At 43.6% G+C, this 72,089-nt stretch overlaps 1 protein-coding gene across 1 annotated transcript; it reads right to left on the bottom strand.

Moving 5' to 3' along the window:
- Positions 1-34,882: 34,882 nt before the first annotated feature.
- Positions 34,883-39,336, bottom strand: SOX1 (SRY-box transcription factor 1). The gene has a single exon (XM_073350008.1). It carries the CDS (start codon positions 38,710-38,712, stop codon positions 37,606-37,608), a length of 1,107 nt encoding a protein of 368 aa, XP_073206109.1. The 5' UTR covers positions 38,713-39,336; the 3' UTR covers positions 34,883-37,605.
- Between the last annotated feature and the right edge of the window lie 32,753 nt (positions 39,337-72,089).

The raw sequence follows: 72,089 nt of genomic DNA, 5'->3' as shown, positions 1-72,089 counted from the left end.
TTTTTTACCTTTAAGAAAAATATAATCGGGAAGGGATAGATAGGTGGGATGATTCATAGGAAGAATCATTGCTCCTGTGGAGCTATTCTCTGTTTCACTACACAATCCATTCTGTAATCCTGTCTGTTTAAAAACCAGATTTAAAAAAATCAGTTCTTTCACTCCTGAGTTATATGGTAACACCGTGTTGTGATTCTGAACTTTGGGAGGCAGCAAATACTGAACTTCATGCACCTAATTAGTACCACCGCTCTATGGAAAATTACATTATTGTAAACACAAACTGAGCACAATTAATTGGACTCAAGGACACTATTTATTAACATTTATTGTGATGAATGTTGAGACCACTTGACTGTGAACATATGTCTACATTGCAGCTGGGGGCGAGCCTCCCGGTTTGGGTAGAAAGCCTCACATTAGCTGTACTTGAGCTAGTGAGCTAAAAATAGCAGTGCACTATGCATCCTGGGTGTGGCTTGGGTTAGCCACTTGAGCTTGGATCCAGGGGATCAGGCGGGCTTGGACTCACGTGGCTCTCCTGAGCTGCCACCCAGGGCACAATGTTGACACGGCTGTTTTTAGTGTGCTAGCTTGAATGGAGCTAGTGCCAGTCTGTCTACATGGCTGGGAGGCACACATTCAGCTGCAGTGTTGGACACACCCTGCAGTGCTGATTAAGACTTGGTCTCATTTATGCTTCATTCTAAATCCAGGGTCAGACTCTGGTTTGAGTCCAACCCCCACCACCATCCACACACAACTCTGTCAGATTCAGTTCAGCAAGCACTCAGGACCCCACCCGGGTGGGGGAGGGTGAGTCTGAGCCAAAGTCCTACTGAAACTCAAGTCCAAGCCCTGTCACTTTGCAGTGTGGACACAACTCAAGTTGCAGACCTAAGTCAGAAGGTCGGTGTAGTGCACTATGGATGTATTAGCATGGTTGTGAGACCCAGGTCCAGTGACTATAAACCCAATGCAACATGGACGCTCAAGCACGGGGTTCAAAACACTGAGTCCACAAGCCCAGATCCCACAGACCCAGCTTTATCCACTGTAGACATACCCTATGGGCACTGGGCTCTAACTCAGGTCCCAGCCCCTAAGAGTATCTCTTCACTGCAGAGTTAGCCCAGCTGATTGGCACCAAGTTCTGAGCACCCAGGTTAGCCTGGGCTGGGTGTGAGTGTCCCTACAGCAAAGCTCTACCCAAGTTACTGTGTCCTCACTGGTGCTGCAATCCCCCGTCTGTGTCACTAGACTTCTGGGGGCATATCCCATGGTTTTCCATGCTGTTCTATGACTTTATTTTTTTTTTTTGTGATTGTAGAGAACTTGTCTGTCTTTCAGGGCACACGGGGGAATTCTGGGAAGGCACTGGAGGACTTTCAGCACTGGAATGATTCAGCCTCTATACTCACTGCAAAATGGTTGGGTTATCAGCCTGAGTGAAAACAGCATCTGGACTCTAATCCAGACCCCTAGCCTGGCCATCTAGCCCAGGACAAAAGCACCACCAGGTGAGAGGTTTTTGAGTGTGGATGTATGATGGCTGGGGGCAACACTTGGGTAAAAGCCTGTGCTCACTCTGCAGTGAAGGTGCACGCTGATTTTATCTGCTCTAGTCGAACCTGCATATTGTTTTCTGCTGGAAAATAAATTCAGGCATTGACAAAAATGTGCAATTGAAAAAGAGAAATCGTGCAGCCTTGCACTACATCATAAGAGGGCATGAAATGGGAAATCTCTTTGGAAAGGCAAGACAACTTATTTATCAGACTAAAATATTTTCCTGATATGTCCCAAAATTGTAGTTTATAAAGATTTCATATCATGAAGCTACTCAGCCAGAAGTTAACTCTCCTACATTCTATACTTCATATACCGTAATTGTAAATATCAGGTAAATATGTTGTGTCACAAAGCACTTAGGTAGTTTTTTCTTTTAAATTAGACTGATATATATATATATATAGTGATAATCATTAGAATGACTTGGTAACTTCAAAAGCTTCATCAAGTACAGTGTTTGAACTTGGTAACTGTTCTGTATTTATATGGGATTTCTAATATTCATAGAATCCTAGCACTGGAAGGGCCCTCGAGAGGTCATCTAGTCGAGTCCTCTGCACTCATGGCAGGACTAAGTATTATCTAGACCATTCCTGACAGGTGTTTGTCCAACCTGCTCTTAAAAATCTCCAGTGATGGAGATTCCACAACCTCCCTAGGCAATTTATTCCAGTGCTTAACTACCCTGACAGTTAGGAAGCTTTTCCTAATGTCCAATCTAAATCTCCTTTGCTGCAATTTAAGGCCATTGCTTCTTGTCCTATCCTCAGAAGTTAAGAAAAAATTTTTTTCTCCCTCCTTCTTATAAAAACCTTTTACATACTTGAAAACTGTTATCATGAATATCACCTCTCAGTCGTCTCTTTTCCAAACTAAACAAACCCACATTTTTCAGTCTTCCCTCATAGCACATATTTTCTAGACCTTTAATTATTTTTGTTGTTCTTCTCTGGACTCGCTCCTCTTTGTCCACATCCTTCTTGAAATGTGGTGCCCAGAACTGAACACAATACTCCAGTTGAGGCCTAATCAGTGTGGAGTAGAGTGGAAGAATTACTTCTTGTGTCTTGCTTACAACACTCCTGCTAATACATCCCAGAATGATGTTCACTTCTTTTGCAACAGCGTTACACTGTTGACTCATTTTTAGGTTGCGGTCCACTATGACCCCCAGATCCCTTTCCACAGTACTCCTTCGTAGGCCATCATTGCCCATTTTGTATGTGTGCATCTGATTGTTCCTTCCTAAATGGAGTACTTTGAATTTGTCTGTATTAAATTTCATCCTATTTACTTCAGACCATTTCTCCAGTTTGTCCCGATCATTTTGAATTTTAATCCTATCCTCCAAAGCACTTGCCACCCCTCCCAGCTTGATATCATACACAAACTCTGTAAATGTACTCTCTATGCCATTATCTAAATCATTAATGAAGATATTGAACAGAATGGGACCCAGAACTGATCCCTGCAGGACCCCACTCATTATGTCCTTCCAGCATGATTGTGAACCACTGATAAATACTCTCTGGGAACAGTTTTCCAACCAGTTTTGCACCCACCTTATAGTAGCTCCATCTAGGTTGCATTTCCCTGGTTTGTTTATGAGAAGGACATGGCAGACAGTATCAAAAAGCTTTGCTAAAGTCAAGATATATTGACAACATTACTGCAGAATAGTTACCACTGCAAAGTACGCTCTGAAATTACAGTGTCAATAGACCTTAGATGCATAAAGACAACACCTACAGTATCACTTGCCTCCAAATGAAATTACAACTGTATATCTCAGGGTGATGATATTACAATCTGGTGTCAAGGTGTTTTTTTTTTTCAAATTGTGTTAACTGATTATATTTAACACAATTTTTGTAATTGAAATAATCTCAAGTGGAATCCTGTGACACAGTTCATGTTAGTGTTATACTGAATATACTGTATGCTTTCCTAGTTTCAATGCTGTAAAAAGACAGTGGCTGCAGTTGACAAGTTGAGAAGAGTGGCTTTGCAGCCCTTATTTCAGATTGTTCTGTTCCAGATAAGGCGTTGACAAGTTTATATAAATACAGAAGGAAAGATTAATGTGCTCTGTAGCAAGGTCAAAGTAAATGGCTTCATCATTTCAAATGTGTTGACAATTCCTAAGACATTTTGCAATGGTTCCAGGAAGTTTTCCTAAACATGTAGCTCCTATTGCTATGGTGTAATGAGACTGTCGGATGCAACAGTGCCAAGGACCGTATAAGAACCAAGAATGAATGTGAATCTTTCTAATATCTTATAGAATTGTGGGTCAAACTCTGCACTGACACTCCTTGTAAGTCAGTGGGGATCATCAGCTGTAATGCAGCACAGAATTAGGCCCAATCACATTTATAACAAGGTATCATGCCAAAGAAGATATTGAAGATTACAAACATGAGCCGCATGGTTCATGCATATCCCCGAAGCATTAGTGTCACTAGCATACAGCTCTAAAAACTAAACTGGTGAGTAGAGCTGGGAAAATAGTGGGAAAATTTAGCGATAAACACTTGGAAATTAAGTTTTGAATCTCAGAGTTCGCACCCCTCTAGTATTGACTTTCCATGAACATTTAGACAAGCAAAATGCTATTTGTATGGAATTAATTTCAAACTTGTAACCAAAATTATTTTTGTGATGAAATGAAAGTAATTTCAGATGGCATTGGAAGGCCCATGAATTAAACACTAAACCTATGTGACTGCAGGAGCAGAAGCAGTGTCATCTTACGTATTACATGGAGAGAAATATCAGTGTCCCCTGGTTTCTCATTAGCATTTGCCCCAGCGAGGCCCTGGCCTGTTGGGATAGATAAGTATGCTGTACTTTTGCAAAGCACGGCATTCAAGGAAATAACGCACAGTGATTTCCCATGTCAAGTCATATGTTCCTCAAAATACAGTAAAATTTTTAAATTAAATTAAAACAAAATAGGGATTATAAACAAATTCTAAAATGGGGGTTCCCACCCACCTGTTAGCAGATGTTAAATGCATACAGAGACATAGATGAATATAACTGTTGTGCAATCAAATGCAACAAAAAATCATTTGAGAGAGACATGTTGACTGGGAGAGTTGGGTTGTCTTGTGTGCTGCCTGTCTGCTGAGTGCCAGCTGCCTAATACTGAGTCTGGTATTTTCACTCTCGCTCATGATCTCTCTGTCTGGAGCTCCCCTCCCCACACTTATCTGACTAACTGAAGCTGAATTGTCTCCATTAAAAAATATCATGTTCATTCTTTTCAAGGACGGCAGTTGGTTCGTATGTTTTCTGTATGGAGCATGTTATGGAGAATATATCATCATTAGTGCTCCAAGACCTCCTCCATATTGTCTTCCTTTTCCAAGTCCTGGTCTTAAGCACTGTGACCCCATTCTCTCCCTATTCCTTGTCCGCAGAAGGCATGGACATTATTCCTTTATTATCACCTTCCTCTCTCTTTTAGGGGGAAAATACGTTACATATGTTATTCATGGCTAATCACTCCTCTCCAATATACATGGAATTCATTTGCATCCCTCAAAATTGTATCTTTCAACTTCATTTGTGGTCATCCTTGTGCTCTCTTTCTTTCAACCTGAACTCTATAAACTCTTTTTACTGCACACTAAAAATGAACCTATCTTTGCAGTTGTCTTGTTCTCAACTGGTACAAGACTGCAACTTGCCAGGAGCATCTAAGTATCAATTTGTTTGTGACAAAATCAAACCAGTGGGTATTAATAATACACCGTAATTTTGACATGGAAAACTGTTAAGGTTCCTCTCCTCCGCTGTTTTTAATGGCAGTGTTTCTGCTCCATATAACAGAAGCAGAACACCACTGCTTTGCAGACTCATAGCTTAGCTGTCACAACAAAAATCCCACTGCCCAAACAGAGGCCATTGAAGATACTGAGTTAACAGTTAGGCAAGAGGGATCCAATATATGACTTCGGTTATAGAACCTCCTGCTGTCAACGAGCTACCCAGATAGATAAAACTATCCACCCATTCAATGTCACTGCCATCTACATGCAGCATTGGCAGGTCATTTGTTTCTGTTTTATAAAAAGAAAAGGAGGACTTGTGGCACCTTAGAGACTAACCAATTTATTAGAGCATAAGCTTTCGTGAGCTACAGCTCACTTCCTCAGATGCATATCGTGGAAACTGCAGCAGGCTTTATATATACACAGAGAATATGAAACAATACCTATTCCCACCCCACTGTCCTGCTGGTAATAGCTTATCACTATTAGGTATAAGCTATTACCAGCAGGACAGTGGGGTGGGAATAGGTATTGTTTCATATTCTCTGTGTATATATAAAGCCTGCTGCAGTTTCCACGATATGCATCTGAGGAAGTGAGCTGTAGCTCACGAAAGCTTATGCTCTAATAAATTGGTTAGTCTCTAAGGTGCCACAAGTCCTCCTTTTCTTTTTGCGAATACAGACTAACACGGCTGTTACTCTGAATTCTGTTTTATAGGCGCTTTGGTTTTACCCCCATTGATCTTAAGTGCATAGATTGTACAGTTTTTCACAGCTCTTCTGGCATTATCTGTAATTGGTCACTTGTCTGTCCAAGTAAGGCACTATCATCCACATTCTCAAGAGTCTCTAAAGATGGACCTTTAAATTCCACACCTTCTACTTTGGCCTCAGTCAGTTTTGTCATAGTAATGGGGGTGAGACAATGATCTGGGTAGAACAGAATGGTGGATGGCTCAAAGGGATAAGGTTAGTGTCTAAAAGACCCAAGGGAAAGATTGCAGTAGCCAGTGATGATTTGGGTGTGGACAGGGGCGTGCATAAAGGGGGGCAAGCAGGGTCATGGCCCACCCCCAAAATCTCCACACATTGCCTCTGCCTCCACCCCCTGGCTTACCTGAGCGGGCAGCCTGTAAAGCAGGTAGCAATGGTGGGACTCCAGCAACAGGGAAGGAGAAGCAGCAGCTGTCAGGGTGAGGGGAGAAGGAGCTCAACTGGCGACCAGCCGCCTTTCTGCTTCTGATGGGGAAAATGGCCATCATTTGGCCATGGCCCGTATGTGAGTGGAATCTAAGTTGGTTCCCAGGTTATAAGTATATTATTAGGTATATCAAAAAATGGAGGTAGAGGAGAGTTTTGCGGAAGAAAGATTATGAACTGTGTTTTGGCTATGTTGAATTTGAGATAACAGCAATGAGATATCTGAGAGAGTGAATCTCTTTGAGACTCTGACAAATGAAAATTAATATTAAAGCTGTCCCCAAACTGTGATACACTTGGCAGATTTTTCTATCAGTAGTGTGTGAGGCATGGACTGACCAAAGCTGCCCAGAAGAAAAAGGCTAACACTGTCTGAAATAGTCCCTAAATCTGCTGGCCTCCATAAAGCAGACCTGCTCTCTTCCTGGGGGAATCAGAAGCCCAAGGAGTTGATCACTCCCTCCACTTGATCTTCCTACTCTGTGTAAAAGCTTTGGTTGGATAAGCAATTATACAGTCAACCCAAAGAACAGGGGGATCTAACTCCCCAGAAAGAAGGAAACTACCAATTCATAAAGCCCTCTCCTTCTTTGTTAGCTACTTTCATCCAATGACAGGCAAGAAACAATACCATGTGACTAAGGTCACTGATCACACAGTGGAAATGACAGATAAGGAACAACAAATGCATACAGCCAACAGTTTACAAGCAACCTATTGGCTGAACTATACTCACGGTGTGTGTTCCTCAAACGGTGGTGAAAAATGAACACATTTGTAAAATCTAAACTGTTCTGATCAATTTGCCAAAAGAGAAATGGCCAACATTCAGCAAATGCATTGTTGGCCATGATTAATTCAGCCATCTCTATTCCTGTGGTGGCTCTGGATGTGGAGGCAACAGGGAACCTAGCTGAATGGACAGATGTTTCTTTTTGCCATCTTTGACAACAGGCAGCATGATAATACAACAACTAATAATTAATAAATGATATAATATAGATTCAGAGAGACTCTGTCCATAGGAACTAATGAAGGAATAAAACCAGATCACCCTAGGAAGGGGAGAAAGAAGAGGGGAGGCTGTGGAAGGACATGAGTCACTGATTGCTCCAAAAGTGTTTCCAGTGTGATGCAAATCCTTAGTGTGCTCCCAAAAGAAATAAACAGCATTTGAGCTATGATATCAATATCCTGCATTTTTAAATGTCATCTGCATCTTTCTAATATGTTTCTTGCTTACTGAAACATTTGATCTGTGGGCAGAATGGATTTAATTTTTAATTGACAAGGCTTCATGTTTTGATTGTGCGTATTGTGTTTGAATTGGATTGAAAAGTTCTTTGTAGGACTGTGAGTGATGTAATAAAATTAAGAAAACATCTTTCATCAGGCATTGGAGTCTTATTAAACTTAAATGTGAAACACTGGCCAGAATCCATACAAATATGATAACAACACATCCAAACACATTGTATGACTCAGCTGTTCACTTGGCAGTAAATGTGTGCATCTTTATTCTGCATGTTAAACAGCTAATCAATAGCATGTTCAGGAATCAAAGGGCTGGTGTTTCAGACAAGAATTCACTTCACTTCTGCAGTTTACTGTGAAAGCCCCTAGCTGCTGAGCTCATTAAAGTTCCCTTGGCTGATCTGGCTTTATAGGCAATTTTGTGAAGGGGCAGCATCAGAGCTAGCCCACTGATTGGGACTCCATTGGCTCAGCAGGGATCCAGGAATTCAGGGGAGAGAGCACAGCGTTCAGCTAAAAATATGTCTTGGCCTCTGCAATGCTAGGAAGATTGCACTGCTGAGCTAATTGGCAGGGGAGTAGAGAACTGGGTGGGAGCCAGAGCTTTCTTAGTTTAGGATAATTCCAAGGTGGGACCTCTGCAACATGTATGCAGCTCTGAATTGAATCTCCTTCGGGACTGTCATTTACACTATAGCAGGCATTTACAATCAGGTCTGAATTTGTTTTGCCACTGTCTGTTGCTGGACCCAAGGACCCATCATATCTTAGATGAAATACAGTGGTGACTTTGCAATAAATTACTTACAAAACTGTGTAGAAATTTGAGCAGAATATTGAATCTACAAGACATGAGGATCAAACACCAGAAGATGCATGAATATTCACCCTCATTCAGTGGATTTAAAGTAGTAAAACTAAAAGGATTTCACTTAAAACCCCCTCTTGTTAGGGTTGATTGTCCAGTTCTGTGTTCTTTCTCCGTTGAGTCTCATTTCTAATACTCTACACAGAGTACTCAGGGCTCTGGAGTATGCCTCAGCCTAGCTCCCTTTCATGCAGAGGATAGCACTCAGATGTTTCTCATCACCTGCATCTGGAAAGTGAGGAGGATCTAGTCTACAGCCCCCACCCCAAGAAGAGTCTGTAAAGGAGAGAGAAGTGGAGGAGGGAGAATAGTTGGGAGAAAGGAGGAGAGAGGGAAAACATTGAATAAAAAATGATTAAGGGAGAAGGCTAACTAGAAGGAAATTACCAGAAGGAAAAACTGAAAATGGGAAAGACATTTAAGAAACTGTTTGCTTCATCTGACATGTTGAATTTATAGTTTAATTTTGTTATTCAGAGGTTGGTTGGTTGGTTGTTTTTTCCAGTGTCTTTGGAAAAACACTCACTCACCCAAATGTACTTTGGATTCTATAATCCGGCCATAGGTGTGGAAGCTGGTTCTTTTCTTTTCCCTACTTTCCTTCATCACTCCAATTCCTGGTTTCATCTCTCTGCCACGCATAGAAGCAGAAGGGGTGTTTGGGCCTCAGTTTGAAGACTTGATGAGGACATTATTTTTCTTTTCTCATAAAAACCGACAGAAGAGGGAAACTTAGTTTTGTAAATCTCTGGCTTTTTAACCCTTCAGATCCACGCTGAACTCCTCCAAACTCCAGATGAGCAGTCTTTTTTTGACTTCATTGGAACTAATTGTATGAGTAAAGGAAGCAAGACTTAGCACACAGTTAGCATTTAACCTAAACTCATTATCTGTTATGGATCTGTAATTATTTGCTTTTGTGTTTATCATCTCTTGTTTTCTGTGACTGGCATGATGAGAAGAATAAAACCATATGTTTTATGAGAACAAACTGTAGATAGATAGATAGTTTATTCTTCTCATAAAACATATTGTTAAAAATATAACTATATGTTTTGAATAATATGCACTTCATGGACATGGAGAATGATTCTATCAGGCAACTGATATTTATGTTACTGTCTGAAATCTTGGTTGTAGTATTTATTAGTATAATGAGGCAGTATTTCCCCCAGCACATTGACATATATTAAAGAAATGTGGAAACATCTATGAAGAATATTTCGCTCCTGTAGCGTACACTGAGTTCCTATGTTTCTCAGGGCAGCTCCACAAAATAAGGGTGTAGCTAAGCCAAAAATGCCAAATGCATACATTTTTTTTAATGCTGATATATGAAAAAGTTGTATCTCAAGCCAATTTAGTGAGCTTCACTGGAATAATTTACATGAGCCTCCTCAGATAGGAGACAAATATGGAACTCCAGCAATGTGAGTTTTATTCACCTTTCAGTTAAATCACAGATAGTATAGAAAAGATGAATAATATAAATAAATATCTTATAATATTCTCATGATGATAGCAAATAGTGTCTTTTACCTAGAAGAACTTGAAAGTGCTTTTACAAATTTACATATACAGAAAGTTGCTTGATACAGCACTAGACATAGTCATCTCCGTGGTGAAAGCCAGTGACTATTTAACAACGCATACAAACAATGCACACACGGCAACATTCCAAGACAGAAAACAAAGAATACTCTCCTCAGCTGATGCTACAGGGAATATTTGAGGTTGCTAGACTATAATTACTAATAAATAAAATTAGGTGTTTGCAATTCCATAGTGCCTTTCATAAAAGACTCTCAAAGAACTTTGTAAACATTAAGCCTCCCAACAACCCTGTGAGATAGCTATATAGGACATACAGCTATTATTACACCCACTACTGAAATGCAGCTACTTCCGGGGTAGAACATAATGGACTTGATTCTGCTTTTTTCCTTTAACATAGGGCATAACAGCAATTGGACTCTATATAATAGTCAAGGCAAAAAATGAAGAACTTCATATCTAATTGAATCAGAATGGGAATTTAGGTGGAAGGATATACCCAGAGCCTCAAAGGCAGTTTAGATTCTAACTCCCAGAGATTTCAGTGGGAATTAGGTGCCTAAATACCTTTGATGATCTGTGCCATAGTGATTGACTGAGCTGGAATTTGTCCAGAACACCTAGACCAGCACTTCTATGATTATGCAGTGTTATGGGATTTTTCATGACCACACATGATGAAGCCTGAATGGTCACAGGGGTCCCTTCTGGCCATAGAATCTATGGATCTAGGAATTTAGGTTTTATATTTCATCCAACACAGACACAGTAAGCTTTTCCAAAAAATGGGTCTCTAAAGTTAGTGCCTAAGTCTGTATTTAGACCCCCAAAGAAATGGACGGATTTTTAACAATGCTGACAACACAACAGCTCCCGTTCATCCTCTCCTCCCATCCTTCTATATATCAAGGATAAATTCTTATAAATTCCAAGGTCAGAAGGAAGCACTGTGATCATCCAGCCTAACCTCCTGTACCACACAGGCAGTAGAGTTTCCCTAAAGTAATTCCTAGAGCAGATCTTTTAGAAAAACATTCACACACGGGGTATGAATCTGAGGATACCAGCTGGCTCATTTATTTATGCATTTATTTCTCCAGTAATTTCAGGATTAAAATAGTCTTAATTTTGCTTAACTGTTTCAGAATAATTTACTTAAGTGAACACAATGGAATAACCCAAGATGTTGTTGATAAATTGAAGAGGGTTCAGAGAAGAGTCCTTAGAATGATTAAAGAGTTATAAAACACGTCTTTTAGGGATAGACTCAAGGGCCTCAATCTTTTTCGTTTATCAAAGAGAAGGTTAAAGGGTGATTTGCTCACAGTCTGTAGGTATCTATCTGGGGCAGAGATATTTGATAATAGAAAGCTCTTCAATTCAGCAACAAAGGTATAACAAGAGCCAATGGCTGGAAGTTGAAGCTAGACAAAATCAGACTAGAAATAAGGAACAAATTTTTAACAGGGAGGATAGTTAACCATCGGAACAACTTATCAAGGATTGTGGTGGATTCTCAATCACTGGAAATTTTAAAAATCAAGAGTGGGATGCTATTCTAAATGATAAGCTCTAGTTCAACTACAGCTTTTGGCCTTGAAGCAGAAATTAATTCAAGGAAATCCTATGGATTACGAAGGAGATCAAATTTAGAGTTGTGTGAACAGTTCAATGATCAAACTGAAAAAAAATCTATTTGGGTTGACCCAAAATGAAATTTGTATAACAAATTTCAGTGAAACGTTTCACTCATCCCAAAATGAAATGTTTCATTTAGTTTTTGAGGATTTTTTTTAAATAAAAAAATGGAAATAAAATTGAAAATGGCAAGTTGTTTGGAAATGAAAAGCCATTTTGAATTTTAAAAGTTTAAAGTATTTCATTTTGAAAATGTTAGAATGAAATGTTTTGATGTTTAAAAAAAAATTCAGCCAAAACAATTCACCAATTTGACATGAATTCACAAAGTGTTTTGGTCAACTCAAATATACTATTTGCATAATATTATAATAATATTTCATCCAATTTTTTTCTCTCATCTCTAGTCAAACTAGATGATCATAATGGTCTCTTCTGGCCTTAAAAAAATTGATAACAATTACTTATCCAATAAAATATTACTACATAATGCAGTGGCCAGATATATAATTCTGTATGGTACTGCTGAGCTAAATTGATTTATTTTGTGACTCTAACACTCATAGGGCCATAGTTTAACCTGGCTTTTGGCACAGAACAATCCATGTAGAATAAGGGTAGAATATTTTGCATAGGCCTGATATAAAGCTCACTGAAGTCAAAAATTGGAATCTTTATGCTGACTTTGAGGGGCTTTGGGTCAGGTCCTTATTTAGGATCTGAGAACAGTTCTACTGCCTGATCCTGTGTACAGATGGGCAAAGTGTAGGGATTCTGTTCATTCAGACTCAGACTGTGATTATCAAATTATGATGATCTGTTTTAAGTCTGGTAAATGTTCTGTGATTTGGGAATAAATTCAACCCTGACGTAAGCAAGGCAACTCCACTGAAGCCAATAGAGCTGTGCCGGTTTAGGGCAGGGCTGAATTTACCTCTGGCAGACTAATCCTGGATTGGGCAGGCAAAACAAGATGCCTAATTGATACATAAATGCAAAAATAGAGGCCTATATCTTTTCTTGACCAAAGTCCAGACATGGAAATTGTTGCCTACCCAAAGATCTGTATTCATGAACAGTAAAGTGCAGAATATGGTAACATTTCCTTTTTGCCAGTCACAGAGAGAGATCTCCCAAAGTTAATCATTTATATGTGAGGATTGAATTTGGTTCTGAACTTCATTTATTTCAATCAATAATTACAGGATCAGGTCTCAGGGATGGGTTTGATAAATATATATAATAGCTGTCAGAGATGACATAGTTAAGTGGCAAGAGCTATGGTCTTGGACTCTTGGATCCCATTCTGTAGCTCCTAGAGTCACTGTAATATTCTTACAAGCTCTCCTTTTCCTTATTAAAACTATCAGGAATTTTCAGATTTCATGCTGTCAGTTTTGCTTAGTCCTGAGAGGGAATCTGATTCTGTGACTGGAAACCTTGCTAACATGAGCACTGGAGACAGACTCCAGGGATGTCTAGCACAGAAGGAGAAAAAGCATTCTGGAATGCATTAGCCTGTGTGCTGACAGAAAGACGGCCTTTTAAAACCATTTCAGTGTACCTCTGGCCTCCTAACTTTGACCACCTGGCTATGTCAGTGTCTTTATTCATATCCATTGTAATCATTTAGAAATAATACCAAGCAAGTATATGACTCCCTGGATTGATGCCTTCTCCTGAATTCCTTACACACGCCAAACTCCTAGTGAGCACTGAATGTGCAAGAAATACAGGATGGTGCCATAAACACAAAGAGCTTATATAATGGTGAGTGTACTGGCAGTTCATTTACACTGGTGACGAAAGGACCTAAATAACTGAGTCCCCACTCACGTGAGTTATGTGTCATCTGCTCATTTGTGAAGTGACTAAACCAGTAGTGAAGAGGTGTCTAGTGAAAATAAATTGCATTGTCCTACTGACTGCTGTGATGGATTCTTTATATGTTCTTTCTGTTATCATTCAGTTTACCCTTTTTAACCAACCCGTGGCCTGTCAGCCATGTTATATGGAATTTTATCACAGCTAACAGGACTCTTCACAAAGAAAGAAACAATAGGACAAGCAGGAAATAAATAATAAATAGATAACCAGGAAACAGCACGAACACAATGGATGCTCAGTCATTAGTTTAAGCCATCACATTTGTCCTGGGTTGATCCGAACAATCACAGCAAAACAGTAACAAAGTTTGCAATAAATCCAGGCTTACCTATTCCTCGGGCCGTGTGAGGGACAGGACAAGAGAAATAAATAGGAAAAATTGGGTCCTAAGCATTTGTTATGAAATAACATCTCCAGCCATTTGAAATATTGAAAACTTTCCCAGGACTTAGGGTTTATAATAAGAGTTGTTTCACTTGCCAGCCATTTATAATTTACTTACCACCATATTAAAATCTAGATAAGGTCACTCATTTAGACAGGGGATCTTTCCACTCTTATCTACTTTTGAAACATCTTGTAATAAGGCCATTTTTGTCCCTAGTGCTTTTTCAATCAATGTAGCTGGCACAAGATAATTTCAACATGTGGAACTATCACTCTGATCATTGACCAACATCTTGGATTATTTATCCAGAGTACCTCTACTCTGCCTATTTGAAAATGTAGAACCTTTGTTTTCTTTGTACACCAGGACCCTTTCTACAGGACTTGGTTGTAATTGAACCTGTGCCCTACTATATGAAATAAACAGAGGTGGAGACTGTCAGCTTCCTTACCGGTCAACGCTTACAGCAAATAAGGATTTTATTTTACCACTGCAGTATCATGCTTGTGCCTTCCATTTTTTATTTCTCTTTTAGATCTCTTTTACCGGTGGTGTTTGAAGCAGTTCTCTTGGTTCCAAAGTAGAACAGCAACATCTGACAGTAAACAGCTACGTTTCTTTTGCTTTTCAGTTTAGCTTCCACATTTAAAGTAAAGTTTAATTAGAGCTAATGAGTCATCACACAAAAAAAATAAACATATTTTTCTATACACGTCACCGTACAAAGACGAGAGAGATATGAGTTTTTAATTGCGGATGTTTATGATCCCCTTTGGTAAGACTTGCTGAATTTCTAATAAAGTGCTTAACAACTGTAACGGGCACCATAGATTACTGCATAAAAAGTCTCCCTCGATCGTTTTCTTACCAGTTATGTAGCAGCCTCGATCAAGGGAGGTGTGGGATTGAGCTCTTGGCATTTATTGAAAGACCATTATTTAAATTATTTGACTTGTTGCAATGAATTTGTCATACATTGTATTTTACAATAGATTCTTCTTTCACTCGTTAGTTACATAGAACCCGCAATGTAGCCAAAAAATGTAGCCAAAAAGTAAAGTAACGAGCATACAAATAAAACCCACTGCACCCTAAAAGAACCGGAGGTAATCAGAAACATATAGCAAATTACAGTTTTTATGGTTGCAATCAACCCCTGATTATATTAAACATTTCCAGCGTTATTTGCTATAAATAAATTAAACTCGACCTTTTCCCCCCCTAATTGAGCATTTCTAATTTGTTCCATAACTAATCAGAGTTCATGGGAGAATAAATATATAGAGAAGAAGAGATGGGATTCTGATCTAAATGACGCCGGAGTAAAGACCTGATCCAAAGCCCATGGAAGTCATATTTCTATTGACTTCAATGGGCATTGGATTAGGTCCTAAACCAGGAGTATCCTGAAGTTAAAATGTCTGAGATCAGACCCAAGTCCAGGTGCAGAGATGTTATGAGTTGTCCTGAAATCCGCTAGTCTGTTTCAACAGGATAAGAAGAGAGCGTTATCAGAGTATATGTGTGCATGTATGTATCATTCAGCTGCCCATCTGAAGAAGTCTGCCTAGTTCAGAATCCTGGCTGGGATGGAAGATATTTTCATTCTCCTTTTGGCACCGTCTTCCTCCAATGCGGAAAACAAAATGCCCCCAGATGTTTTCTCTATTTGTAATATCGTCGAAAAGGCAGGGAATTGTCTGCTGGAAAATGAAGCAAGAAAAACCTAATGAGACGTGAGCGAGTGAAATGAAAATATCAGGTTCGCTTTTCCACTGTGTAGACATTACACAATAACTTGTAGTAATTTAAATTTCATCATTATCTAGCACTTGTAGGGGTTCTTCAAAAGTTTCGTTGATAGTTAATTTAAGATTGCTGACTTAGATCACAATACAGTAATTAGGCAGAATTAAAGTAAAAATTGAAAGAAAATGAATCAAGTAATACAATACATTGTGTGGCTTTCTCCACAAGGCATCTCCGATAATGTTACCCTATTTGCATTCTCATGAAAGAAAGACGCTTTGATTATATATCTCTCTGTTATAAAACTGGCTTTGAAATAAGGCGGCTATGCTTTGGCTTCTAGCTTGCACTGAGCCTAGTAGAAACATTTGTATTGCGCTCACTGTAACAATAGCAGTAAGACTGAGAAAGGTCTCAAGGACTGCAACCTGATCCATAATGTGACGAACTGGTGTATACGAGGAGTGATGTTTCATATGTGCCACTTACTTCGGATACATGCCTCATAATTAAATAGGCTAGCTGAAAGATCAATAAAGATCCAGAGGGAACAGAGCTAGCATAACATCTTGAAGGAATTTTGTTCCTTATGAGGACATAAGGTGAAAGGAAACATACAAGGACGCGAATACAAGGCAATATTTAGAGGAAAGCACTTTCTTGTCCATTCTTGGCGTCGCTTCTCCACAGTGATTGTTAATGTCATGATTGGTGTTTCTGATCGTTTGTCACGAGGGTGAATTGTTCACTTATCTCCTCTGCATAATTTTAAACAGACACCGCTCCATAGGAAGGAAGAAAAAGCATACCCCTGTATGCTCCATTCATTGACTATATGATTTTCGTCCCCCAAGTGCGCGCGTGCCAGATGGCACTACACAGCCTCGGATGATAATAACCATGAAAAATACAGTCAGTGCAGGAGCAGAGATAACTGTGGCTGAATGTACCAGGGGTGCTGCGGCTGGGGAGAAGGGGCGGAAGTGGAAAGTTGTGAGCGCAGACGAAGTTGCGTTCTGCAAGAGTCCAGCGGGTGTGTTTTAAATATTGGCTTGGGAGCAGATGCAGAGCAAACAGCTGAAGAAGACTCTCTGGGTGACGATGGTCGGCGGGGGGAGAAAGGATACCGGTTTCGCTAAAGTTTGTTTGGGACGTCCTATCAATGTGACCACCACCCCGGTGGTGTACGGGGTGAGCTCTGGGAAACTCAGTAGCCACCCGTGCCAAAGTCACATCATGGAGTGGTGACCGGATCGCAAGGGTGAAAAATCGGGACAGGGGGTGGGGGGTAATAGGCACCCATATAAGACAACGCCCCAAATATCGGGACTGTCCCTATAAAATCGTGGCATCTGGTCACACTGATAGGCGGGAGGCAAAGGCAGCACGCTCCAGATTGTACAAGCATACAAAGAGGGCACAAGCCAATGTGGACCCGATCAAAGCAGTTCAGCGCGCTGCACCTGGCGGAGGGGCAGGCGGGAGGTGGCTCAGGGATGTGACAACAACGCTCCTTTCCGAAAGGCTTTAGGCTTGGGGAGAAAGTGTGCTTTGGGGAGGGAGTTGATGGGGAAGATTGGTGCATGAGACAAGGGAGACTGTTACCCAGCTCCGCAGCTGTCAACCTCCCGGTTCGACTAAGTTCGCTCCCGACCCAGCATCGCTCCTTCTCCATCCCCCTCCCCGCAGCCCCGGGAAGACACAGATCCAGGCTCGCCATGGCCACGCCTCGGGGCTCGCTCCCAGGGAGCGCACGGCTGCTCTCTGGAAGGGGAACCCGCTCAGCAGGGGGAGGCGGAAGTTTTCGGCACCTTTATGCTTCCTCCTGGCGCTGGGGCTCCCGATCTGCTTCGGGGTTCCGGTGTAAACAGAAAGGAGCACATGACCAAAGGTGGCCGGCGGAGGCCCAGTTTTTAAAAAAAGGATACTAAAGACTATAGTGACTGGCCAGGTTCCTGGGCAGGGCCTTTCAGTGGAGTTTCCTTCCTGGGGAAGGGTCTTGACCAGCAAGATAAGAGACAACATGTGAGTGGAGGGACAACTGGACCTCTTTACTAGCTGCAACCTAATTACCCTCTGCCCGACGTACTTGTTAGCTAGGAGGCCAAATTCCCTGCTAGGGTCAAACGGCGGAGCTCCAGTTAGAGATGCGCTGGTTTATGCCAGCAGAGAATTTGGCCCATATACCTGTGATGGTCCCATGCAAACGTTGCTTTATCTGTTGGCTAATGAGTATGTCTACACCTCAAAACAAACCCTGCGGCTGGACTTTCTACACAGCAATTAAACACCCCAGTCAGCTGCCTCTGGCTTGAGGTGTGGGGCTAAAAACAGCGGTGAAGGTATCCCTGCGGGCGCTGGAACCCAGACTCTGACCTCCCCGGTGACCAGCATTGGCGCTCTGTGGCTGTCTGCATTTCGGGTTAGCTAAGGCCAACCGGAGCTGAGGTATACCCAGGGCATCTTCAGGAAGTAAACTGGATGCGGAGATTGCACATCTTATGTTTTCAGTGGTCAGCTTTACTGTGGAGAAAAGGGGTTGGGGAGATGTTCGCCCGGAATCTGTTTGAGAGAAACGGTGCAGAATTTCCAACATACACAATTTCCATTTAAACATGACCAGTGACATGGCGTGGGCTGGAAGAGTGGAGGGCTGTGTGCTCCCTTTCCGCATTTGGTTATTTGCATGAAACGGGGCTTTTATGTTGACTTTTTCTCTGGTTGCCTTTTAAACCATAATTTGTATTTTGTGTACTAAGGATTGGAAACGGGTTTCTCTTCGCCTAAGTGAAAAAAAAGCTTGCAGCCAGAAGATCAAATGCCACAACTGTTATAATGTAATGATCTCATTTGCTTTTGGGTTGTTTTTTTCTCTCGTTTCTTTACGGTAATCCCATCCATTTTTTCTTAGAGCCTCAGTCACTTTATTCTGAAAATGACGAAATGACTTTTAATGGGAATTCCTTAATCCTAGATAACTTCAGTATTAAGACCTGTCTGAACCCTTTCCTTGAATTCGTATTGTTCATGAAAAGATCACAGCCTTTACAGTAAAAGAGTTAACGTATAGAACAGAAAAGGTCAGTTGAAATGTATATGCTACTGCAAAAAATACGATTAGATTTCACTGAAGATTAGTTGTTTTATCAAGATGACACTTTTTTCCCTGTTCGCACGTGAATACTAAACATGCTCTGTTCTAAATTAAAGTCTGGATTAAAATGTGTGAACATTCCACCATTTCATAATGTAATATAATCAATCTATATGTGCATTAGTTCCTGAAAGATAACTGAGAAAGCGGGGGGAGGGGAAACATTGGCTACATAGACGTATGCTCCTAGGTGCAGTCTCCTGACATGAAGGCGTTTGAGAGAGGCGTTTCCTCAGCTAACCACATGGTGATCACAAAAGTCATCTAAAGGCAAAAGAAAAGGAAAAGAAATTGTAAGTGAAACATGTTCAGAGATCTCGTCCTTGAAAAAATACACAGTAACAATTCAACAGCGTTAAATTCTACTAAGATGAAGTTTTATTTTTATGTAGCATCTAAGGAATTAAACTGTGGTCCTCACACTGGAAACTGAAGATCTTAAGCAGGGCTTTAATGTATATTTAATAGGGACAGCTATTTAAGATCATTAAAAACTGGTTGCTCAAAAATGTCAGAGCCTTCATTAAAACATAACTACGTTTCTGTATTAATTACTTGCAGAGACATAGTCTAACTATTTTACCCTGCAACGCTCTACATATTTTAAGAACTGCAAACAAAGATTTAAGAAATGTTTCACTGGCAGTTTACAAGACTGGAGCAAGCTAGTCAGGTCCCCTCAAAAACTGCTAAAACACAATATAAACTAAGTTGAAGATAACCGACAAACTGATTTGACTCTAGAGGCAACAGGAAATTGAGGCACGTTGCAAGAAAACTAAGGGGGAGGACATTTAGCATCAGATCCACAACAGTTATCTAACAGTATATGATTGAATAATAAGAGGAAACTATAAATCTAATCAAAGAATGGTGCTCGAATCTCCTCCCCCTGCCTCTTCCCTAGGCAACCTTAGGTTTTTGTGCCTGACAAACGTGTTATGGAAAAGCGAAATCTCTGCAGAGGGCTGCTCGTGCATTCAGAGTGTATAGTTTTCAAAATCTGATGTTTTGCAATGATGACATTAGAGTAGCAACCAAGGTCCGAGACAGCAACGCTGCTGCAGCTGGGCTTCGCTTTGAAATTCTCAAGACAATGGGAGCCAGTGTTCTCCATCGCTTCGCCTTTCCATTCCATTTGCATAGTCTGTTCTGCCTGATTGACCAGCTTGGGCTGTCCAAGGGACCTGCATTGTTCACAGATCACTTAAAGATGGCAGAGATGACAAGATTCAGGTGAGAGATGAAGTGGGATGACTCTCAAATGCCATAAGAAAAAGCTACCCTGGGAACCTGCAGCTCAAGAGGAACAAACAACCGCAGAGTTCAAGCAGTTTTAGTATTTAGAAAGACCTAATCAGTTGTTTAATGGAAACATTATGCCTTTACATATAAAAATATCACAGAAGTATCTATTCCCCCTCCATCCTCCTCCCCCCCGCCCCCGCGGCCAAAAAGAGAGCTGCTTAATTAAAGGCTTTTATATGTAAAAGTTTATTTTAAAAAAATTAACCACAGGACAAAGTCATGCTTTACAGTTCTTTGTTGCCTGCTCTATAACCAAACGGCAAGATTAATTAATTAGTGTTTTTAAAGCGCTATGAACATGCAAAGCCCCTGTATAGATACTAAGTGTGATGGTGATTATTAATAAGCAGCGCACAGCTTCACTCTGAAATCCGCTATTTTCCAGGAAAAGGAAGGGGCTGTGTTCTGAGTTGGCAGACAGAAAGCGGTTATCTGCGAGGGTCATGAGTGAGGAGAGGATGGATTAAACCGCATTCCCCTCCCCACGAGTTGAAAACTCTGTACTGTCCCAGGCTTCCGAATGAAATGTCAGGGGCTGGCTTTTTGTTGCAGCACGCCAACACCCCCCTCCGCCCCCCCACCCCCACACTCTCCCTCCCCTACCCCTAAAATAAATTTCATTCGACACTGCTGTTTTGACTTCATCTCAAAAAGACAAAATCTTTGCCATACGAGTATGTTTTCCCTTGAGGGGTTTCCAGAACAATTTACTATAATTTCTTTACACCTAACAGAACTGATGGGATCTAAGCAGTAAAACATATTCCCACCGAAGTTTCACTCTCTCGCTCTTTTTCTCCTGAGGTTTAAATAAATCTCTCGTATAAATATTGCCAAAAATTTGCTAATATGGAGATTTTCAGAAGGAGGAACTCCTTTCTCCCTGGTAGAACCCAACTAAAGCCATACAACTTTTGTTAATCTCTCAGTGCATTATTTCCTGGCTTCTTTTTCCCCCTGAAGTTTCTAATACACTTAATTACGTGATTTACAAGAATTGCCTTGCTACATGCTACAAAAGGCAGAGCCCCAGACACCGAACAGAGGTTGCTGCTGTATTTCTCAAACACAAAAGTCACATAAAACAAACAAACAAAATCAGGCCCATCTCCCCTGTACCCCCTCCCTATCTCTCACCTACTGCGACCTAGCTCTGTATTTAGGTCCCAGATTTTCTGTCCTCCCTCTCCCCCCCCGCCCCCAATGGATGGGGTTAAAGCTGCAGAGGAAACTTAAGTGGCTCTGGAGTTTGTTTAATTTCCCTCTAGTGTTTACTGATAATTCGAGAGACGCTTATCTCGGGGAATATAGCGATTAATACAACCGCAGGTTTCCAGATAAGTGATTGTGATGGAGATTGTTGGCGAGAAAATAGACAATTATCCGCTGTTAGCTTTACATAAAGATCGCATTAACTTGAATTAGTTATCAGACAAAAGAACATCGGAAAGCTGCACCTTTCTGCCAAGGCAACCGCTTGCAGGCGGTGCGCTCCACACAAGCAAATGCACCGCTGCCTTGCCTCCTCAACATTCTGCAAACCGGAAAGACAACGAGAACTTGGGGGTTTCAGCGGGAGGGGGAGGGCATGGGCTGGTGCTGGGGGGGGGATTTCATGCCTCTGCCATGCCAGCCGCACATCACGATCGTGCAGGGGCATGGCCACGGCAAGGGCGAGAGCGGGAGCGCCCAGGGACTGGGAGTTCGCTTTAATATTAGCGACCAGCCAGTCTGCCTTCATTTCTCTGGGGCGAAATTAACATGGAGGTGGGACAGCAGCTAAACCAGGAGGAAATGCTCCCCAAGGAAGAGGTAGCAGCAAGGATCCCCTCGCTGTAAGAAAAGGGAGGGCATGTGGAGGGTGGTTTGTTAAAAATCAACGCAATAATACAGTCCTTAAAAAAAATAAAATCATCCTAGTAACGTGGAGGCTGGTCCTATTTGCATATGAAACTATTGACCAGCAGTCCTGCAATTCCCTTGCTGCATTGTGCACGCTCAAGTCCGAGGTTCCCCAGACTCAAAGCTCCTTGATTATTCCTCCTCTCTGCAGGAAAGGCTGATTTCTCAGTAATTGATAGCGGGGAAGGGCCGTAATTAATTTCACCGCAAAGTAGACTGCGGCTTCTTCGCCTGGCTGAGGGAAAAGCAAGGGAAGTCAGAAACGGGGGAGAGGGAGAGTCGCCCAGTAACCCCAAATAAAATCCAACAACGCCCATTTCAGCCAAGAAAGAGACCCCTCCTCGACTCCTTCCCACCCCCACACTCGTTCGGGAAGGAGGCAGGACAGGGACTGGGGGGCTGCTTTCATTGTGTAGGAAAACAATGACTAGATATTGACAGTTGCAGTAAGGTTATATGGGAATTGGATTTACCTAGAGACCGAGGCAGGATCTGCTTATTTCTCCCTGAAATGCCCCATTAAAAGATACACTTTAAAATGTAGTGTTCAGGAACTTCAATCGAGAGCCTGGCATTTAGGATCCGCTCATTTTACATGCTGGATTTCAAGCTAGATCCTAGAGCAATATTTTATATCAGGAAGGAGGGGGAGGGAGATTTCATGTGTGTGGGGTTAAAGACAAACAAAGCATAGGTATTTCGTACTCTGGGGCTAAAAGATATTGTACGCTGAGTTACAATTGGGAGACGGAAGGAGGCTGGGGAATAGACCCAAGGTAGCAGCTATGCGCTAGTTTAAAGGGAGGGCGGCTGGCATAAACTGGGAGGAGGTGTCCGGTGAAGAGCCGCTGCTGTCTCCTGGGACACAGGGGCCGGGGAGCTGTCCCCAGTGCTGGTACGTGCGGCTGCCTCTGGGTCCCCGCTGAATGGAGCGGATAATGACCCCCGGTTCCCAAGGCAGGCTTGCCGCTGCCTGGTGAGCCTTGGATTTGTGTGGTCCAAGCCTTTCCCAGCTTGTCCCATTCTGTCACCGGGATAAGGGGCTCCCTCGGCTCGTTTGCACCTGCGTCGCTTTTGGCTCCTTCAGGAATGCGCTGAAGCTTGTAATCAGCTTTGTGAAGCCATTGAGTGCACGGCTGAGTGAAACTTCCAAAGCTCGCGGAAAACTGGCCCGCTGAATAGGAGTCAGCATGGGGCTGCTCTCCAAGCCTTTGGGCTGCCAAATTCCAGCGGAGCCCCTCACAATCAGTCCACACAAGCTTTACTGCTTTCCCCACACTAAGAAAAGTGAGAAAAGAAAAGCTAAAATACCAGTCACCGAGGTTAGCAGTTTGTTCCCAGATTAATGGCAAACGCCTCTCCCTGATGTAACTAACCAATTCAGGGGATATACAAAAAAAAAAAAAAAAAAAAAAAGTTTGTGTGTGTGTGTGTGTGTGGGGCGGGGGAGTGTGTGTTAATATCACGTCATGTGATTGCAGAGTGCAAAGATTGCTATTGTAACACACAGGTATCGCGGCTTCCTCACTGAGTATCACCCCAGGTCAGGCTTATCGTCTCAATATTTTCAGCAACATTATGGTTTTAAGGCTATGGAGGAAGGTGACCCTCAGCTATGGACAATTATGCACGTGGACATGCTGCAATGTGGGAAAGGAAGCATGGGCAAGGATCAGTGGGAAAGGCAGGTTTGAATTACAAACAAACCACTAAAAAGCTATAAAATGTGTAAGACTCATCCAAAAAATAACCCCTCTTTGATTCCACGTGTTAGGGGCCCAGGGACGTTGCGAGTGGAGTTTCTATACATGCCCATTGTCCTGGTTCTAGATATATATTTGCAGGATAGGTTTTTAAACGATTTAATGTATTGTTTCCTTATAGAAAAGTATCTACAGATAGTATCCCCGAGGGTAAGATGGTACCTCCCTTCAGCCCCCCACTGATGTAAGGGGTCTGACCAACAGGTATGTACGCTCTGTTTTGCAGTTCAGGATGCCATGTTACCCAAAATTCCAAAGGTGGCATCTTTCAGTCCAGTATCATTTATTTTCAGTAGAGTTTTATGATACAATATATTGTCTAGAGTATTTTATTCTTTTTCACTGGGATTAGATGTTTTAAGAAAAGTTCCCAGTCAGCCGTATTTTCTTTTCTTCATTATTAATTGAATCCACTCTACACTTGTAATTAAAATATAACTTCTTGCTGCATTAAACGTATTCAGCATCTCCTGACATAGGGATAGCGTGCAGCAAAAATGGTGCCAGTCAACTTGAAAGCAGTTGGCACTACTTTTTCATAGTTTAACTCATGCTTTGAAAGGCAGCTATGGACTCACTTTTATTTTAAAAAACAACTCCATTCATACAGATAAGGTCTCCTTCAAGCAGTCATTTTACAATAACAGAAAGTTGCCAAAATCTTAACTCTGCTAAAACAGTTAAACAACATGTAGGACACAAGCTAATAGTATTTAGTTTAGTTCCATTGAGTTGAGGGCTTCTCTGTGGGACTTCTGTGGGGTTTTTTTTGTTCTCTCCCTCCGTTTATCCAAAATAACTAAAACAACAGTACCACAGACAGTAGCATCACTATGCAAGACGTAGACATGTCTAGGATGGAGTGAGTAATACTTCTTTAGTCTCTTAAAAATTGAGATTTTTTCTCACTGTCCCTATCTACATAGGTAGGTTGATTTGATTTTTAATATTAAATAATATAAGTCATGGTTTCTAATATCCACACTGAAAATATCTCATCAATTTCACTGGTTGTAATTATTCCCAAAGATCTGAATGGACACCTACTTCTTGTAACTGCACAGGCGTATTGTCCCAGCAGTGTTACCAGACCCTTAACCTATTCCTAATTGACTACATTAATTTCAGGGACGTTCAAGAAACTAGTAAGAAAAGTAAATAGTTTTGCAATAGCTGTCTGGCACGTCTGTACGGTGTTTAGCAGTAATATTTCAGTGCAGCAAACGTGAACTTTAAACAATTTAGAAGCATCAATTCGGTGTCTTTTTTAAAACAAAAGTTTGGAGGTAAAAGCAAACGTGCCAGTGTTTCGTGGTGAAGTCTTGCCACGTGAAACGGTGGAGGCTCCAGCACTTCTAAACATGCCCACAAATGGTTTAAACCTCCAGCCATTTCTGCCTTGAACGTTTCTTTTCCTTTTGGAAGTTTGATGTGCTATTTTCGACCGTGTTGCTTCTTCCAGCCATTCTCGGTGACAAGTCATGAGGCTATGCAGTAATTCAGAAATTAGTGAAATTTTATTCTTGGTGGGGGCGTTGGATTAAGAGGCTGGGAGAGTGTGAAACAAGTCAACGTGTAATTGTATGATAAGGCTCTCACGAGGAATTTATTGGCCAAGTTGCTATTTCTATTCCTTCCTAATCTCGTTTAGCACATTCATTCTCTGCAATCTGTCTCCATAATCTTCTGTGACAGAATGGCAGCCAATAGAAGCATGCATGTTTGGAGAGAAGAGAAAATATGCAGAGGCGTGATAAACTGATGCTAATTATCCATATTTAGGACACCGAGTGCAGAAGATCAAGGTTTACAAATAACAAACCAGAGCCAATGATGATGGCTTCCTAGTGTGGAATATATTGGAGGGGACAAGATAAGGGTTTCACATGCAGAAGAGATTTATTGGTCAAAGGGTTCACCTTCCACTTTTCCACTTTTATATAGCAGTAAATTATTTAGTCTAAATTCACCAGAACATTACTCTTTTATTTGGCAATGTGCCATGACTTGCTCCTTCTTTGTGTCCTTTCAATGCAAATCCTTGTAGTGTAACATCAGTTGATAAGAAACAAATAATTGAAGTAATAGGTAATTCCCTTTAAATTGTGCATATAGGATAGTCAGGTAATCATCTAGTGTAGAATGAGACCGGAGTATAGAGCAGATAGCTGAAAGTGAAACAATATCAACCTCAGCTATTAAATTACATTTATACTAGAGAAAAAAATAACCTGCAAGAGACATGTAGGTTGAACAAGAGACAATACTAATCTATCTAGCTTTAGACCGTTTTCCTACAGACTTCTGACATTTCTTTCACTTTAAAAAAGAGCTCTTCTGCCCGTCCCCCCGCCCGTCCCCGCAGTCTGCTGGCTCCGAGAAATAATAGGGGAATTCAATTTGGCAATATTTGTGCAGTATGGTTGAAGGGTCAGTGGTAGTGATCTTAGTACTTTGCAATAATTGTATTGTAAAGTTTCCAGAATGCTTGAACGATTTGAGAATAGTATTTATGGGACTGTGTTTATTTTGAAGTTTAAAAGATTATGCTAGACAGACACTAAACTCTGATTTTGTGTCTCCTTAGGCACTATTTGGAAAGAAATTGTCCTTGAAGAAATTATCCAAGTAGCAAATCTTGCATCAGCATTCCTGCCTGCACCTCCTGTGTTACTGTTCTTGTGTTGATAAAGCAGCAATATTCTGTAAAACGCATACGAAATGTATATATTTAAGATGTAACATTAGGGAGAACGCTGTTATAATTTGAAGTATCTTTGATTCGATACAAGGAAAGGTATTGACCTAATGCAGCTATTCATTTAACAGGAGAGTTTTCCCTTGGCCTTTTATTGTACTGCAAGATTACCCTGTGAATATGTTTGTTTCTTTTTCAAGTGTCCATTTAAATTAACGTTTCTATTTTGTGTTCTGTGCACAGGAAAAATATATCCTAGCCACAAGTCTCACATATTAGCAGGTTTTCTTTAAAAGGAGAACTCCAGTGCTCTGTCCAAATTCCAGCATTCATTGACTTTACTTAAAAACAGCAGGAAATATTGTTGTCGTTATTTTTAAAAGACAGGTAAAAACTTAGCTCCTGGGAGTTGCCATTTTGTTGCCAGTCAATAGGAAATCAGGGGAGGAAGAAACTCATTCTATATAGAAGACAACAGGAAAAGCACTGAATTTAGAATGCGGATTAGAGCTAAAGTACAGCCAGGGCCAGGAATTTCAGACGAAGTCAGATAAACTGTGCCTCTCTCTGAAAGAAAGCGGGCTTTCAATCTGGGCACTCCCACTTCCTTTCTCCAGTGTGGTACTGTCGGGCCAGGCTGGACCACTGGCTCACATCATCCTTCCTCTCACTTTGGAGTGCACCCTCGACACTAAACCTCACTTACTCTCAACTCAGAATTCTACCCCTGCAGCCCGACCTCTGTTCCAGATATCACCTGCCAAGAGCACTACGATTCCACCTGGTCTCTGAGGAGAGGTGGAGTCCGACATGCTGAGCTGAAGGAGGGTGATGGCACAGAGGTCTTTCGCAGGAATGGAAGGCGCCCTGCAGAGACGGATGGGGCCAGTTCATGTGAAATTCCTTGACATTTCCAAAGACACAAACGTAAGCTAAGTAAAAACAAAGCTAAACTTACCTCTCTTTCATTCTCAACTCTATATTAATGTAACTGGAGACATTAAATAGCGTTTGACAACCAAGGTTTGGCTAATGAACCTCATTTTCAATGTAAATAATCGACACTAGGGACATGACCCGATTTTAAACAACAGGGCGTTTCAGATAACAGGTACAGCTAAGGGAGGTTACACTGCACTGGAATTTATCTAAACGTGGTAATCCAAACCCAGGGTTGTACCCAATTATCTCAGTGCAGAACAAGTCTTTTTCCCCATCTTCTTTTATTTCGTGTCTGTTAGCAGGAAAATGGCAGCTTCCATTCAGAGGTACAATAGAAAAGTTGAAGAGATTTCTTAAATAACATTTGCTACTTTCACTTATAAACACACAGAGATATACAGAACAAGAACATGCTACAGCACATTAGTAATTAAAGAAGTAACGATCTGGTGAATTTACACTGAAGTTTTCCTTTAAACAAGTACCAATCCAGATGTTGCCCAATAATGTTGGCAAATAGCAAGAGACCTTTTTAATGGGTGTTTCCTGCATCTTCCTTAAATGTTTGTAATGTCTCTTTTACAACAAAAGTATAAATCCAAAGTCAGTAAATTTGTCTATGAATGTATCCCTCTTTCTTGGTCAAGAAACACATGGTGTTCATATCTTAAGTATTTGGAACTTGTGGCATGTTTATCATCTTGAGATTGGACCACTTATCTAGCTAGGCTCACTTCACAGCTCCTAGAATGTTGTTATATTCGCGAAAACCATGTGTGGCTTACTCCTGCAGCTGCGGATTGAAAGGAAAACAAATAAAGAGGCTTTATTTAGATTATGACCTGTGAGTTGCTGTATTAAAAGGAGCTTTTAGCTGACACGTTAATGGCATCTCTCTTAGCCATGGTTTCCAGCTACCCAAAGTTAGCACATTAACTGGAAGCTCAGCACAAGAATGTTTCGAAAAATGTAATTTGCGTGCTTATTTTTCTTCGCTTTTCCCATTCTTATTTTGTTAGATGCTAAACTAGTTATTTGATGCCAGATTGTGGATTACCAAATACCCAGTCTGAGAATGCATTGCATGTTTATAATCCTTCCTCTTCATCTCATGATATTTTGTGACACATTATTGTTTTTTGTTTGTTTGTACTTTTTTCTGTGCATGATTTTTGGCTGTTTACCTATCTTTAGCTAAACACCCTCACTACCTCTGGGATCTGCATCTCTCTGGGAAGTGGTAGCCTAGATATTATACACCCTCAACCCCTTTCCCGGTATAACTTTCCTAGCTGTAAAACTTTTCGTTCTCTAAGGATGCTTCTTGTCCTAGTGTTCGTCCTCTTTCTGTCTCTTTCTGTCTCTCTCTCTCTCCCTTTTAAAGGTCAAAGTAAATTCGTTGCATGGGAGTTTTATTTTTCCTGTTCATTTTCTAAATTCCAATTCTAATATCTGGAAAGAATTCCAACTATCCTGTACTACGTACCGTTTGACTGAGAGCCATGAAGTGACTCAATGGTAGACTCTCCATACATATATTACAAACAAACCTCTCTGTCTGCTCTTAGGTATAGGTAAAGTTAGGAAGCACTTCAGTATGTTTCGCCAACCAGATCATTGATAATTGATTACTCAACTTTTTTCAAGAGGGGAGAAATCCTCTCTCTCTCTCTCTCTCTCTCACACACACACACACACAGAATGTACATCTTGTGATTTGGAGTGTCCCAGAGCCTGGCCTTTTCCCAATTAGCGCGGTATATATTTTTTATTTTGATCGAGATTGAAAAATTAAGCCTTTCTTTCCAGGACTCATTGTCTCTTTTACGATAAGACAGCTTGCAAACTTTCAACTTGAAGAGTCTCCCATTAAATTTTGCAAACCTGATTAGGATCGAACCAATGAAAAAACGTTTTTGCAAAACAATTTTTCTATGTCATTCCTCTGTGTTCGTTCCGCCTTCAAGAAGAGCTGAATATTTGTGAAGTGTGTACGTGCAATATAATGTGGCCCAGAAAACAAAGGTTCCCATATTTCCCCCCACCCTTTGGTAAACTATCCCGCCCAGAACCTAGGGTGTCGCTGTTCGCCGCGCGTTTCCAGTTGTTATGGAGAGTTCTATCCCTTGCTAAACTTTCTATCCCTCCTTTCTATCCCTTCCAGTCTACGTTTCCTCGTGATGGTGTCTGCTCTATTTCTTCAGCCCTGGCACAGCCTGTTCTTCCAGTAAGAGGCACACTCCCCTGCATGCTGCAGGACCCCTCCTATCTGGTCGAAGTTGCACTTCTTCACCTTCTCCAGAGTTATGTTCTCCCTCTATCGATTGTACATCTTGGACTAGCTAAGATATTCCCCCCTTTCTCTGCATTTTCGGTGAGTCTCTTTTCCAGGTCGCTAAAGGAGCCTTCCTTCGGTGGGAACCCTTTATCCCTTCTTCTCCAAATGAATGGGAGATACCCATACTGAAAGCTGGACCAGTAGGACCTGGACGTGTTAACTAGAATGAATCATATTAATCAACCAACATAATTACATGCTTCGTCAGGAGAGTTCAACGACTTCGGTGCAGGAAAATGCCTTAAGAACATAGAGTGCAGAAAAATGCTCACATGGCATCCCAAACTGTCTCAGACTTGAAGCATAGACGCCACCAATTCCCATGGTTTTGATTTTCTAGCCAGTGTCTAAGGCATTTAGTTTCAACGTCCCCCTCTTCTCGCTGCTCGCAAACTCCCGGAATTGTTACATCAGCGATCAGACTTTGTTTCCCGCTCTTCCTTCCATGCCTGTGTTGAAGGCAATCTGAGCCCAAGCCCTGCATTAGGCCTCAGGCAAACGCAGGCCGATTTGCCCAATGATCCCCACCATACAGATCCATCACCCTTAGTCCACCAGCGTTTTCCTGATCCAACCGCAAAGCTGAAAAATAGTTTCCAATTCCTAAAAAAACAGCAACATTTTTTGTCATGAGGAAGGCCTCAGAACTCCTGTTTGATAGCTTCTGTTGCATATTCCCCCCCCCCCCAGACAAATATTTCATTATATTCTTCGGAGCGGTCAGTTTCCTTTACCAAGTCTGAAGTTTGAAGTCTTCTGCTATAAAACAATTACCACTGCAGGCCTTGCCTTGCTGGGCAATAAAAATTATTTCCACGCTAAAAAACCTTCTCCTCTTTAATGTGTTGGGGAATAAAATGACTTCAGCTCCGTATTTCAGGTTCCCTTCTTTTGCTGTCATAACTCAGGAATTGTCCTGGAGGTGATGACATAAGCTAGGATCAAACCCCGTCTGCTTGGAGGTGGTTAAATATTTACCTCTCTGCAGAGCTCCTTTCTCTTGTCCTCCTGGAGCTACTTTCCTTTAATCTGCGCGGGATCCCTGAGACAGATCCTCAGCTGGTGTAAACTGTAATAATTCTATTGACTTCAATGGAGCTCTGCCAACGCAAACAAGCAAAGGATCTAGCCTCCTATCTCTATAATGTCTCAATTTCCACCGGGTGAGCGCTCCCTCTCCATGTCACGTAAATTTCCTTTGGCCCTTTGGAGACCCCTTTCTCCCCACACCACAGGAACTGCAAGAAATCGAGTTGTTCAGGTTCCGTTTTCTTGTCAGGCCCTGCAATGGCTGCATTTCCCTGGACTCTGGGTCTCCCTTACCTTCCCTCATCTCGCCCTCCCCACAAGCTGTGTGAGCCCGCTTACTCCTATTCCTCCTGTGACATTCGGTTTTCCTTTGTTCAGAGCTCCTTTCATTCTCGTTCTGGGTTATGCGGGGCTCCCTTGATATGGGACGTGCATTCTTCCGGTCCCCGCGGGGTGCAGTTCAACCAGTGACACCCATACATCCGATGAAGTGAGCTGTAGCTCAGGAAAGCTCATGCTCAAATAAATTGGTTAGTCTCTAAGGTGCCACAAGTACTCCTTTTCTTTTTGCAGATACAGACTAACACGGCTGTTACTCTGAAACCTGCCATATACCCTTGTGACCACCAGCCTTCCTTCTTCCCCACTGGAGTTACACTTCTCCAGGGCTGAGCTGGGTCTCTCCTTCCTATGAAGCCCAGGAGGTGGTAAAGAACGTAAGTCAGAATGAGTGGGCACCAGTTCTGTCTGATTAAAGGGCCATGCCAGGGGATCTCCTCTCAATACATGGTGCCAACCCTTAAAATAAGTGTAGTTTCACTACAAGTGGAACGGGGCCATTCTCAAGAGACTCTTTCCCAGGATGGTTGGGTTCATGGGCGTTAGTTCCTGTTTTGCCCAGGCTGTGCTTGCTCCTCGGGGTTGTCTCCTGCTCCGTGTACCTCTTTGTACGGCACCGCGCTGAGCGGCGCCGTGCCTGTTGGGGCTATCTCACTTCTGGAAGCGGAGTGAGAAGTCCCCGAGAAATACTGCGGCGGGCACAGGAGAGGTCTCGGAAAGGTCAGCGGCTGCACTGCACGTGCCAGCCGGGCGGCGGCGGCGGCGGGGCGCGCGGCCGTTTCGCGGGCAGGCGCCGCCCGATTCAGCGCATGGGAAGGCAAGTTGCAGGCGCACTCACGCCAGTGCCCGGGCAATTGTGTACGTGCACCTTGGCACTTCTTCAACCCCCCTCCAGGAGCAGGGGCGGCTCTGGCCCGGGGAGGGGTCCGGGTGGGCGGCCACTGAGCGGACGGAGTGAGTTTTGGTCTCCTTCGGAGCCCTTTTGCCCGACCTAGCTGCTGCGTCCCAGGCGAAACACAGACTGGCCCTGTCCGGCCACGGGAGCTGCGCCCTGGCCCATCCCCGCCCTGGCCTTTCCCGGGCTGAGCCGCACGCCGGAGGCTGCGCTGCCTGGGAACATCGATTCCTTTCCATCTGCTGCCCTGCGGGGGAAAGGGGAGGAAAAGCTGGGGCCAAATGCGACATCATGGGAAGAGGCAGCGCCTGGCTTGCTCCCGGAGTGCCTCTGCCCGCCGGCTTTGGCCTGTGCCCCTCCCCACTCCGGGCCAGCCTCCTCCCTCCTGCGGTCGGCAGCGGCCCACCCTCCCCGAGCCCAGCGGCCTCCTGTCCCCTCCTTCCGCGGCGATGGCGCGTCCCACCCTCCCGCTCCCCTCTGGCCCGATCCCCCGCCCCCACGCCGGCGCAGCGGGGGGACGCTGGTTTCACCTGTTGCCCGGCCGGCCGCTTGCTGCAGCGGGAGCCGTCCGCGTTCCGCTGGGTGAGTGTAAATGGGTTTGACTGGCCGCTGATCCCGAGGTCAGGCCTCGCTCCTGCTCGCCAATCCCGCGCTCTCCAAACAGGCCCCCCCCCCTCCCCCTCCCGCCCCTTGCGTCATTCGGCCGCAGCCGCCCGGCTGCTGCCGCCCGGCTGGAGCCCCCGCGCCGCCGCAGCCACTTGTGGCGCCTTGGTTTGCTCTGCGCGGGAGGCCGAGGCGATCCCCCCGCCCCGCCTGGCGGGGGCTCCGTGCCCACGAACACCTGCCCCCAACACGCACACGCACAGCCAGAGGGTATTGCCAGAGCCGCCCCCGCCCGCCAGGCCGCCAGGCAGGGGGAGGGGAAGGAGAGGGAAAGCAAAGGCGGGGGATGAGAGAAGAAAGGAAGGGGGCAGCGCTAAAGGGCTGGGGGAGATGAGCGGGGGCTGGGGGGCGAGGAGGAGGAAGGGAAGGAAAAGCCTGGGGGCAGAGGGAGTGGAAGGGAGGAAGGGAACAGAACAGGGGGAGCAGAGGGTAGGGGAGTGGGCGGGGGTCGGCAGAGGGATCGGGGCGCAGGGGAATGGGAGAGGCGAGGGGGCAGGAACACGAGCGGCCGCCTCATTTCCCCCCCAGCAAATCGCGCTGCAAAGCAGGGTGAAGGGAAAGCACAGACGCGGGTGTGGGGGTGTGTGTGTGTGTGGGGGGGGTGCAGTCCCTACTTTATTGTATCCCGCCGCCCGCCCGGATTAGCTGGGGGTTTCCGGGGAGGGGTCTACTTTCTGAATAAGAAGAAAACGTTACAGCCCTGCCAAGCGCTCAGGTCCCCCACCCCCTCCAGCAGGGCTGATGTTGCCTGGAGGAGGTAGCACAGCTCGGAGGGAGGGTCCGCGCCCCACCGCCAGGCTCATCGCTCGGGCTTCCTCTCCTGGCGTGGCGATCCGGGGGGCTTTGCTCTGGGTGCCCGCAGTTTTGCGGGTAGGTTCTGGAGACCCATCCCCTTCCCAAAGAGAGTATCCGAGCGGGCCACTTCATGCAGCCTGACATCTCCCCCAAGAGCTCAGCGTATTCAGTCGCCAATGTCCCTCCCCCACTTTTACCAGCCCTCAGGCTCCTACACAATGCCCCCCACCGCCCAGGGGGAGTGGAGTTTACGGGAAACCCTAATCCCAGAGCCCAGCACAATCCTCACCCCAGCTAGGCTGGCTACACAGCGCTCCCCGCTTCCCCCCCCCCCAATCGTTGGGAAAAGAGCTGCCAGTCAAGGCCAAGTTTGCCTTCTCGTTTGAAGTTTAGAAAGAATCGACCCCCCTTAGCAAGTTCTGCCTCCGACCCTGTCGGTCCTTCTCCCAAAAGAGGTCTAGATGAGGGCCGGAGCCAGGCCAGGAGCCAAGAGAGGGGCAGCAGTGTCCAGGGGTGGGGGAAGAGCTTTATCTCTACCCCCTAGAGGGGGGGGGAAGCCCTGAATCCAAAGCCCCCAAGCTTCATATAACAGAGCTCAGTACTAACGACATTCTCCCCTCCGCCCCCTCCTTTTTAGTGCCTGGAATTTCCTCCTTTACTGAAAACGAAATGCGTAGTTTTTAATTCTTCCATATAGGTGATTTTAATAGCTCTGTCAATCATGTTAGAGGATGAACATTTCATACATTTTCGATGTAAAGTACTTAATCCATAAATCGTTTAAACCTATCTTTAGTTTTGCATATTATATTATTCATTTATATATAACTTGCAAAGAAAAGAGCCCGAAGAATGAACTATTTTACCATACCTAACCCTATTTTTCCGCCTAACAATGTTGTTTTAATGTTGCTTGTAGATGCTGTCTATAGCCACACACGATTAAAAAAAAAATAAAAAAAATCAAAGCAACAAAACCAATAAACCATGAGCAGATAATACATTACATAATCATGTAATTCTCTCTTTGACATTCATGGAGAGGATTTTATTCCCTTGAAAGGAATGCTCAGAATATTCGAAATTTATTTAACTATATTCGGGTTTGTTCTTTTTAATCCGGATAAATTAAAAGTGCAGATATTTCTATTATTTGTAGGGCTAATGCTAAATGGGGGAGGGGTGGAAAGAGTGAGGGGGCAAAAAAGGAAGAAAGGAAAGAAAAATCTCACCAAGAGTGGATGGAAATCGTTCTATACTTAGTTTGGTACTGTTCAAATATTTATTTTCCCAAAAAGGATTATTACATAATTTTAGTATGTAGAACAGTGCATACAACAGCATTTCCAAATTATATTTTGTTTATGCAAATTTAGTGGTTTATTCCCCCCCCCCAAATAAATCTGAACTTCAATTACTCTGTAACTCTTCGAGAAAGGGCAGGTACCAAGGGTGCACCAAACGTTTTAAATATATATACACCCCTATATACACACACGTGTAGATATACACTCATATTGCACCACGAGCCGAGAAATATGTGTGTGTGTGGTATTAAGAAATAGTTCAACAGGTACTCAATTTATTCTGCATATTTAAAAGTACAAATGTGATTATTTTAAATTAGAAAGATAGAGGACCATGCTTGGTTAGAAGGAGCACAACTACACAGCTTTCCCATAAGGTACTGGTTTGTGTGTGCGGTATTTGTACACTGAACATTTCACAAGCCTGCTCTGCTGAATGTCTAAACCTGCACACACAACGGTTTAATAAAGGATCCAAATAGTTACAAAACGGATTTTTATTACCTTGTTAGAAATCAATAGACATCTTTCAGTAAAATTTCGCAATCACTTTAACGAATGAGTGGTTTAAACAAAATTATCAAAATGACTCCAAAGAGTTACATATGTCAGTTGTCATGTTAGCATTATAGTTAAAGTGCAATCTCTAATACGGACCGAACCCGCTCCTTATTAACCAACTAACATTGCCCCATTTTTGGATGGAAAAATTACTTATTCACCACCAATAAAAAGATGCTCTAAAGCCTGCTGTAACGATGTTTCCACTTCAGACGTTAAAATATTTCTTCTTATTTTTTGTTTAAATATGTTACGACTAATTTCAAAATTTATTTGCTACAATATGATTTTTAAATGCAATACTGACTGTTGTCGTTACTATTAAATGAAGTTTACAGCAAACTTTTAATTCCAGAATATCGCAAGGTACCGATAAACACGTAGAAAAAAATATAATAAATTTTCAAAGCATTAAACAACATCAGGATCCTGTTAGGAACAAATACATCATTTTTGCTTGACAGCTTTTCACACCAGTTGTAAGAACTTGCATTCCAGTTACAGAGGATGTGCGTGTGTGTGTGAAGTCCAGCGTTGTTTGCAGCCCCCTGGGGGAGGGGGGGTTGGGAGGGCCAGGACTTCTTAAATATTTTTGGTACAGAGATTGTTTTTCATTACACTCAAACCCAATCAGTTTCTCTTGCAATTGTTGTGGTGATTAGAGAGGAACTTGTGCATACGCTGGAGTCTTTGCATCCCTCCGGGACAAGGTTTCCCCATCGCTGCTGGGATCCCCAGTCTGAAATCTGAGGGAAAGGGAAGGCAGATCGTCCAGACCTGATAAGAGCCCCTAACCTAGTTCAAGGTGGAAAAGTTTGCTAGCCATGAAGTTACTCCAGGTTTGGACAGTCAGTTCCACAAATAAAATAAACAAAATGAACCATGAGTACTATGGAAAGTATTTTAATAGGTCGCCTTCTTAACAATACTTAACAGATATTAAAATAATCTTTTAAAAAAAGCTACACCACTTTAGTTACTTTCATCCCTTCAGTTTTATATAGATTGTGAGAAATCTAAACACAATATGGGATTTGTTTTCGGTTATTTTCTGATCATATTTTTAAATTTCCTTTCCAATTTCTAGGTTTACCGGTTATATTTTAAGGCATACCATGCGTATAAAATTACTACCTTTCGGGTTTATTGAAAAAAAAAAACAGGTGACTTTTTCCACTTTGAAATTTATTTAACTCAGTATTCAACGAACGCATCCTTAGGATTTTTCTTTAGCAGAAAGGCTTTTTAGTAAACTATATACACAATTCCCTCGTAACGCCTAAAATAAAAATTAATTCACAATGCATTTACAAGAAATCATACAAAACCAAACAAAACAAAAAATAAAAAAGGTACAATAAAGTTTTACAAAACCAAGAATAATGTTGCAGTCGGGAAAAAAAGTTTTATAAATAAACAAACAAATAACCCCCCCTCCCCCGCAATAACATCTACAAAAACTTTTACGTGTGGTTTTGGATATGTCTTAGTACGTGTAATAAATGAGAACTGCTTCCCCATCAACTTTGTCTTAATTAGGCACTAAAAAGCCTGCACAAGAAGCGATCCAAGGAAGAAGCGGGTAACGCTTCTGCGGTATAAAAGTTGGCATCGCCTAGATCTTTGTGTGATTATTCTTATTTTTTTTTGTCCTTTTGTGATTTTTTTTCTCTTTAGCAAATAAAACGCTCTATGCCTCGTGGGTGAATGATAAATACTGTACAAAAAGTCTCAATAAAACACAGAAGTTCAGTCTAAAACGCAAAAACTAGTTTTAGAAACTAGTTCTAAAAAAAAAAAAAGGTAATGAGAGCAATCGTTACCTTTTTTCCTCATTATTAATTATTAATTATTATTATTTATTATTATTATTACAAGAACATCCAAACATTTTCTGTACAAAAAGGGAGCCGGCGGGGTGTGTGCGCTGGGAAGGGGAGAGGTGGCGGCGGCCGGGCAGACAGAGGTACCGTTCAGCCGGGTTCAATGCAAGTTTCTGTCCCTCTCCTTCCCGCCCGGCTCAGATATGTGTCAAGGGGACCGTGCCATTGACCCCCGTGCTGGCGCTCTGGTAATGCTGGGGCAGGGAGTGCAGCCGGCTCTGCGCCGCAGCCGGGTCCCCGCCTTCTCCGGCCGGTAAGTACATACTGATCATCTCCCGCAGGTCCCCGGGGCACGGGGCCCGTGAGTGCGCGGTGACGGGCGGGCTCACGCTGGGCTCCGACTTGACCAGCGAGCCCAAGGCGCCCAGAGCTCCGGAGGAAGCCGCCGCCGCGGCCGCGGCCGCCGCGGCCGCCGCGGCCGAGTTCTGGTGGGGCTGGGCGCCGTAGGAGATGGCCCCGTAGCCCGAGGGCGAGGCGCTCATGTAGCCCTGCGAGTTGGAGATGGGGCTGTACTGCAGCGCGCTCATGTCGTAGCGGTGCATGGGCTGCGGGTTGTGCGGGTGCGGGTGGTGCGGGTGCGGGTGGTGCGGGTGCCCGCCGCCGCCCGGGTGCTGCCCGTAGGCGAGCTGCGCCTCCTGCATCATCGCGGCCGCCGCCGCCGCCGCCGCCACCGAGCCCGGGTAGGCGCCGTTGGCCCAGCCGTTCATGTGCGCGTACCCTCCGCTGGCCGTGCCGCCGGGGCTCTCCAGCCGCTGGCCGACCCCGGCGGGGCTCACCCCGACCCCCATGCCCACCCCGACCCCGGCGGGGCCTCCCCCTGCCGAGCCGGCGCTGAGCAGCCCCCCGGCCAGCGAGTACTTGTCCTTCTTGAGCAGGGTCTTGGTCTTCCTGCGGGGCCGGTATTTATAATCCGGATGCTCCTTCATGTGCAGCGCCCGAAGCCGCTTCGCTTCGTCGATGAAGGGTCTTTTCTCGGCCTCGGACATGACTTTCCACTCGGCCCCCAGGCGTTTGCTGATCTCCGAGTTGTGCATTTTGGGGTTCTCCTGGGCCATCTTTCGGCGCTGGCCCCGGGACCACACCATGAAGGCGTTCATGGGTCTCTTGACCCGGTCTTGGTTCGCTTTGTTCCCACCGCCGCCGCCGCCGCCGCCGCCTCCGGCTCCGGTCTGGCCCGTTAGGTTAGTGGGGCCCTGGGCTCCACCGGGGGAGTGCAAGTCCGTTTCCATCATCATGCTGTACATTCAAGTAGCTTTTTATTTTCCACAGGCACCAAGCATAAAAATATCAAACATAGAGAGCCAAGAAGGAAGGGACGAGAAAAGACAAAAAAAAAAAAAAAAAGAGCACAACCGGCAACACCTTAGGCAAAAAAACTTTCTCCTTTGAAAACCACTTTCAGGGCTTGCTGGCGATCTGAATTCAAGCTGCTCAAACAGGTGCAAGGCAAACTTGCTGCTTCACTTTGCAAGGAGGAGGAGTGTGCAGAGCACTCAGAAATGTCCTTCTTTCTCTCCGGCACACACGCACACCCCTCCTTTCTCTCTCTCTCTCTCTCTCTCTCCCCCTTATTCTTGACAGAGCTATTTTGTTGTTGTTGTTCTTTGCTAACTTTTAGAGAGCTTGTGTGTGATATGCGTCCGCTGCTCCCAGGTGAACAGAGGAGAAGAGAGAGGAAAAGCCACCGAAAAAAAGTAATTAAACGATAAGTAAAAAAGAGGGAGAGGGAGTGAGGAGAAGAAAATAGAGAGGAGGGGGAGAAAAAAAAGCCCCCAGAGCCAGAGAGAAGTTGCACAGTAATTTGTTCTCTGTGGTTTCCCTCCTCTTGCCCTGGAGGAATCAGGAGAGGAGGAGCTGGCGAGAGACACACAGAGAGAGGAGTCCAGCAGCCATACACCGCGCACCGAACTGGGATTAAATGAGTTTGCCGTGGCCAATCGGAACGCGGCGGCGGGGGATTATTTGCATGCCGCGCTGAGGAGTGACGTCCGGAGGTGAGAAGTATAAACTATTCTAGGGGTGGAGGGGAGGCTGGGAGGGGCCAAAGAAGGGGTCACGGCTACCGCGCTTTGCCCTGCTAGGTAAAGAGGAGTTAATAGCAATTAAATACCATTAGAATCCTGCAACAATAAGAACCCCTCACTCGAAACACGTAGAGTGCTAGCTACATAGCCTACAAAAGCCAGGAAATCACAAAGTTATGGGTGACATCCTTGCCATAACTCGGGCAGGTGTGTGTGTACCTGTCTCAGGACTACACGATGGTGCGTGGTGGGAGACATGAAATGTTTTGTTGGCATGGTTTTGCGTGCCTTGTGTGTTCGCTGGAGGACCACAGGGACACACCATCTGCATTCCTGAGCGCTAGCCTTACATTTGAATCTTCTGCCTGCGTGCCCTTAGAGACCACACGCTCTCTTCAATTCTCACCGAACTTTCTCTCACTCCTTTTAAAAGATGGGAGTGGTGAAATGGTTGGGAGAGCCTATATTATTCTCATATATTTATTCAGTAGACCTTTTAATCAATCCAGTACATCCATATGAACGCACTGGTTTAAAACCTACGCTATTGACTTCCAGAGCAACAGCTTCGCAGCTGTTACAGTGGTTTGTATATAGTAGCACACTTCGGTAGATTAATAAATAATATCAACATGCCAGTCCATATCTCGATGTTTACTATGTTAAATGTGGAGTTGAAAAGACAGTGGCCCGATCCCGCACTCCTTACTCAGAGAAATCTCCCACGGCTATATCAGCGCCGGTTTCCGAATTGTGTGGTAGAGATCTATCCATTCTTCCTAAGGAGTTATATCTACTGGGGCATTGCCTGGATGATGACTGTAGACTCGGACCATAAATGTTTCTAAACAAGTTAATGACATGGCTGTTCCAAGTATTGAAAATACACAAAGGCCTAGTCCATAATATAGGCTAATCACCTAAATTGCCATTGTTATATATTTAGATCTAGGGGTGTTAAAGTACCGGAGGCTCCTAAATGTATATATAAACATCTTGTATTTCTATAAAGTAAACATGGACAAGTTAATTCTTTGTGAAAACGTTAAAGGGAACATTTTTGTTCCCTTGCTGACCAGTGAGACAGATTACAGTGATTTTGTATTGCGTTGCAAATAAGGGTGTATAACGAAAGTGACGATATATCCTTAATACCCTGTAAATGCCCATTCTATAGTACAAATACACATATATGTATTAGGATCATAATAATATTTCATCGTGTGGGGGGAAATGGACACCCGATATCCCCTCTTTTTCTCCCACTTTATGTGAGTGTTAATTTTCGTAACCCTAATGGCTGTCCAAAGTATAGAAATAATACCAGTCACCACCATTACTATAGAACTGTTGTACAGTAGGGTTGTTATAATATACAAGGCAGCAGCACGATGCTGTGTGTCCAGATTAAACAATTTTCGTTTTAGATTACTGGACATTAAGTAGTAATCTCCTCACGTTCATTTTGATTAATTTAGAAGAATAATATTACTTGAAATTTTTGATTGAATGTATGAGGCCTGCTCCTGCTCCCACTATATTCGATGAGAGTTTTGCTATTGACTTCAATGGGAGCAGGATCCAGGCGCTATTTTGCAATCTGCTGTTTGTTTGTTTTTTGAGGCAAAACTTCCCTTGAAGTCATTAGTGAAATCAATGGGAGATTTACTTAACTAAGGATTATAGGATGGGGCCCCTCAGTGTTTTAGTAGCCCGTTTATTTTAGCTAATGATAATGAGTTTGTTACATCTGTAGAGGAAAAACAAGCCAAACATTTTAGTTGTTTAATAATGTATTTTAAAAGTTACCAATTAATAAGTGTGTGTGTGTGTGTGGGGGGGATTGTTTAGGAAATAAATACGTTTCCCCTTTGACAGCTGATAAAGAAAGGAGAGTTGAATATTGTAATAAACCAACAGATAAAGGCAATGATTTATAAGAAGTTTTAACTGTTTTTTTCACTTAACGACCGAGTGATATTTTATTTTTGAAATTAGATTTTAAAATAGCCAAAGACCTGAACATAAGTTGCATGAAACAGTTTTGGTGACATCTTTTCCATAGGAATTCGGCAGTTCGTTTAACACCTACCCCGAGATCTAACGTTCATCACAGGAAGAAGTTATAATCCTTGGAATTTGGATAATTGACTTTGACTCAGTATAGATTTTTTTTCTCTATCAATCATATTCCCTCAAATTGTTTCCAAATATGACATTGCCCTTTGTTTCCCCGGGCATTTAAACTGACGGTAGATGTTTAGCCTTGAATTATACTGCGCTATTGCAAGTGTTCAAAGCTTCCGCAATAAACCTTTTATGGATTATGTTACTATGGCCCAGTTGCAGGCACTCTGGGTGCCTGCATTTATGAGCTTTAGACTCAAACTGCAGGTGTAACTTGTTGCCAAGTGACAGTTGATTGACAGCTGCTGCGTGTGCCAATCAGGCAGCAACAGGGCATCCAGCGCCAAGACTCCGGGTCTGGCAAGGGGAGAAGAAAAGCCGTACACTAGCTCATCCACAATCTTTCTACTTTCTCTGGAAGCAATGCCACCCCCTCTTCCAGTAAACAAACACCCCTCCCCCCAAGCAATAAAACCCATCGACTCCCCTCCTTCCACAACAACAAAACTGGCGCAAAGAAAATACCCACCAACCAACCAAACTCAGACAGGCAAGGGCGAGGAGCTCTGCCTAGCAGTGATGCTGTTTGGATGAGGCCATGTCACATTGGGCCACCCCTTTGAGGATCGCCAGGGGAATAGCGCACCCCCATGCCCCCGTCCCCCCCGGGACAGACAGAACAGCTAGCTGTGAATGCGAATCTTTGCCCTCACCCTCAGAGCTTCACTGGTGGGTTCACTTAGTGTGTGTGTGTGTGTGTGTGTGAGTTGAGCTCCTTGTCTACATTTGCACTTCGTTCTTGTGTATCCTGACAGGAGATTGTGACGTTCTTGTACAGCACCGACTTGGGATAAGGAGCCGCCCAGGCTAGTGAGCAGGCATCTAAGTTCCTGCTCTTTCCTTTGGCCCTACTTCCCAGTGTGTTGTGGGCTGCAGAGCGCAGAGCAGATCCAGGCTCGAGCCTCGAGCAATGAGGCCTCCAGGCCTTTGAGAACTTTGCAGAAGTGAAGCTAAAAGCGAGTGGACTCCGCGAGGCTGTGCGATAGCGGGACAGACACTGTCTTGCCGGCATCGCCCCGCCGGGGGCGGGGGCTGGGGACCCCCACACGGACTGGCTGCGGGGAAGAGATTCCCCCAAACTCGCTCTGTGCAGCGAGAAGTGCAGTTCAAAGCAGCCCGAAGTTCGGCGGGGGCTGGAGAGGAGAGCGGGGGCTGGGGACAGCCTGGGTGGGGGCGGGGACGGTATTTTTAAGAAATAAATGCAGGGCTGATGCCTCCGCTCCTCCGGGGCGAGGATCCTACGAGAAAACCTAAATGTCGGGGAAAGCCGGGCCAGCGGAGGCGTCCGCCCCCCCCCCCCACACGCCGGCAGCGGGGTAGAAAGGGTTAAAGGTCCCGCATCCGGCAGCCCGGGGGTGGAGGAAGCGCAGGCTTGGCCCGCTTGCGCTGCGTCGGGAGCCACAAGTGATTCCCTCCCCCCAGCCCCGGCTCCGCTTGGCTGCGAGCCGCACCTCCCCGGGGGGCGTCTCCCCCCTGCGTGAGCGCGCCTGCGGCGGGAAGGGAGCCCAGCTGGGGGATCCCGCCTTGCCTGCTCTGCAGCCCGCCTGCGCCTCCCGCAGCGGGCCAGAAGCCGGCGCTGTGGCTGCTGCCAGAGGTCGCGAGCGGCTGGGCCCCTGTGAGGAGGAGGAGAAAGCAACGCCTGCGGCAGAGGACCCAGCCCCGGGCTGCAGCGAGCCAGCGATGGGCTCCGGAGGAGATCCCCTGCGCAGGCTGCGATCGCCGTCTGCTGGCTGCAAAGTAACTCGGAAACACCGCCTCGCTGCCTGGCTCAGCTTCCCTGCCCAGAGCAGTGCCCGGAGCCGGCTGCTTCAGCCCCCTCCAGCTCACCTCTAGCCCTGCTCTCCCCACACCCCAGGGTTCAGCCTCTTCCCCGTCTGATTGCAGTCCCGTGACAATCCCCGTGCCGATGTCCCCCCACAGCCTTGGCTTTAAGCAGCATCCCTTCCCGGTCGCCCATGCCCATATTGAACAGGCTCCCGGCCAATGCAGAATCAAAACCGACTCTGCTTGTGAAATCCAGCTCGGAGCATCATCTGGACCAGAGACAAGCAACCGGAGCAAAAGAACAAATCTCGAGTGGCTCGGTAACTTTGCAAAAACGTGATCATGCTTTGGACTCAAAGTAATAGCAAGTTGGGTTGGATAGCGACTGAGACAAGGGTAAATAAATAAAGTCCTTTCCCTTTCCAATACAAACAGTTAATCTGGAGATCGTAACTCCGCAATCCTAAAGCAAATATATCATCTCTCTGTGTGTTTTCTGTTGTCGCTTCCTTGCTCGCCGGGTGAAAGCGTTTGGAGAATCTCTGGAGCTTTCGAGTAGGGGCTCACCCTGTGAACAGTACTCGCACATATAATTCAAATTTCACAGCTGACCTGCTCTGAAAACCTCAATCAGCTTCTAATTGAAGGGAAAACAAAATATTGCTTCCCTACAGCAGAGCTAACGATTTAATCATTATATCAGACATTATAGCTTTTAATTAGGCTAATGCTGATACTGTATGGAAAGAGATAATTCAACACAGTTCTTGATGAATTCTGTAATTGGGTTAACGGAGGAGCAGTTGGGGGAAGAGACGTCAATATTCAAGCTGTGTCTACAGCCACCAGGTTTATGAATGAAAGAAAAGGGAAAAGGCTAAACCCCCGACAAGAAATGTCTTTCCCCTTTCCCAAGGAGAGCTGTGCCATCAAGGGAAAGCTCCAAAAGGCAAAGGTTACTCTAACCACGCACCATGTACCCCCCAAAATAAGCAGTCATGATCCTTCTCCAAATCCTTTAGTTGCCGTTTTAATTCTTTCTTGTCAATATTAGGGATGAAATAAAACCCCAATGAGACCCGAACGGCAGCTTCTTCTCAGATCTTTAGGTGTTTTACTGTTAGTCATACAAACTATTCCTAGGAAACGGGAATGATTTGTCCTGTCTCTAAAGTTGGGTTCGATGTGTTTCCCCTCAAAATCAACGAAAACAGAGCTTCTTAAACATGGACCACTGTCCTTTTTCCAGTGTCAGCGCACTGATGAGCCAAAGTCACCAAAACTTAATGACAACACACAGGAATCTGTAAGGGACAAAAGAATGGGACATACACATAGAAAGGAAAAACAGAGGGATATTAACGTGTGACTATTAACGTAAATGTTGATGAAATATTATTAAAACCAAGCAGATTCCCTTAGTATAAACAACAACCCCAACTGCTTGGGAAATAAATGTAGCTCTGAAGCTACCTAAATGGAACGGATTGCACTACTGGGACGATTATAACAGTTGTCTAGGTAGAGATACTAAACTAAATATAAAAGTGCATTCAATACATTAGTCTGATGTCTTAAAAAAAGAATAAATGGTTGTTAATAAACAATTCGGTCACTTCCTAAATACATCGGTAATTATGGTTTTGTAAACCATAATTATCGCGAAACCAGATGTTTAAATGAGGTCCGGAAGAGCCATTTTCAAAGGGAATTTTGCTCAACTTTTTCCAGATCAAGCCAGTATTGATAAATTACTCTTCCGTGCGACAGGAAGAGTTTGGAAATTTTGTTGTCACTCCTTCATTTCTATCTGATACTGACTTTCAGTAAGTGCTTTATATTTTGGTTGCGCCTCAATGAAATAGTATCGATCTTCTGTATGTTTGATCTACACTGCAGTCTACAGTCACACTGAAGTTTCATCGGAGCCCTGTCTTGTGGATGAACTGGCAGATTCAAGAGCTAACAATCAGGGAGAAACTGCAAGACACACTTAAATGAAGCTGGGATTGTTAGCCTGAGACTAATGGGAGAATTCTCTGCCCCCTTTTTTTTTCATTACAGGATATATCGATATTAGTACCTATTTGAACAGGGCCTGATCCTTAGTCCAACACGAGTTTGGGGTTCGCAAAAAAGGCAGGACCCGTCCTTTCATCATGTTTTGTCAGCAGGAGTCTTTTATAAAATGCTTGTTTATATTATGTATTAACCAAACTTCCAGCACAATATTGTTTTGATAGAGAAATATGCTGTATTGTGACCCTTGTCTTATTTTATCAATAATTACACTAATATTAAACGGGTCATTGATAAGATTCCAGTGACACAAACCCCTGTAATTAACAACCTGAATACACCTTTTTTGCCCTACATAAAAGTTGTAATTTTCAAGTCTGTTCTGTTTTTTGTTTTTTTTTACTGTTAAAGTACACACGTGTAATGTGCTAATCAGGATGCAAAATACCAAATGTATTATGAAACGTGAGGTTTATGTTGTCTTATTTGGTCAGTTTTAAGGGATACTAGACCATTGCTTTTCACAAGACACGTTAATCAAAAGATACTTTCGACAAAAAATGTGCCGAATAATTGACCTCCTAGTATATGGAAAATCTTTTGGGGGTGATGTTTTTGTGAAGTTTAACTTTTAAATCGAGACAAAGAAGAACAGGTAAAGTGCGCAAGAAACGGGCATACTGAGAACATTTGGCTTTAAAATTGGGCTTTTGTTCTATGGAGCATGAAGATACTGGAAAGCGCTACAAGCTACAGTAGAGTATTACTTGTAAACAACAGTAAGACAATATCTCACGAATTCATGGCGCGTCGCCTAGAAAAACTGGAATGATAGCATTGTAACTAAAATATTTCTATTTGACAGCCTCACTCGTTAGCCAAAAATAGAAAAGGCCTCACTCAGTCAAAGAGGTAGACAAGTCAGAACGAATTTATATGAAATAGGTAAATAACGAAAGAAAGAAGAGAAATCACAGAAGCTTTTTCTGGCGGACCATCCCAGTTATTGCAAATTAGATTAGCTACACAGGCTTCAATATAAACATGACATGAGGTTCACAGGAGAGTGAAAGGATCATCCACTCCAATCTCTCTTTTCATCGAAGCATCTCACATAAATTACATCTTGTCCTTTAATACACTTTTCAATGAGATTAAAACATCACTTTGACACAATTTCAAGCCTTTTCAGTCGCATCCAGTGCTTACTTCGGAAAACAGCAAACAAGGGGAAAAGTAGAAACATCTAAATAATCTCAAAATGCTATTCTGGAAGTTAAAAACACCCAGAGGAAATAAATGATCCTTTTGCTCCATCTAAAGCCATTAGCGTAGTCATCTAAAGGCATCAAACTCCACCAAGCAAAGAGAATAACCCTATTTCCTTTGCAGCAAGCGAAGATATTATGACTACATGGCTGCAGCTAGGAGACCCTCTCGCTGTATTTATTTGCCTTTTTGGGTGCGAGTGATTTGAAAAAAAATCCTCATTTTACAAGATCATTTACCTGATACTTCACATTACACCTGCACATTGTTAATGAGGTGTACCTTATGCACACTGTAATGCTGGATAGCTACACGCCTATACAAATAAATATTTTATCACACGATCATTGGAACATACACATGTCTATACAAATAAATATTTTATAACATGATCATTGGAAAGGCTGGAAAAAGAGTGGTGGGGGACTGCTCTATTGACAAACAGTCCAGGGTAGAAAATGAAAGCGCTTGCAACTTTCTACATTTGTTCTTTAACTGAAACCAACAAAGTTGATGCAAAAGGCGAGATGTATACAACACCACGCTGATTCCGCTAATTTAGAACACTCTCAGTTCTATGAACCTGTGCAGGTAAAAGACAGGTGTATTCGCTTCAAAATATAATACTAGCAGCTCTTCTCTTTTTCCTCGGTGCCATGTAGAGGTAACTATCGTCCAATCAGCTCTGGGTTCCTAAACCTATTTGTAAAGGAACTTCAGATGAAAAGGGTTATTTATATTTAAATTGATTATCTGGACGTATTAATCTAGCTACTAATCCTTTTTGATGGACAATACTCTGCATGTATCGCTAAGCTGAGGAATTGAATGCAGAAACCTTCCCTTTCTTTTTAATCCTATCGTTTAAAGTTTGTTTGGTCCGGATCGTATTTCACGAAACCAAATCCCGCTGTTCTGGTTTACAGGAGGGTATTTTCACAACGTAGTTGTATGCAGGGTCGTGTGTATCCTTCGCTTTGGATACAGCCGCCCAATATCTGTCACTCTTCGTCTGCCCTACACCCCCCAACACTTGGGCAGGATAGTCCTGGGGCCGGGGATGTATTCCTTCCCCTCTCCCCCTCTTCCAGGCACATGGGGAGCCAACTCCGAGACTTACAGAGATTGCAGGCTAATGGTTAACCCTTCGCTCTGATGGGGCTGTCTCCCCCCGCCCCTAAAGGGTCCTTCTCCCAAGAGGGATTTGTGCAGTTATTTTGAACTCTTGTCCCAGGGTTTCATTTCATACCATCTGCATGTGCTGTAAGTGTCATCACACGTCAGGGGCTCACGGCTACCAAGGCACCATTGACCTTATACAGAAGACAAGCCCCCCAATTTGGCTCCCAACTGCACCTCACTGCCACGCCCAAGTCAATATATACGCGCTCAGGTCAATGTGGATGCTCCAACATTTACAACGCAGAGCAACTAAACTACCCGCAGACCGCTGGGTTGTCTCGCCCTTTCCTGGATATCCTCTTAGTCCCCAAGCGTGCACTAGCTGGGAGAGCACCTTCACATTTTTAAAGTTTCGGGCCAACTTTTTAAGCACGCTGTGGTACAGGCTCAGAGTTTTCCTTTGACAGCCGGCCTGACCCATGAAGTTTATCTCGAACGGAATGTTGCAGGTAAAATAGCTACTCTCGCCTAAGCTAACTAGCTACTAACTAGCTACTAGCTATATTTTGTGGTCAGCAATGAGCGACTATTTAGCAGGTTTGGCGTGGGTCGCGGTTTACTTTACAACGACTTTGCTTAATGACAAGAAGGTTTTTCCATGTCCCTTTTCTCGTGGATACTGTAAATACCCAGACGCTTCCCAGCTTCCCCCAATCTCTCTCCCACACACTGACACACACACCTTAACAAAGGCTTTCAAACCGAAACCCGCTGCAGCAGCCTGCGGGAATCAATGCGATAAAACGGGTTTTTAATGGGTTAATTGACTGGAGTTGCTATCATGTTTAAACACCTGTTTCTGAAAGGAGATTCAGCCAAACCCTGTCCCCTCCCCAATCGATAGCTGCTCCATTGCCTGTTGATCGACCAAAACAAAACAAAAAATCCATTTCACCTTTTAAAGTTCGTGACAGTTTATGGCAACCATACGGGGAGGCCTCACATAATACCTACAACAGCTCAGAGCCAGAGGCTACCCTCTGCTCTCAAGACCATGCAAGATTACCCCCAATAATTAAGAGTTTCTTTAGCGGTCCTTAGTTATTGATTGAAGGCTCTCGTCCTTTCACATAATGAAACTTAAGGAGAATGCGATCTCGCACGCAGGAAGTCACAGATTTCCGTGTCACCGTTACACAAGGCTCCGACCCAAATGTGATTAGATCAGCTCAAAGTATTAGCTGCCCGAAGTTCGCGGGGCGGCTAGGGGGCAGGTGCTGCTCATCCAGGCTGCCCGAGAGATGCTCGCAGCCCGTATGAACGCGCCTTGCCGGGGGCAGGGCGGCACTCCTGATAGCGGAGGGCTGCCTTTCCTATTGATCTTTTTGTTGGCAGGATGCATACGGTCAGGACCGCCGGTCAGTCAACGTTCAATTGATTCTTTGCCCCCAGACACCTTTCACTCAATGGCACCCGCGGTCATTTGACACGGTTTTTTTTTTTTAATCTAATTGCAAAACCGCCGCATTAGCTCCTTCCCCAGCGCGCAGGCCAGGGGAGCCCGCAGCCGCCGCCTCCTCCGCTGAGCCAGGAGAGCAGCAGCAGCTGCCCCTCGCCGCCAGAGACCTGCCCACCCTCCGCTCCCTTCTGGGGAACTGGGGGGGGGGGGGCGCAGCAGCCCAAAAAAAAAAAAAAAAACCCCATTGCAAAAAGCCCGCTCAGTGTCACAGCTGAGAAACCAGCGAGGGCAACCTCCCTTCCCCCTGCTCTAAGTGCCAAAAGCAAGCTGGGAGCCGCCCTCCCCTCCGGAAACTCAGCGCGGAAACCTCCCCTCCGCCCGCCCCACCGACGCCCGCCCGGGTGGAGACCCCCCTCCAAAGTCCCAGGCACACTTACAGTTCCTCTTCCAGCTCCAGCCTCCTGCCAACAGCGGCTCAGGGCCAGGCTTTCCCCCTGGGCAATCTGACCTTGACACCTTCCTCAAGCCTCGCTGCCCAGACACACCCATCTGGAGAGCTCGCTACAGCGCTGGCTAGTGACACCTCCAGAGAGCTAGGGAAATGCCTCCCCTCCTCGCCCCTAGCCCAGCCTAAGCCGGAGAGAGGTGTCTCTGTGTCTCAGGCAGCGGTGCCCGGCTACACCGGCACGCTCCGCACTCACACCCAGCCACACACTGCCCGGGGGAGAGAGAGAGGGAGAGAGAAGGAAATGAAATTTATTATTGATAGAAAAGACTTTAAAGACAATTTCAAGTTATTGTTTCCCTCTGGAAAAAGAGGGGCTTGTCTCTCTCCGCTCCCCCCCCCACATAATGAAACGCCTTTTGTGTGGCCCTGAACAATACCAAACAAGTACTCTAATAAATAGCCACTTTTTTGTTCCGTCTCGACAGTGAATAGAATTGAGCAGTTGGTTTGAGAGCAGCTGGGACGCTGCTTGGAACAGGGAGGTGGAGCCGAGCCCTTCCTTTCCTTTCCTTTCCTTTCCTTTCCCTTCCCTTCCCTTTTCTCTCTCTGGCTCAGATGCACTTTCCGCTCTAACCTTGTCTTTCTCCCTCCCTCGCGTGCTGGCCCACTTTCCCTTATCTCTCCCTCAGCCTTCCCCTTTCCCTGGGAATATTTCGTGTATGCAAAGAGCATCCTTTCGGTAACCTCAGCTGCTCTAGGCACCTGTGCTGCACAGTTACCTCTATTTGGATCCTTCACCCCCCACTCCCTCGATTATTCCAGTCTTTGATCACTTCTTAGATTTCCCTCTTTTCTTCCCCGGAGTCTTTAAATAGCCCCACAGCTCCGAATTAACACTTCGTACACTGCCAGACCCTCCTTTCCACTCCTTTGTTGCCAATAAACTTGGATTTCTCACTGAGCCTTCCATGGCTTCCTTGGGGTTATATAATCGGGAGGATGAGCTGCTTATTCCTCGCTCTTTTCCTCCCTTTAGTTTCTTGAGGATAAAGCTTTTTGCTCCTTGTCAGTTTCCCCTTCTCTTCCCGAGGGATTTTACTGAAGGTTTGCACCTTTTGCAATCTGTGATACTCATGTTAATCTCTTCTTTTTTCTACATAGAGCTGCTAGTTTTCTTTCTGTACTTTTTGTAATACTCCTCTCCAGTCCCTTTCCTATCAACATGACAACTGCTCTAGGAAAGACAGTCGATAGAGGTTATTAAAATGGACACAAAGCAGCTAAAGATTTTCAGGTAAAGCGAAGAGCAACCCGTTTCTTTTCTGCTCTAGGTGGCTGGGTGGGCGAGGGTGTATATGTGTATGTGTAGGGATGCGGGTGGGGGGGCAATGGGGATTTTTGGCCAGCACCTGAGCCTATGAAGGAGGCTGTGGCTGCTCCTACTCTGCAGGGGGATCAGAGAGGCCAGGGCAGCCTGCATGGGCACTGGAGGCAGCTGGTCGCTAACATTATTATATATGGATGCTTTCCATTTCCGTCCATACGTTCTGGAATGGATGTAGTCCTCATAACAAAGAAGGAGCCTAACTTTATGCGGCAACTTGCTTTGCAGTGAGATTAGAGCATTACCTGTTTGTCTTGTAAAGATTACAGAAAGCATCTGAGGTTAACCTATTCTGCAGCACGTCATACCCAGAGACTCTAAGATTATCTATAGCTAATATGCCTTTTTGTCCCCTGCATTCATCAGAGATTTTTTAACAAGAGTCGCTTTCTATTTTAAATAGCGAATACTTTTTATTTGTTTTGTCTGTTTTGGAAATGGAAAGGCAAATATGATTTCCCTAGAAATCAGTGCTCTATATGTATCATTGGGCATGTCTCTGAGAGCCAAGACACAGAACACTAAACTGCTCTTTATCCAGTCGGTATCAATCCATAGACAAACGCTGCCATTTGTAAATTATTTGTTAGCTGCGCTTGAATTAGCCAAGGCAAATCATCCCAGGACCCCCCCCCCCTTTTAATTCTGAATGGTAGAAAAGCAACGGTATACCGTGCATGTTTTCTGAAGGGTCCGTGTCTTTCTCCACAGAGAAATGGATCTTTAAAAACCCCGCGCCCACACGTATTTGTATAAATAATCCCCGCTGCAATAAAACAGAACCTGGGGTGGGGGGTCTATTTTCTGAAATTCTATTGATTTTAACCCCTTTCCCCTGTTGCTTCTAAGTGGACCTTTGCTCTCACTTCCCGACTCTAACTACGTGCAGTGCTAAGAAACGCTGATAAACGACAGTTTTATCGGTCTGGTGCAGACACGAGAAACTCGGGGACACAACAAAATGCACATGCACTACGTTTGGGACTGGATCTTTTCCAGTAGCGGACGCGTTTCCTTTCTATATGGAAAATGGAAACATTTTGGAAGGCAGAGTTAAAACTTCGACTTATCTTTTACACGTTAAATAACCGAAAGAATGGGTAGGACATTCCGGAAAGCTTCAAACCCTGCAAATATTTGAATGGTTTTTGTAAAGTAGAGCAGCTGTCAGTCAGCTGGCTTTGACAGCCTGCCACAATTTTGTCACTTAATAGTGGGTGTTAGGCTAAGTGCAAAACACTCCGGCAAACAGATGTCAAACCTACATCTCACATAAATGTGGGTTGTGAAATTGAGTTTTAACCCACATATCGGTTTTTAAAAAGCGATGCCAGTGTGTAAACTCTATACAGCATGGAGGCACTGACAACCTCCCGTGTAGGCTTTTTATTTAGACGAGAAATCTGACCGCCAAAGTATAGCTACATCTCTCTAACAGCGGACTATGAGAACGCTACTTGGCAAAGTATAAATTAAAGAGAGATACGATGGCGCTTTTCAAGGGGCTGAGTGCCGTATATATTGAAAAACAGAAAGCTTCATTTCTTTAGTACGGTTTCACTGTTCCACTGTAAAGTATTAGGAAGGAGAGAGAAAGGGATTTATAAAGCTGAAGTTTTGGGGGCCTGTTAAGTTCCTCTGGGCAGAACTCGAGTTATGGGTGAGGGGCGGGGAAGGGAACATAAAACAGATACAGTAATGAGCGAGGCTGGGCCGTGCAGAGTGCAGAGGTCACCAGGAGCGTTTAAGGGAACTGTGCTGCAGCATCAAGAAATCATCGGGATAATTCTTGGCCACTACATTAAAGGACACACTGGCATTTGATGAGGCAAATAATGTTTACAGTTATTTTAACTGCAGCTAATATTCAAATGACGAGCTGTTTTTTTTTATTTTAAAAAAACATGTCATTTCAAGGTCTGTCTCCTTCCCAATATGTGCTTTTTTTTTTTTTTTGCTTTAGACACCCCCTGTCAAATTTCCTTTGAACGTTAAAAAAGGTCATAAATATTTATGTTCATTGCATGAGGTGGTCAGAATGCAGCAAGGGGAAAAATGATCATTCATCCTACAAAGCATGTTATGTTGCTAGTATCACTTTCTTTGTGCCCACTTTATCATTTGGAGTTCCTGAACAAAGCAACATAATGAGTGGACTAAATGAAACAGGTATATTTAGGATTATTCATGTTAATCATTAACCATAAATTAAACACACACTCCGATCATTTTATACATAGCCTTGTGCACTTAATTGGCACATTTACATGATCATATTTTACACTGACTTCACAGAGTAGTTTATATTAAATTATTATTGATAATATATAGTTACTGTTAACTTTATGCCGTATTTGGCTTTGCTCACTCATAAACAATGTGTTTTGAGTACAATGCTTTCCTCCTGGTATAACCTATCAATTCTTCATTTTAGAAGTGTAATTTGTGCCAGGAGCATTAGATTATAAGATTTAGACTACTCACAAAACTTGGTGAAGGGAAAATACTTTATCCTTCAGACTTTTTTAAAGCTCAGGGGAAAGGAAAAGCTTTCCCTCCTTAGTAAGTATATTACATTTAGGACATTATTTTAAAATTCTGACTTTGCACTGCAAATATGGACTCACAGCTCTTTCAGAACAATTGTTCATAATCAGAGTATGGACTCCTCCGTCAATGAATCAGACCCAATTCAATTGAGATTCACCTGAAAGTTGCCCTGCAATTCATTTTCCATTTCTAATCATAAAATGTAGACTTTGGAAAATGTGTAAGAGCTAATGAACATCTATGAGTCTATAATATTAATATACTAGGCTACTCAAAGCCCTCTCGGGGCTGATCCTGAGCCACTGGAGTCAATAGCAAAACTCCCAGTGACTTCTAGAGTGCAGAATTACTACTTCCATTCCATTATAAATAAAAATAAAAACTTTGTATTTGGCAAAATATTAAATGAATACTTTTGCTTTATTTTTGCATGTTTACATTAAAGTTTATACACATGAGAAACCAACTTTAAAAGTCAGTTATAGCTACAGCTTGTTCAGCAACTTGTTAAAATACACAGATTGGACCTGAAGTTATTCCATGGAACTAGAATGTGTGCCCTGAAATTCTCTATTTAGTTTTCTCATGCAGAAAAATAATATACGCCTAATATCCAATGAAGGTATACAAAATGCAGTGCCACTATAAAAATATACCTCTGTGATCATTATTTTCAGGCAAGGAAGTGATCAGCTCTTCTGGGAAAATATTCATATTTAATACAAATAGTCTTTGATAGATAGCGACTGCTATTGTCATCCCAAAAGAAATAATTTTATCCTTTAACTATTATGGCTATTGATACTATTTTCTTGCTATTCAGAAGTAAGTATATTATCACATTTCCATATAAGCATGATTCTATGTCTTCCAGTACACTGCCATTAAGTAGTTCTAATCCCCAGATTTCCAAGTGGAATTGACCCTAGTTATGTAGTTTTTAATAAACTGTTGCAATTTTATGAAGTCTAGAAATGAAACCCAGTGACTGTCTGAGTATCCTAAAAATTGCTTGAAAATATACATCTGCACCCTCTGTAACTGCAATGTCACCAGAAAAACAGAGCACTCAATTTATATTTATTCCTGTAGTTCAAGCATTAATATTTGCATGTTTTTCAGCTGGAAGTATTATGGCACTTTTATAAGCAATAGATGTAGTGAATGACTGTACAATAACATTGGGAATTGAAATAAAGGAGACTGGGTTTTTACAATGTAGGGGAGGAAGCCTGTGTCAGTCTGTAGGAAGGAAATAGAAATATAGAGTCTGACTCTGGTGTATCAGCTTAATTCCACTGACTTCAAAGGAATTATTCCTGATTTACACCAGTGTAAGAGAGATCAGAATGAGGCTATAACATGTCATTGAAAAGAAAAATGAGGAGAAAACCTGATTGTTCTAAAACCAACGGAGTCAGTAAAAAGTGACGACCATCACATTTAATTTAATAGCAGCGGATATGCTATACCATACATTAATTATTTTATCATATTATTTGTATTAGGTATAATTAGACATTTTCTTGAATAAGGCCTGCAGGATTGGGTACTATCACTTTACAACTGTATAGACATATAATTGTAAAATTATATTCCAGTCTTATGTTGGTGTAAGTCCATAGTTTAAAATGGTTTGACACTTGTGCAGGACTGAAGAAACCCAGCAGTGAATCAGGGCCTTATGGCTGAACCTGGTTCAATTGTCTGAAGAATTCACTAAAGGTTCAGCCATTGTGAACAGAACATTTTGAATGGTTTAGCATCAAGCCCTGTGATTACCATTCAAAGAGATGGAGGAGGAGTATATAATGTATAGACTGTTCATCATCATAGTCTTACATCACTTAGTTGGAATAAACTATAGCTTTACAATTATCAATTTATTTCAAAGTTTAAAAAAAGAACTTTGAAAGGTCTAATTTTGACTATTAAATACAAGAAACAAAAATGTAAAATGGTTTATATATTTATCAAAGTATGTTTCATTTATTTATATTTCTTAGTGGTGTGATGACACTGTCCCCACCAAGTGTTCTTGAGGCCTATTTATATCTAAATTGAGTGTTTATATTTTATCCTGTTACACTCATAGTGATGAGTGTTTTAGTACTAGAGAAGCAACCTACACGTAATCACACTAAGACTCTGGGATTGTGTAGCATGGTGATGCAGTTGCTACAAGACTCTTACTATCCTGTTGCTGCTCTTCCAAAAAGGATTACTAATTTTATAGGACTCCTGTGTTCTGCTCTCAGCTCAGCTACCTATTCTGCCAGTAGGCTAAATACTATTCACATCACACAAACAGTCACTGAAGTCAGTGGAATTACTTGAATGAGTAAAGTGATCAGGAAATGTCCTGGTGCCCTTGGGCAAGTCACTTATGCTGAGATTTTCAACTCTGCCTAAGAGATTTAGACACAAAATTCCCATTGAAATTAACAGAAGTTGTACATCTAAATCCCTATAGATGGCTTTGAAAAATCTCAGCCTTAATCTCTCTGAGCCTTAGTTGAACCACCTGTAAAATGGGTGTGATACCACTTAGGGGTGTACAAGAATTAGCTAATTAATGGGTCTAAACTGCACCGAGAGCAACAAGATTATACGCATGCTAAATATTATTATCATTACTAGGACTAATACTAATCTTTGACTGGGAAAGTGAGGAAGAAGGGACAGAATACCTCTTGCATTTAAGGAAAGTTCCTCGGTTATTTGTGTTGTGCCTGTCTAGTTGAGCACTGGGTGCTGGAAATTCCCACACTGATTTTATGAAGAGATAAAAGAGTGTAGTTTATACAAAAATGGAATAAACCCCTTTTGAGTAAAACAATCTGCATAAATGCTTTAAGAAAGCCTATAATTATGATAAAAATGTTGCTCAAAGTTAAAATTATGAAGCAATCAAAATTTATAAACAGTCTCTCATCGACTTTTAATCATACTTTCTTTTTCATATACAAACTGTACAAAACATATAGTAGCAACATATAACAATATATATTTTATTTTCAGTAATTTAGGGCCCTGCCCTATATAGTCTTTACTCAGACAAAACTCTTAGACAATCCAATGGGAGTTCTGCCTGGGAAAGGACTGCAGGACTACACCCTAAGTGTGTTCAGATAGCGCCCAATCCTGCAAGTGGCTGAATGCTACCTGAGAAGTGCTGGGTACTCTCCAGACTGGATCCATAGCCTTCTGCAGTCAGCATTAAAGCCTCCATGTTGACTTCAATGGGCTTTGGATCATGGATCAGGCCTTTGACTCTCTCTGACTTCTGTGGAGGTGCTTGCTCAGCATGTCACAGGATAAAGCCCATACTTTACTTGAAATTTCCTTGTAAACATTGCTCTTCATTTGAAATTCATTAATAAGAATGCTTAAATTATATGCATCATGTAGGGCTTGGATGGCAAGAGATATTTAAAGGAGGGAATATTTGTAGCGGGAAGCTTGCCGATTAGAATGGTAGCCTACCATGTCTACAGGCTCCATTGTTTCCTTTGAGCGGAACTAGCTGAACTGATATGAATGTCCCTCTGAGTAGTACAATTCACCAGCATAATTGTGTCCTGAAAAATGTGATCACTGACAGCTCCCAATTAATGTAATATTTGCTTCAAAAATGTTTTTATACATAATATTACTAGATTTCTTCCTAACCAAGACAGCATGCAAAAACCAAATCTCTGTAAACAGTTAGATCTCCTAATCGATCAAAACGCTGCTCCAATTTTATGTGAATTGAATTGGGTAAAGCATTTCTTGTTGAAATGATAGCAGTGCAACAATTTTAAATGATCAGAACACTACTCTCTCCCCTCTCCCAAATAATATGATTCAAATTCTGTTTTCAGTCTTAGCAATGTTAATCTGGAGTAACTCCATTGAAGTTTGTGGGATTATTTGAGATTTGAACCAGTGTAATGAAAAGCCAGATCATGCCCCTTACTCCCTTCTGCACAAGAGCTGGGGACCTCTATATTTGTACTCTGTGAATTTCCCTGGAATTCTTCCATTGACTCGCTAGCCCTGTCATGCCCTGAGCCCACACTTGTTGTCACTTACACATTCCAACACAAAGAGCCACTGTGGAACTCTGTGACATGCTGGGGAGGGGGAAAAAAGTGATTAAGTTTCTCATAACAACTGTGCAGTTAAATTTGTTTGTCAGAAAAACAGACAAACCTAAAGTGTGAAACCAAATATTCAGTATGCTTCAATTATATTGAAATTTGGAGTGCATGAACTATATTACCAAATTAAGAGCCTTTAGGTTTTTGAAAACTGCAATGTTACATTTTTTTTCAAAGCATAATTACAAATTCAAATATCCTCCTCGTTCTTACAAAGAAATCTGCATTTTCCTCATCATATCTCCCACATGTTAATGTAGCATCTTCCTAACCCTCTTGTTTTATATTGCATTCAATGGAACAGTTTTGCAAATTCCCCAGTTGTGTTGATGTTCACTTTGCTATTCATAGAGAGCAAACTGATGTGTACTTTTAATGAGCCCATTTCATGCCAGCATGAAAACAAGGGTTGAAGAAGCTATTAAGGCTTTTTACTTATTGATTTTAAGGCTCTCTACTAAAAATCTAGTATGTTTTTTCAAACCTAATTTGTTGTGTTAGAACAATATTTTTTTTTAAAAAAACACACTTAATAAAGTTTGAAAAAAATCCTAGCTTCCTTTTACAAACCAGCCAAAAAACAGAGCTCTATGATTCTATGTCTGCAAGATTTCCAAGTGAATCTACCTCACCACAGAATTGTGTGGCAGAATCTAACATTTTATGCAACAAAGTTTTAGTCCTTATCATAGCTTAAAATAATCTTCCAAAAGTGAATGGACTGTAAACCAATGCAGTGTTATCTGCAGAGCAAGAACCTGATGCAACAAGCTTCAACAGAGGTAAATTGCCGCACTCATCTCAATGAGGTGTTGACTCTAATGTCTAATAGTGACAATTTAAATGGCATTTTTCAAAACTATTTTTCTGCTGATCCTTTTAGCAGACTCACCAATTAACTATGCTTATTCACCTTGCTGAATGCTAAGATGGATATTGGAGTAGCAATGCAGTGGGGCAGATGGTGCTATCAAAGGTAGTTACATTGGGAACTGAGTGCAAATACATCCCAAAATTTCAAGTCACCTTTGACCCTGCCTATAAAAATAGACCTGCCAAGTGTCATGCATTAGGCATGCCAGTCACACATTTGCCTATCTCCTCATGTGTTCCCTCTGTTAGTTGTTTACTGCAGTTACTGTCAGTGCTGTGTGTCTGCACTAAGAACAGGGTGTCCTGCCTGTGTTTTCACTGCTCCTCCTGATGGCACCCTGGCAACATGGAACTGCCTGCTGTGGGAAGGAGGATCAGGAAAAGCCTGAATCAAACACAGAGGGAAAGGAACAGTGGCAAGGGCCAAACAGGAGCAGAGAGAAGCCAGGGAAGGCTGGAGGCATCAGAAGCTGAGGAGGAAGAAGAACAAAGAGGACTGGGACAGTCTGGGGTACCACTGGACTACTAGGATGGGACAGGTCTAGTAATGGGAAGGAGGGGCTAGGATGGAGGAGGCTCTTCTACCATCCTCCAAAAAAAAAAAAAAAGCCTTGGTTTCCCTTTGCCATAAACTGGCTCTGGTACCTACTAGCTTCTCCAGAGTTCCAAGTCACCTCAGCTCCCTCCATTTACAACCTGCCCCTCCAACCCCTGGCCTCTGCAAGGCATGAGAGATAGGCATATTCCTTCCTCCTGCCACACCCTTCGCACAGTTTGTTGTCATCCTGAAGGGGAAATCAGCTGACTGTTCTCACTGGTAAGAAATGTCACATGAGACTGTACAAAATCTTGGCAACACTGTAAGGAGGAGGGAATGCAGATATACAGATAAGAAGCAAAATGTTTAACCATTTCCTGGGTGCCAGAAAATCCAAACTGCCTTCTGACACTTCCTTGGTGTCCAAAAGCCCCAACTGTCCCCTCACCACTACTGAACCCTTATTTCATGGCTTTGTGGAGGGGAAGATGGCTGAGGACAGCCCCTCTGAAAGGAGCTGTGCTGTCATGAGTGAAAGGGGGCTTATGGAAGGCTTGGCCTGCATGTAAATGTCCCCTCAGACCTTAAGACATGCGTTTGATGAAACAGCCATGACACTCTATGAATCCCACAAATTTATTGTATGTGTGGGGATGATGAGCTGGGAATTATGGAGCGTTAACCTTCAGTATAGCTGACACGTCTTTCCCCTTTTTGTGTGTTTGTTCACAGGTGTTGAGGAGATAGCACCATAATTTCCATGGGCTCTGTGCTGCAGAGGCAAATTCAGTCTGGATTGGGCCCTGTAAAAGGGTAAAATTAATGGAACCCATACAAGTACATCCAAAGGAAGAATCTGGCCCAAAGTCTTTGTTTCCATTAAGGGACTGATTTCCAGAAGTGCTGAACATTCAAACTCCGGCTGAAGTCAACGAAAGCTGCTGGTGCTCAGCACTTCTGGGAATCAGGCCTGAGGTAATAAATGTGCCCAGATAAACAAACTTCCAAAATCTGTTGTTCAGACTTTTCATTAAAATATTCATTTATAAGAACATTTTAGTGGTTGATTTTTCTGCAACAGCAAAAAAAGACGGTATCCTCTCCAGAAGCCTGCATGTTAGAAGGATCACCATAAAGCCTCAGCAAGTGTGGACAAACCACCATGCTGCATGTTTAACTGTTGGAAAAATCTAAAGCAGCCATGAATGGTCTACAAGGAATAATTTGATACTGGCTGTTTTCCATGTTTTGATTAGCATGAACAGACAGCTGTTGCATAATCCTATTTAATGTCTGTATTTGGTATCGCAAGAGTGGCAAAGTGATTAAGTTCATAAGTTAGCTGTGTTAAGTGTATTATCTGAATGCACACTAGAGGTATTTTGTTATAAATGGATATTGATGTCTCATGTGAGTTTTTCTTCCCAGCAGAGTTTCTTTTGTAACAGTGATTACAGTGTCCCCCATTACATAGCCACCATTCTGAACAACATCAAGCCTAACCTTGATTGATCACTGATTCAAAGATATTTGGAATCTCAGAACTTCATCTTGTGAGGCAAGCATTTAGTGAGGTGTTGAGGTCCCACTGGGCGGTTTCTGAGGAGAAGCTGGTCCCGCAGGCTGAGGTACCTTCTTGTACAGCAGGACAACAATCAGCATCAGGATCCCGGGCAGTAGAGGAGGTGAAAGAAGTTCTCCTTGTATCATCCTTTGCCTGAAGAGCTGGGGAGACAATGTTTGTCCTGGCGATGATGTCCCAGAAGAGCTGGTTTTCCCATTGAGGCTACTCATCTGCAAAGTCCTGGAAGAACGGAGGGTCTTCTTAGAGGCTGTTGCCTGATGGGCGTTCCGTGGAGCAGCAGTGGTCCGAGTGGCAGTTGAAGATTTCTGTGGGGTCACCAAGGGGGTGATTGTCTTCTCAGTCTGTCCTGGAGTCTCCAAAGTAGCATGCAGATCTTCTTTTGAGGCAAGAGCAGCAGAATCCATCTTCAAAGCAGTAGTCTTATTCAGGATAGCAAGTTGAGTCTTCTAGAAGGTGTAGTGTCTGCCTCAGTAATTAAACTGATAAGAAAATATTTAATTTTTTTATTAAAGCTAATGTTAAAAGAAAAAAAATGTGTAATTTATAGGTTTCGAGAAAAGAGTGTCTGTACATCTGGGTATAGTGCTTAGATTATCCACAAATAGAGAGTTTGTTTTTAAAAATCATATGATACATAGAGTACATAATCAGCAATAACATTTAGGTGAATAAATTTAAGAATACAGTTTAGATATTAGCATCCAAGCTGATGGCATCTGACACCATGAGTTGCTGCATCAGCCAAGCGTAGAGTTGACTGAGTCCGCATTCTCTCAGCACTTGCTTGTTACTGGGGTCCCATGCGCCCAAGTATTTGGGTACATCACTGATGAGAAATTGTACAGAGGTTTGGTTGTGGAAAGCAAAATATATCAATGAGTGGAGATTGTCCCTAAGGGTACGTCTTCACTACCCACCGGCTCAGCGGGTAGTGATCAATGTATCGGGGATTGATTTATCGTGTCTCATCTAGATGCGATAAATCGATCCCTGAATCGATGCCTGTACTCCACCTCGGCAGGAAGAGTAAGCGGAGTCGACGGGGGAGCTGCTGCGGTCGACTCGCCGCTGTGAGGACGGCCAGGTAACTCGAACTAAGATACTTCGACTTCAGCTATGCGAATAGCGTCACGGAAGTTGCATATCTTGATTCAATTCCCCCCCCCCCCGCAGCGTAGCCCAGGCCTCAGTAATTGAGAATTAGGGTAGGTTGTCCATTTAGAAAATACAATCCATGAGGAAAGTACTTCAGCTATTTTCCTGACTGCGCTTCTCATCGGCACTCCAGCTCATCCCTCCTGGTATTGCCAATGTCTGGTGATGTGTTCTATGTAGATGTCCCTCGACCAGCTGATGGCATCTGACACGATGAGTTGCTGCATCAGCCAAGCGTAGAGTTGACTGAGTCCGCATTCTCTCAGCACTTGCTTGTTACTGGGGTCCCATGTGCCCAAGGCTCTCACGATCAGCGCATGTGTCTGGACCTGGTAACCCTTTGCTCTCCAGGTGTTGGCAAGAGGGGCATATTTCTCTACTTTTCGAGGTTGGGCATTGTGGAAGGCTGGGGTCCTGTTCTCCAATGGCATGATGATCTTCTTCTGGTCCTCGTTGGTGATAACCATGTCTGGTCACAGTTGGCTGTTGGTTCGGGGGATGGTGGAGTTCATGGCAACCTTCCCCATGGGTGGCAGGATGGCTCTGACCAGGCGATCTTGGATGGTGTTGTGTCACAGCTGCCAGGCTCTGGAACGGGGCTTGCAGCTGCACAGGACATAGGGTAGCATCTCGTTGGCATAGCCACACTTGCTACATTGCTTGTCCTGATTCCAATGGCTCCATTCAGTGGAATGCAGTTGAGCCAGGCCCTGTGGATGAACCTCGAGTCAGCAAATTGGGTGAAGCTGCCCCTGGGGAGGAAGTGGCTGCTGGGGTCCCACTTGCACATCATCTGGAACGCCTTGCCCTGGTTCAGCTTCTGCTTCAGGTTTTCCACATACTGGCAGCGGATAGTATCCTTCAGGGTCCTCTCCAGCATGGTTCTAGCTTTTGGAGGGAGGATTATGTGGTCCATGTTCTTCACCTGTAGCATCAGGACTACCAGCTCCTGGCGTTCTTCACACCACGTCCAGCAGCAGCCGATACACTTCTCCAGTCATCGCGAAACATTGCAGGCACGAGTCCAGATCAAAGCAAAGTCTCCCGTCTCTTCCAAATTCACCTTCCAGCGAACCGCTCAGGTAGGTGGTGGCATCTTGCTTGGAGAGGGTCCTAGTGATTCACTTCTTGATGACATCCCACATGGCACTTTCTGCAATGTTCCTCATCATGGCATCCGAGCATGTCAGAAGGCAGAAGGCGTGAGTGATCATGGCAAAGTCACACAGATCATCCATACAAAGGATGTTGGCACCGCCCTGCCTGTGCAAGATGTACACCAGTTCATTGCTGGTTTTCTGAGGAAGAAACATTCACTTCTTTACTAACTGCCTGATGGTGCTGTCTGCCTTGTTCAGAGGTACCTTCGCCATGGCAGCTCCCCTAAGGATGAGTGAGATGGGGGGATCAGGAAGGTGTTCAAGGTACTGATCTTTTGCCATGGTGCCAGTAGGGAGGAATCGATCCTGGCCACATCAGGTAGGATCGCCGCGATGGTATCCTCAGGTGTTTGTTGGATGCAGAAACCCGGGGGCGTGCTGAGGTGTTAGTATGCCTGCTCGTCCTCGAGGAAGATCATCAGTTCAACCTGGATTTGAAAAGACGTCACCTGGACTGAGTCCCTTCCACTGCCATCGATATGCAGGGATGCGCTTCCTGGTGTTGAAGTGGAGTACCATCCAGTTGGCAGCCTGGCTGGTGAAGTTGAGCATTTGTTGGAGACTCTTGGGGTTGTCTGCGATCAGGACCAGATCGTCTGCGTAGGCCAGGATATTCGCTCTGTTGCCGTATAGATCAAAACTGCCTAGACTGCTGGAGATCGCTCGAATGAGCGGCTCCATGGCTAAGTTGAAAATAATGGGGCTCAGGGGGCAGTCTTGCTTCATGCTGCTATGGATAGGAATTTCAGGTGTCTTTCCTTCCATGGAGTGGATGGTGGTGGTGCAGCCTTCATAAAGTTCCTGGAGCAGTTGGAGAAAGTTTTCAGGCATCCCAAACTCTCGCAGCATGGCAACAATGTGCTGGTGGGGCATTGATCCAAAAGCATTAGCCAAGTCAAGCCTTGCTATGGCACATTGCCTCCATGCCCTCCTAGCTGCGTGGATGACAGTTTGAAGGACGAAGTTGTGTTCATAGCAGCCTTTGCACGACATGAAGCCTTTCTGGGTGGAGCTGATGGCTCCTCCATTCATCGACCAGTCTGTGATCCTAGCCACAAGGCAGCTGGCATACAGTTTGTACATGGTAGAATAGAGAGAGATGGGTCTCCAGTTGCTGGGGTCATCTCGCTTGCCTTTCTTGTAGATGAGCACTGTCATAGACTTCTTCCAGGAGTGGGGAGTATAGCAGAACTGTTTGCATTTGTTGAAAAGTGCAGTTAATAACAAGCAGCTGGGGTCTCGTTTTTTCAGGAAGTTGTAGTGAATGCCATCTTTTCCTGGGGCTGTGTTTTTGGTCTTTGTAAGTCTGGTCTCTACTTCCCGTGATGGAAAGTCTTGTTCCAGGTTCCCTGCACAATCAACACGGGGTAGAGGATGAAGGCATTCTGGACGCTGTGTGTTGTTCTGAGCTACATGGTCAAACACACCTTTGAAGTACAAGAATAGTCTCTTGGATGGGATTGCGCAGTAGGATGAGGGCCTGTCGAGGATCTCTCTCTTAGCCTTTGGGCTGTTTGACCAGTAGAGCTTCTGGATCCTGGAAACTTCTCCTGGGTCATAGCAGCGACTGATGTTCCTTCTTCTGGCTTTTCTCCTGTGGTGGTTGTTGTTGTTATGTGTCCACGCAGGAACTCTGTGAGCAGTCGGTGTGTTCTCTTCCTCCCACATACGATTTCTGCAGACAAGTCTTCAGTGGGTCTGTCTACAAGGAGGTCAAAATCATTGAAGGAGGCTGTCCTCACCAATTCCTCTATACAAGCGGCTTGCCATGGTGTGGTGGCCCTCACTGAAGGCTGCTGCTCCTCTGGCTGCTCAATCTCCCCTGGCTCAGGCTGGAAAATTGCTGTGGGATTAGCCTGTTGCCTATTTTCCTCACTGTGTTGAGTACTCTGTTTGGCTGGATCTTGAGGTGTGATCTCCAGAATGAGGGCAGTGTCTTCCTTTACAGATTTTAGGACAGCACTTGTCTTTTTAGGAAGGACAGTTTTGGAGACAGTGGTACTGGCCCTTTTAGGGATGTGGTCTTGCTTGGGAGTTTCTGCAGTGATGCAGGTCCTTCTGTGGGTGAGTTCTGTCTGGGCCATCTTTGATGTAGTGTGAGACTTTGAGGGTAAGGTCCCATTGGGTGGTCTTGGAGGCCATGCTGGTCCACCTAGGGGTGAGGTCCCATTGTGTGGTCCTAGCAGTGGAGATAGCTTCTCCACTGGCTGGGTCTCACTGGATAGCCTCTGCAGTGACGTTAGCTCTTCTGAGGACAGTCTCGTGAATTTCCTTGGTGGTGGTGGTGGGGGGTGGGGCGCTGACCATTCTGATAACAGCATTGAGCTGGACATTCTGTGAGGGAGCACTAAGCCACCTGGAGATGGCATTGCCTTGTGTAAACTGCAAGGGGGAGCCAATCCTACTGTTGGTGGGGTCCAGCTTAGGGATTTTTGAGGCAGCACTTACTCTTTCAATGGTAGTATCATGTTGGGTGGTCCCAGGGACAGGGGTTGTCCTTCTCTCAGTAGATTATTGGACTACCTTTTCATGCTGTGGCTCTGGGGGAGTTACCTGGGATGCAGTACCCGGAGTATTTGGGCAGTTGGAAGCTGGAGCATGTGGTGTTTCTGCATTTGGAGCAGAGATGGGGTGTCAGCAACATAGACTGGTAGAGTTCAACTTTTCCGGTGCGAGATATCCTTTGCAGGTGACTTGATGTGACTTACATTTCTTCTGCATCTCAAAAGGCAGGTTGCAGAGGGCACATCGAAAGGTGATCCACTTGCTATGGATTCTCTTGAGGTGTTTGCTGAGACCGCCAATGTACTGGAATCCTGGGACTGGATAGCAGAAGGTGCAGAGGAAGATGTCCGTGGGGAGGGGATACTGGAGGTAGATGCAATCATTCTCCCTTTCTTCTCCCTCTGTTGGATGGGCTTCAGCCGTATCAGTGGGCTCACTAGATGGTTCTTCTTGATCTGGGAGAGTAGTATGGAGAGGTTCGGCTGAGCAGATGTCTAGTGAGGTGTTCAGGTCCCACTGGGTGGTTTCTGAGGGAAGGGTGGTCTCTGAGGAGAGGCTGGTCCAGCTGAGGTACCGTCTTGTACAGCAGGACAACAACCATCATCAGGATCCTGGGCAGTAGAGACAATGGAAGAAGTTCTCCTTGTAGCATCCTGCTCCTGAAGAGCAGACGAGATGATGTTTGTCCTGGCTGTGATGTCCCAGAAGGCTGTCCTTGAGGTGCAAGATATACTTGCAGCAGCACCTCCATGGGTTTTCTTTGAGGAAGCGCTGCTTTTCCCATTGATGCAGGTCATCTGTGACATCTGGGAAGTGCTGAGGGTCTTCTTAGAGGCTGTTCCCCAATGGGCATTCTGTGAAGCAGCAGTGGCCCGAGTAACAGTTGAAGATTTCTGTGGAATCAGCAAGGGAGCGGTCATCTTCTCGGTCTATCTGGAACCTCTGAAGCAGTATGAAGATTTTCTTTTGAAGCAATAGAATCCATCTTCAAAGCAGTAGTCTTCTTCAGGATAGCAGGTTGAGTGTAGAAGGTGTAGTTTCTGCCTCAGTAATGAAACTGATAAGAACAGATTTACAATTTTTATTAAAGCTAATGTTAAAAATATTATATAATACATAGGTGGAGAAAAGAGCATCTGTACATCTGGATATAGTGCTTAGATTATCCACCAATACAAAGTTTGTTTTTAAAAGTCATATGATACATAGAGTACATAATCAGCAATAACCCACATTTAGGAGAATAGATTTAACAATACAGTTTAGATATTAGAATCCAAATACTTGGGTACATCACTCATGAAAAGTTGTACAGGGATTTGATTGTGGAAAGCAAAATATAACGATGAGTGGAGATTGTCCCTCAATAACTGAGAATTAGGTAGATTGTCCATTTAGAAAATACAATCCATGAGGCAAGTATTTCAGTTATTTTCCTGACTGTGCTTCTCATCAGCACACCGGCTCATCCCTCCTGGTATTGCCGATGTCCGGTGATGTGTTCTATGTAGATGTCCCTCAACCACCTGATGGTGTCCGACACCATGAGTTGCCGTATCAGCCAAGCTTAGCATTGACTGATTCCTCATTCTCTCAGCACTCGCTCGTTACTGGGGTCCCATGTGCCTAAGGCTCTGATGATCAGTGCATGTGTCTGAACCTGGTAATCTTTTGCTCTCAAGGTGTCAGCCAGAGCGGCATATTTCTCTACATTTCAAGCTCAGGTGTCGTGGAAGGCCAGGGCCCTGTTCTCGAATGGCACTGTGATGTCCACCATGATGATGTTCTTCTGGTCCTCTTGGTGATGGTGATGTCCGGTCGCAGTTGGCTGTTGGTTCCGGGGATGGCAGAGTTTACGGCAACCTTCCCCATAGGTGACGGGATGGCTCTGGCCAGGCGATCTTGGATGGTGTTGTGTCGCAGCTGCCAAGCTCTCGAATGGGGCTTGCAGCTGCACAGGACGGAGGGTAGTGTCTCGTTGGCATAGCCACACTTCCTGCATCGCTTGTCCTGATTCCCATGGCGGACGGTTTCATTCCCAGAGAGTAGTTATCAGTGGTTCACAGTCATTCTGGAAGGGCATAACGAATGGGGTTCCACAGGGATCAGTTCTGGATCCAGTCTGTTCAATACCTTCATCAATGATTTAGATAATGGTAAAGTGAGTACACTTATAAAGTTTGTGGACAGTGCCAAACTGGAAGGGGTTGCAAGGGCTTTGGAGGGTAGGATTAAAATTCAAAATGATCTGGACAAACTGGAGAAATGGTCTGAAGCAAATAGGATAAAATTCAATAAGGACAAATTCAAAGTACTCCACTTAGGAAGGAACAATCAGTTGCACACATACAAAATGGGAAATGAAGGCCTATGAAGGAGTACTGTGGAAAGGGATCTGGGGGTCATAGTGGACCACAAGATAAATATGGGTCAACAGAGTAACGCTGTTGCAAAAAAAGCGAACATCCTCTGGGATGTATTAGCAGGAGTGTTGTAAGCAAGACAGGAGAAGTAATTCTTCTGCTCTACTCCATGCTGATTAGGCCTCAAGTGGCGTATTGTGTCCAGTTCTGGGTGCCACATTTCAGGAAGGATGTGGACAAATTGGAGAGAATCTAGAGAAGAGCAACACAAATGATTAAAGGTCTAGAAAACATGACCTATGAGGGAAGACTGAAAAACTTGGGTTTGTTTAGTTTGGAAAAGAGAAGACTGAGAGGGGATATTCATGATAACAGTTTTCAAGTATGTAAAAGATTGTTACAAGGAGGAGGAAGAAAATTTGTTTTTCTTAACCTCTGAGGATAGGGCAAGAAGCAATGGGCTTAAATTGCAGCAAGGGAGGTTTAGGCTGGACATTAGGAAAAACTTCCTAACTGTCAGGGTGGTTAAGCACTGGAATAAATTGCCTAGGGAGGTTGTGGAATCTTCATCATTGGGGATTTTTAAGAGCAGGTTAGACAAACACCTGTCAGGGATGGTCTAGATAATACTTAGTCCTGCCATGAGTGCAGGGGACTGAACTAGATGACCTCTTGAGGTCCCTTGCAGTTCTATGATTCTATGATTCTATTCTTTCTAGACCTAACCCTTTCCTTGTAATTTACCAAACTGGCAATACAAACAGGTATTCATGATAAAGTGACAAACTCTCAGGTCTCATGGTTTATAACAGATACCAAGCAACTCCCTTACACACAGAGAGCATTTACAAATATATATTGTATTCTCACAGACTAAGACATACACAGTAATTTAGGGTCAGATTCTGCCACACTTAAGTTGAGTAGCACGTTATTCTGCAAATAGCTCCACTGATTTCAATGCTGAGTAAGGAAGGCGGAATATGGCCTTTAGTTTTCCTTAGTTAAGGGAACATAGGGAATGTTTTGCCCAATTTTCTTGTGAAGCTCACATACTTTAGTTCTTTGCAGGTCCTTTACCATGCACAGTTTGGTTATTTTTGATGTTTGGTTTACTTTAACTCTTTCTTTCATGTGAGAATTGACACTTGCCAGTTACACCTCGGAGGCATGTGCAGTTCTAGACAGATTATTTCTATATACTCACCTGCATACTAAAAACCCAAGAACAAAGAAAGTTTCTAAAGTGTTCTCCAAGCAAGTAGAGGAAATAAACATGGACCTGTGGTAGCAATATTTTGAAGGCTAGTGTAGCAAGTTATGTGGGTGTTACAGACCTATTTACGATGTGGTTCAATGCAAATTGAATCTCACCCGGCTATTCTCTCTCACATGGGGTGTCTGTTATGACGTAAGTATGGGGCAACGTTTTTGTTATGAAATGCTCTGTGTGGGTCAGAGTAACTTTTATATATTTGATGTTGCATTGAAGGAGGGAGGGCAGGCAGTCGTATATTTCCCCGTGTTTCAACACTTCAGTTGATGTGAGAAGGGATGGAATGTTGAGAGTTCTGCAAAATTTTTTCTAAAAGAAAAGCAAAAAAATTGAAAACACGGGGCCAGATCCTCCGCTGGTTTGAAATAGCAGAGCTGTTAACGTCAATGGGCCTTAATTCTCTGGGCCCAGTAAGTTCTGATTTCCTGATGATATATGCTAATCCATTTTTGCAGAGATGCCCAGTATCAGGAATTCCTGGTATCAGTGGTTTAACTAGGTCGGGATTTACACAAATTCCAAATATCGATTCAGAGAGCCGTCTTTCACAGAACAAATACTGTTTGTCTCATTCAAGTCTTCTTTTCATGTTAAACGTAGGTTCTTCTAACATGTAGCTAGATAGCATGTTGACTAGGGCCCAATCCTATTCTTAGCAAAGTAAAAGGTATTTTACATTTCACTGTAGCGGTTCTGGAACAGATCCATAACTGAATTTTTTTTCCACATGAAAGTCACTCTACTGAATGTGGTTGTTGCATTGCAATACTAAAGGAGGCTTTAACATGTACCTGCACCAACATTGAAATTGTCCACTGAACCAAGAAGTGGGAAAAATCACAGTTGTATTGTCATTGCAGTGTAAAATTTGGGAGGTTTTACTTCTTTCCTGAAGTAAAATAGATGATCACTATAATTGAACTTCTATCAAATCCTAAAAGACATTCTCTGAGCTCTAAAGATGTCCTCTGAATACAAATGAGCTCTTTAATACGTATATTTAAAATTATATTGGGTGGAATTCAGACCTGGCTTCAATGGAGCTGCCACTAGTGACATCAACTCTGACTTTTCCCTGAGATGTAGACAGAAACATAAATCAAGTCCAGTCAAATGACTGGAAATAACATGAGATATAAAACACAGGAAATACTTTTCAAAATCTAAAACAGATCGTATGGCGCCTGTTGCTCTAGAATAACAGGACTGATCCTGCTGTCCTTTCACCAGCAAAACTCCTATTGACTTCTATGTGTGGAACAGCTGTGTGAGTGGGCCTATGTACAGTGAGTATATACTCACATAGGATATGTTTTAGTACATTTGGCATTAAGCTAAAGATTCCTCCAGGAATCAATCAATTCCAGAGAAGTCTATTGTACTATAGGCCCAGTTCCTTACATGTAAACTTCCACTGATTTCTATAGGATTTCTTGGAATCTCTGAAAATCAAGCTGTTGTTTATTTAGGTGTTTAAATATGGATTTAGGTGGCTAAATTCAGGCACCCACATTTGAAAATGTTGGCCTAAACCTACATACAAATGTATAAGCAATTCACCGTATCCTGTCCGTGATGTGTGATTCAAATATGGTGAAATTGCTTCAGAAAAAAGGATACTGGGTTTAGTCACACCGAAGCTGTGATACTTATTTGGAGCACGGCCAAGGAAAGAAATAATAAGGCTCATTTCATTGTGACTTCTTGAAGTCCTCCTGAAGTCAGAAGTCTGTGAGCACCCCCCAAAACAAAAACAAAACAAAACAAAAACGGATAATTTGGATCACCCAACAAAGAGAGAAAAGAATGCTGCTCAAAATGTTTACTGTTCTTGATCCTCACTTCCTCTCTCCCTCTCTCCCTTTCCACTCCCCCAAGGAGGTTGTTGTCTCGACCTCTACATCTGAAAGTGAAGGAGGGTAGGCTAGCCCTTCTGGCAGACATGAACACGCACCGAAAATCTTTGGAAGCTCAGAGATATGCTCACGTTGAACAGGTTTTATCGAATGTGGAGGTGATTTCCAACGTACTACCTTATGATTTTTTAAAATAGCTTACAAAATACAGAAAATAAAAATGAGCACACACGATGAATAAAGTAATTTTAGATTAAATGTTCACCTTGGATATGTGAAGTCAATAAGTCACATAAATGCAAACAAGGGCAGACGTGGAATTTACCTGTTTAAAACTACATCCACCCAAATTTTTCAGAGCAACATTTTTCAGTTTTTCCACTCTGTATATTCAGCCCAGAGAGATAATGACAGAGATGGAGCAGGAAAACTGCTTGTATACATATTAAAAAGAATGTTATAAAGAGAACAGGGATCAACTATTAGCAGGAAGTCATTGTGATTACTTTAATAACTAGGTTGCATATCAAAGAAAACTTTAGAACTATAAGAAATGTTGGGCAATGGAACAAGGTGCCAGGGAGTGGCCAGAGGCTTACCAGCCTGAAGCGGTTGAAGAAGGCTAAAATTGACACAGGTGTGTGACCCTGGAGAGGTACCAAATGATTCAGTGATTGAAAATGTTCAGCACAAAACCTCCTGGTTATACAAAGACTCACAAGGCCCCCAAAACAGGGCAACCAGCATTGGGAGCGGCAGGGCATAGACGAATCATGCCTACCATGGAGCACAACTATGTAGCAGCTGCCACACTGGATTCACAGAGGGTTGTGTTTTTTTTAAGGAGCCAGAAGGTCAGCAGCTGTGTAGATAATTGGCCAAAACACACCTGTAGGTATGTACAGAGGGCTGAAGATACTATTACAGTCCTTGGGTTGG

The sequence above is a fragment of the Lepidochelys kempii genome, chromosome 1 (genome assembly GCF_965140265.1).
Source record: "Lepidochelys kempii isolate rLepKem1 chromosome 1, rLepKem1.hap2, whole genome shotgun sequence".
NCBI lineage: Eukaryota > Metazoa > Chordata > Testudines > Cheloniidae > Lepidochelys > Lepidochelys kempii.
The sequence above is the reverse complement of the archived record's forward strand: the minus strand, read 5'-3'. Positions and strand labels throughout refer to the sequence as shown.

Coding starts and splice junctions, on each gene's coding strand:
- SOX1 (XM_073350008.1), bottom strand. CDS start 38,712: ATGTACAGCATGATGATGGAAACGGACTTGCACTCCCCCGGTGGAGCC.